The sequence below is a fragment of the Suillus bovinus genome, assembly GCF_016758785.1.
Source record: "Suillus bovinus strain UH-Sbo-P2 chromosome Unknown EDB93scaffold_17, whole genome shotgun sequence".
In the NCBI taxonomy this organism is placed as follows: Eukaryota; Fungi; Basidiomycota; class Agaricomycetes; order Boletales; family Suillaceae; genus Suillus; species Suillus bovinus.
In genome coordinates, this window is record NW_024542073.1 from 15,504 (window position 1) to 83,260 (window position 67,757).

The 67,757-nt window shown below is 46.3% G+C and overlaps 14 protein-coding genes and 1 pseudogene across 15 annotated transcripts in view; 9 read left to right on the forward strand and 6 right to left on the reverse strand.

The window, feature by feature from the left end:
- Positions 1–2,535: 2,535 nt before the first annotated feature.
- On the reverse strand, positions 2,536–5,000 carry EDB93DRAFT_1102746 (uncharacterized protein; the record flags this gene model as incomplete). The annotated part of the gene is made up of 11 exons (XM_041447240.1): positions 2,536–2,605; positions 2,657–2,838; positions 3,084–3,230; positions 3,312–3,349; positions 3,401–3,661; positions 3,847–3,859; positions 3,916–4,109; positions 4,223–4,530; positions 4,665–4,718; positions 4,767–4,794; positions 4,925–5,000. 11 exons carry the CDS (start codon positions 4,998–5,000, stop codon positions 2,536–2,538), a joined length of 1,371 nt encoding a protein of 456 aa, XP_041309123.1.
- An 8,349-nt stretch (positions 5,001–13,349) lies between these two features.
- Positions 13,350–17,723, reverse strand: EDB93DRAFT_1102748 (uncharacterized protein; the record flags this gene model as incomplete). Its single annotated transcript, XM_041447241.1, has 5 exons — positions 13,350–13,517; positions 13,758–13,925; positions 14,349–15,164; positions 15,222–15,657; positions 15,850–17,723. The coding sequence occupies 5 exons, from the start codon at positions 17,721–17,723 to the stop codon at positions 13,350–13,352; spliced, it is 3,462 nt and encodes a 1,153-aa protein (XP_041309124.1).
- Positions 17,724–18,217: 494 nt separating this feature from the next.
- EDB93DRAFT_1135833 (fimbrin) lies at positions 18,218–21,369 on the forward strand. The gene is made up of 8 exons (XM_041449136.1): positions 18,218–18,896; positions 18,948–19,101; positions 19,162–19,305; positions 19,355–19,827; positions 19,879–20,580; positions 20,631–20,890; positions 20,952–21,037; positions 21,096–21,369. Exons 1-8 carry the CDS (start codon positions 18,709–18,711, stop codon positions 21,135–21,137), a joined length of 2,049 nt encoding a protein of 682 aa, XP_041309125.1. The 5' UTR covers positions 18,218–18,708; the 3' UTR covers positions 21,138–21,369.
- EDB93DRAFT_1135838 (mitochondrial 54S ribosomal protein YmL47) lies at positions 21,370–22,220 on the reverse strand. Its single transcript, XM_041449137.1, has 4 exons — positions 21,789–22,220; positions 21,681–21,736; positions 21,570–21,637; positions 21,370–21,520 (listed from the first exon to the last, which is right to left on the reverse strand). The coding sequence occupies exons 1-4, from the start codon at positions 22,098–22,100 to the stop codon at positions 21,378–21,380; spliced, it is 579 nt and encodes a 192-aa protein (XP_041309126.1). The 5' UTR covers positions 22,101–22,220; the 3' UTR covers positions 21,370–21,377.
- A 171-nt stretch (positions 22,221–22,391) lies between these two features.
- EDB93DRAFT_1135839 (uncharacterized protein) lies at positions 22,392–24,949 on the reverse strand. The gene is made up of 5 exons (XM_041449138.1): positions 24,749–24,949; positions 24,516–24,679; positions 24,392–24,451; positions 24,129–24,238; positions 22,392–24,063 (listed from the first exon to the last, which is right to left on the reverse strand). The coding sequence occupies exons 1-5, from the start codon at positions 24,851–24,853 to the stop codon at positions 22,823–22,825; spliced, it is 1,680 nt and encodes a 559-aa protein (XP_041309127.1). The 5' UTR covers positions 24,854–24,949; the 3' UTR covers positions 22,392–22,822.
- On the forward strand, positions 24,866–27,137 carry EDB93DRAFT_1135846 (CAIB BAIF family enzyme). The gene is made up of 10 exons (XM_041449139.1): positions 24,866–24,913; positions 24,969–25,337; positions 25,385–25,663; positions 25,721–25,799; positions 25,872–26,028; positions 26,104–26,253; positions 26,316–26,485; positions 26,557–26,641; positions 26,708–26,815; positions 26,871–27,137. The coding sequence occupies exons 2-10, from the start codon at positions 25,103–25,105 to the stop codon at positions 26,934–26,936; spliced, it is 1,329 nt and encodes a 442-aa protein (XP_041309128.1). The 5' UTR covers positions 24,866–24,913; positions 24,969–25,102; the 3' UTR covers positions 26,937–27,137.
- A 16-nt stretch (positions 27,138–27,153) lies between these two features.
- Positions 27,154–28,403, forward strand: EDB93DRAFT_234480 (histidine kinase, phosphotransfer Hpt). Its single transcript, XM_041455797.1, has 4 exons — positions 27,154–27,191; positions 27,274–27,432; positions 27,576–27,713; positions 27,769–28,403. Exons 3-4 carry the CDS (start codon positions 27,595–27,597, stop codon positions 27,992–27,994), a joined length of 345 nt encoding a protein of 114 aa, XP_041309129.1. The 5' UTR covers positions 27,154–27,191; positions 27,274–27,432; positions 27,576–27,594; the 3' UTR covers positions 27,995–28,403.
- EDB93DRAFT_1239810 (helicase C-terminal domain-containing protein) lies at positions 28,294–31,679 on the forward strand (the record flags this gene model as incomplete). The annotated part of the gene is made up of 16 exons (XM_041451682.1): positions 28,294–28,446; positions 28,500–28,602; positions 28,647–28,804; positions 28,859–28,983; positions 29,028–29,398; positions 29,455–29,534; positions 29,588–29,683; positions 29,738–29,837; positions 29,887–30,209; positions 30,256–30,298; positions 30,349–30,441; positions 30,490–30,623; positions 30,675–30,995; positions 31,042–31,116; positions 31,166–31,436; positions 31,489–31,679. 16 exons carry the CDS (start codon positions 28,294–28,296, stop codon positions 31,677–31,679), a joined length of 2,637 nt encoding a protein of 878 aa, XP_041309130.1.
- Positions 31,680–32,941: 1,262 nt separating this feature from the next.
- EDB93DRAFT_1239811 (uncharacterized protein) lies at positions 32,942–36,332 on the reverse strand (the record flags this gene model as incomplete). The annotated part of the gene is made up of 15 exons (XM_041451683.1): positions 32,942–33,010; positions 33,036–33,304; positions 33,363–33,508; positions 33,548–33,958; positions 34,085–34,223; positions 34,272–34,463; positions 34,514–34,911; positions 34,967–35,115; positions 35,166–35,331; positions 35,386–35,543; positions 35,568–35,579; positions 35,632–35,900; positions 35,923–35,998; positions 36,049–36,230; positions 36,314–36,332. 15 exons carry the CDS (start codon positions 36,330–36,332, stop codon positions 32,942–32,944), a joined length of 2,655 nt encoding a protein of 884 aa, XP_041309131.1.
- A 1,190-nt stretch (positions 36,333–37,522) lies between these two features.
- EDB93DRAFT_1102753 (uncharacterized protein) lies at positions 37,523–39,757 on the forward strand (the record flags this gene model as incomplete). The annotated part of the gene is made up of 9 exons (XM_041447242.1): positions 37,523–37,602; positions 37,657–37,749; positions 37,939–38,280; positions 38,372–38,435; positions 38,496–38,539; positions 38,812–39,192; positions 39,250–39,390; positions 39,431–39,537; positions 39,588–39,757. The coding sequence occupies 9 exons, from the start codon at positions 37,523–37,525 to the stop codon at positions 39,755–39,757; spliced, it is 1,422 nt and encodes a 473-aa protein (XP_041309132.1).
- An 8,723-nt stretch (positions 39,758–48,480) lies between these two features.
- EDB93DRAFT_t51 lies at positions 48,481–48,552 on the forward strand (annotated as a pseudogene). The gene has a single exon. The product of its transcript is annotated as a tRNA-OTHER (tRNA).
- A 6,420-nt stretch (positions 48,553–54,972) lies between these two features.
- EDB93DRAFT_1102754 (uncharacterized protein) lies at positions 54,973–56,262 on the forward strand (the record flags this gene model as incomplete). The annotated part of the gene is made up of 5 exons (XM_041447243.1): positions 54,973–55,178; positions 55,335–55,413; positions 55,451–55,507; positions 55,702–55,787; positions 55,827–56,262. 5 exons carry the CDS (start codon positions 54,973–54,975, stop codon positions 56,260–56,262), a joined length of 864 nt encoding a protein of 287 aa, XP_041309133.1.
- Positions 56,263–61,438: 5,176 nt separating this feature from the next.
- On the forward strand, positions 61,439–61,907 carry EDB93DRAFT_1327417 (uncharacterized protein; the record flags this gene model as incomplete). The annotated part of the gene is made up of 2 exons (XM_041455086.1): positions 61,439–61,450; positions 61,535–61,907. The coding sequence occupies 2 exons, from the start codon at positions 61,439–61,441 to the stop codon at positions 61,859–61,861; spliced, it is 339 nt and encodes a 112-aa protein (XP_041309134.1). The 3' UTR covers positions 61,862–61,907.
- A 488-nt stretch (positions 61,908–62,395) lies between these two features.
- EDB93DRAFT_1082634 (Sodium/calcium exchanger protein-domain-containing protein) lies at positions 62,396–65,914 on the forward strand (the record flags this gene model as incomplete). The annotated part of the gene is made up of 7 exons (XM_041445699.1): positions 62,396–64,228; positions 64,291–64,449; positions 64,500–65,166; positions 65,225–65,372; positions 65,440–65,556; positions 65,622–65,735; positions 65,785–65,914. 7 exons carry the CDS (start codon positions 62,396–62,398, stop codon positions 65,912–65,914), a joined length of 3,168 nt encoding a protein of 1,055 aa, XP_041309135.1.
- A 91-nt stretch (positions 65,915–66,005) lies between these two features.
- Positions 66,006–67,757, reverse strand: part of EDB93DRAFT_1271987 (CPSF A subunit region-domain-containing protein) — a gene marked incomplete at its 5' end in the record, with an annotated part of 4,591 nt that continues 2,839 nt past the window's right edge. The window contains 7 exons of the mRNA XM_041454348.1: positions 66,006–66,362; positions 66,415–66,598; positions 66,645–66,753; positions 66,805–67,053; positions 67,106–67,371; positions 67,418–67,571; positions 67,625–67,744. Of these exons, the coding sequence (XP_041309136.1) occupies positions 66,149–66,362; positions 66,415–66,598; positions 66,645–66,753; positions 66,805–67,053; positions 67,106–67,371; positions 67,418–67,571; positions 67,625–67,744 (1,296 nt within the window). The 3' untranslated portion in view covers positions 66,006–66,148. The remainder of the gene's footprint in view (positions 66,363–66,414; positions 66,599–66,644; positions 66,754–66,804; positions 67,054–67,105; positions 67,372–67,417; positions 67,572–67,624; positions 67,745–67,757) is intronic.

The following is a 67,757-nucleotide window of genomic DNA, read 5'->3' on the forward strand; positions in this document are numbered from 1 at the left end:
TCCTTCTTTTTAAACACATCCAAATCTGATGTAAGATGCACATTCAATCAAAAAACTTCCATGATGCAAACCGACTCAAACCCTCACAGGCAATACTGATGGAACCATCCTCAAAGAATTGACCCTATGGTTGGTATGATTTGGTCCTAACCAATACAGACAAAACATCCAAATGGCCAAAGTGTGGTCTTGAAGGTGAGCCACTCCTAATCCACACATGATTTTACTGATATGATAGATGTAGGGCATTGTACCACTCACCTCAGTTTGATTTTTCATCTGGTCACATAACTTTCATATGGGAATACATACTATGCCTACATTGAACATTTGGATGTGGTTGGATTGGATAAATCAACCAGTATGTATGTTCTATGACATGCCTATTGAGCAAATGATGATTGGATCAGTGATGTAATTAGAGTCATTTGAATCCAGGCACCTATCCATCTTATCCCTCAGTTTGGTGATATAGCAGAGCCACAATTGACTGTGCAAACTAGTATAAATCACTTTACAGAATTTTTTCTAAACAAGTTCTGAAATAAGCAGTTATTCTATGCGCTTCACTGTCCTTGATAGATACAGACAGGGGCTTCTTATTTCAAGATGGGCTGTTCATGTGACTTAGTTTATTAAATTGTTTTTGCATGCCTTTTTTTTTATTGGGTGTCCATTATTACAAAAGGCAATGGGACTCTCAGGCACCCCAGCAGTGCACGCCCTCACACCATTTCACTTGACCTGTGGGTCACTGTATGATGGCAGCAATTTTCAGATCTTCCACTAGCAGTTCACCATACTACTTTACTTGCATAAGAAAATCAGAAGTGAAGACCAATGAGGATACAAAGATAGCAACTAAACTCTCAATTGCCACTGCTTGGTTGAAATCTAACTCTACTAGCAAACCAAAAGTGCAGTTTCTTGGTCCAACTTCCAAGGCAGCACTTAGTAACTAGGCAGATATTGTTACAATATCAAGTAGATAACTAGTTAATTGTTAACAATAATGACAGACTTTGGCTTCAGGCAAACCCAAGGAAGCTGAACATTTTACAACTGAGAGTTTGGTGAATAATTTGAATAATGTCATTGTCTAGATAGGTCAACTCATGTCAAATGAAACTGAATTTCTCACGATGATTGAATAGGCAAATCTACCAACACAATTATAGATGCACTTTAGCATGTACAAGTAGAACCAATGTGTTTTTGGAATGTTTCTTTTTACAAATTTGTGACCATGCTTGACTCAATCAGTGGAGATAATATGCACTTCCTTCTTGAAAGCAAAGTTAGTTTATAACATTGTGTGAATCTATGCATATATAATTGAATGATGTAGGATGATGTATTTTCCATGCACCATGATCCTCATTATATACTTCCCCCACCCAGTTCATAATCAAACAATAAGTAAGATATCATCTGCAATCTCAAGCAAGCTCCATTCCCTCTTGCTCACACAATCTTTGTTGATGATTAACATCATACCTGGTCATATTTATTTGGAGGATATCTTCACTATCCCTGATATGCAACTCACTTTAACCTCTACCACCCCAGAGGTAGCGGAGACTGAGGTGCTGTGATACACAGAGACTGTATTCTCTCAATCTAAATGTGTCGCCCTCAAGAAGATAGAGAAAGTTCTCCTTACTCACTGCAAAATCATATGCATATTATTTATTCAACCTCTTTTCACCACACAGAGATGCAGACAAGTTATTTGGTTCTATTAAAGCAATGGATCATGACTAGATTAATATATCTAAGGTCAAGTATTTTGTCTGGCTTAAGGAGAACAACAATGTCATCAATGTAAACAATCCTCACATGGCTTATGGAGTGGGTAGTTTATTTGACATATCTATAGGTACTGACATCATTTTTTCAGACACTGTTTCCAACACTTGATATGGGTCAGATCAGCATTGCCTTAAACTAAGGCATGGACAAGGTCAAGTCTGTGATATGCATCAAATTAGATACCCTACAACCTGTTGTTGACCACACCAATCTTCTTACACCAAGCACAATTGTATTTGACTGGGAGACAGATATTACTTTCATGTCTGTCACTATGTACAAGACAGATCACTTTTGGTATTGTGACTGGTACCATCACAACTTCAGTGGCACCAAGTGTCATCATATGAACAATGGTGGAGATAAGCCAGAGAGACCTTCAAACAGAAGGGTCATCATGCCTGCAGATCATAATGCTAATGATACAGGGCTTTCAGCTACATCAGTAAACTACTTTGCACTGTACAGTGCCTAAGTGCAACAGATTGGTCGCTTTTGGACAGAGGCCCACAGAAGCGCTGATTCTGTTGCACTCTGCACAGATGCTCACAGATACTCACAGATACTCACTCATGCACAGTACTAGTAGCCTAAATTAATCACACATTGATACCATGCAGATTAGATCATATTGATAACATGCTGATAAAAGATCGAGATAATCAACTATGATAACAGATATACACAAAAACTAGGATAAAAGCAGAGCAGAAATATGTGGACTTAATCGAGAAAAATCTGCAGGTGGTCATGACTTGCCCCTACATCTCCATCAACCTTCAAAAGTTTGGCCCTGTATAAATAAAATTAATATCATAATTTTAAAACAAAATGAATGACTTACCACCCCGCTTGGGCCCATTCCCAGAGCTGCGCTAACATGACAGGGCCATGGTAACAATCCTTCATGATGTCACTCAGTAGCTGGAGCATCTTGCGGTATATAGGGCCATATTCATTTGCAGTGAACTTAGGGTAATATTTTCCATTACCATTCTTTTTGAGACCATCCAAGATACAATTGAACTATAAAGGAAAGTCAACATTCAGGTACTAGTAGAGGAGAAGGAAAATACTGCAGCACCAACCAGAGCCAAGCATGATAAGGGCAGCTGGTTCCGTAAAATATCTGGTTGCCTCATTGTAATTTGATATGGTCCAGTGTAAAAAAAAAGCGATAACACCTTCCCGAAGCGCCAGATGTGCAAAGTTTCTTGTTTTTCCCTAGTGTTCTTCCTTAGTATAGTCAAGGTTTGGGATAGTTCATTTACCATTCTATCAACTCCATGACACAAGAAAAGTGAATTTTCAAGTAATGCAACAGCAGCAGTTTTGATCCACCCTGCAGACTGTTGAGCAGGAACAGAAGGTGGAGGGATGAGTGAGTATTGTACAGGCACAATGCTCATAACAGTCTTCTTCAAGTCAGATCATCATACAACTATAGTATAGGTCCAAAATAAATCAGTGAGGCCTCAAGTGATGAATAAAATATGTACCAGCCGCTCCATGTCAGGCTTATGCTCTGGCCAAATCCCTGTAGCACAGTATCAAAATAAATCAACTCAAAACACAAATGAGTGCTTACCATCCTCAAATTTTTTACCGTCCTTATCCCATGTGATCAAAACTGCAACCAGAACCTCAGCAACAGAGACTGATAGATCTTTGACGAGGGTCAGAAATGGATTCTCCGATGTGTGAATTGTGTGACATTTGCCTTTAACATCCTCAAGAAAACTTTTCCAGCATGGCCTGTACCAGGCAAGTTGAGTAGGCTTTGGTCCATTACTGGGTTTCTTTGATCCTTGGACTTTGGAACACTGAGTCGGCTTGTTGGACCTCATTGCTTGATGCAAGAGCTCCAGAGTGTCAGGGTCAAGTAGTCAGGGCTGTCCGTTTGTTTCATGATGATGCATCAAGACATCCTGGGGCTTCGAGGCGATGGTTGATAAAATCATGAGCTTTGTTTGTTTAAATTGAGATACTATCTCCTCATCTCAGCATCTTGCAGTTGTTGCACTCCTTGCGCACGATCCGGAAGGCCCTTGAAAGGAATTAAAAGCGCTCAGCACAGTACAAATAAATCTAGACATCACATACTTGGGAAGTGTCATGCTGCTGGACATATGAGGAAGGACCTTGAGACTCCATTCCAGGTCGCCTTGTGGAGTTAGTGAGACTTGTCTGGGCTGCTGTGTTGTCCTTGTCATGGGAGAATGTAAATTCGAACTCAGGCGTAAGACAGCGACTTGGAGGGAGGCGGGTACATGAAGGGAGCTCTTCCCTGGAAAACCCTGTAAATTCATATCAGTAAGGCATCATTGCCTAATCTTGATATGCTGCTGCCATGGCAGAATGAGAGTCATAAGTGTAAGAACATTACCTGGATGGTTGCATTGACATCTACCAACCTCCCCCCAACAAATCTCCTGCTCTCTCATCTCTCCCTCTGGGCCCACATTCTCCTTGTCTCCATTGTTTGGGTTGTCTCCATCATTTTCATTGTCCTCATCATCTTCATTGTTTTTATCATCTTCATTTTCTTCTTCATCCCTGTCTTCTTTATTAGCACTGCTATGTACTCTAATTAATTGAAACTTAGCCTGGCTTGTATCATGTAGCACTGGGTCTAGCATCTGTTCTGAAAAGCCGGTAGTTGGTGGTGCTCTAGTATGGCCAATATCAGTATTCTTGGAAAACTTCTTGGGAACATTCCTGCCAACAACATCACAAGGATTGTTCATATTTGGCTCGGGAGGGACAATAGGCGAATTATCAGCAAATCCAAACCTAGCTCCTTGTTAATGCAATAAGAAACCTGGTGGCTGTGAGAACTCCACAATACTGACATTGATGCATGACTCGGAGGTGTCTGGGACATTAGTGTAAGGTGGTGGAGCTGCCTGAATGCAAACTATCAGTGCAAGTAACAGGGTCACTATGCAACAGACCTTTGAATGAATTCTTTGGCCCTTGCAACTGCGAGTCGGTTCAGGAGCCTGAGGATTGATGGGGATGTTGTAACTGAACGACGTTGAGCCCTTGTGTTGGTTGGTTCAAGATGGAGCCTCTAGCAAAGCACCTATCCTTTCCAACTGTGCGGTCCTACCTCCTGTTTCTGCATTGGAGCAGATAGAACACTGAGGAGCGTCAGCATCAGCAAGACCAAGGGATACAAGGGGCATGCTGGATGCTTCAATGTTGGTCTCTTGTCCCCATCACTTTTTTGTTACATTCTTGGTGGCATCTGAACCTTTGCACTTTGCTGGCCTTTTCTTTTTACTAGGGCTAGCAAAGGTGCGAGGCATGGCTAAACCAAAGAAGCAGAAAGAAGGAATGGGTAGGGAAATAATCCAAGACTCACCTGTACTTTATACGATGCCTGCCTTCTCAAGATTTATCAGAAAAAATTCCTAAGTGAGGGACTCAACACATATTGAGGGACAATGGAGTAATGAAAGGCTAAGTGGGTGACTCGATATGTGCAACAAGGCACTTTGAAGAGTAAGAGATGTTGAATCTGTTAGAATAACTGAGAGTTCAAAGTCAATGCACATGATATTATTGTGTAAATAAGTAAAGTACTATACCTGAGAGTTCAAAGTCAATGCACAAAGCATGTAAGACTTGTGAACTCTGCACTATGGGCGAGTCTATGTAAACAAATATAAACAATTCCTAGTATGGTATGTGTCCTCGAAGTGTCTTAGAGGTCTGTCCTCAAAGTGTCCTCAAAGTCCTCGAAGTTATCTACTAATATAGTAATGTCCTTGAAGTGTCCTCAAAGTCCTCGAAGTTATCTACTAATATAGTAATGTCCTTGAAGTGTCCTTCAAGTCTTCGAAGTCTTAGAAGTCTTCGACCTATCTAGTGTGAAGTCACCACACAACTAACACCCTCACAGTGATGCTTTCATTGCACTGTGACCCATGGACGACTGTCGTCGTTGGACTCATCACTTTCAGAGTTTGGGCCTGCTACACTGGGAGCAGGAGGCATGGTAATATTATTGCTGTGCAATTGTACTGTTCTCAAGGCGGGGACTCCGTTTTAGTCTCGTTGTGCACAGCTAATTCGGGAGTGTTGTCTGGGGAGGTCAAAGCAGAGTCGAAGGGGGATGTGGGCATGGTGCCAGGAGGCTTTGGAGTGGGGAATATTGTCCTGGTGCATTGGTTAACAGGTTGCAGTTCGTAGTGAACTGTAGTCATATTGTTGTTGAATAGAATCTTGTTTGTTGTTTGCTGACTTGTCACCAGAGGTTTGCCAGACCTAGGGTTTGAGAATGGCAGTGGGGTAGGTTTAGATTAAGCTAGGTGAAGGTGAAAAATATGTGGTGACAGCTCAAAGTGGGAACACTTGAGTTGAAGACACAATAGCAAACACTTAGATGATTCAGGCAATATCACCAGGTAATAGCTTAGTTGCAAGAACACCAACTGTACCTATCTAACTACTGGGTCTTTTATAGGCTTTTCTGTAAGGTAACATGTGAAATACGTAGGGTAAAGGGTATGGAGGCGCTGGGCGCTGGAATAACTCGGAACTGTAAAGTAGAATCAGAAAAATATAAGTGAGGTATGATAATGTGGCGTTGACTATTTAGCTAATAGGGCTTGAAGACAACGACACAAGCAGAAGAGTGCGTATCGGATGAATAACAGGATAAAAGTCTCTGCTATTCGGGTTTCCAGAAAACACTACTGTAACGCTATGGGTAGGTACATCATTTTATACTACTAAGATTCTGGGCAGAATGGGGGCATAGATGACAGGGAGAGAAATGGGTAGCCATAGCCTCGGCCGATGGACGACGCATGGTATCTGTAGTTAGGAGTAGAAATGAGAGCAATAAGAGTTTAGACAGGAGTGGGAACGAAAAGGTCACGATGACACAGAACCGGGAAAGTGACACCGTTACATCTCCCCCTCCAGGGAGACCCTAGTCTCCCTTGACACCCATAAGGCCTACTATTCCATCGCAGCCAAAGGTTCTTCCGGCTCATTGGCGCCACTGGTTGATGCGACGGCGCCCGGACATGTAGTGGGCAGGCCGGCGTCCTTCCTGACCTTTCCCAACCCCTTCTTATTCAATCTTTGGTCCTGCTTCCTCCCGTAGTTCTTCTCCTTCCGCTGTGCTGCGCGACGCGCCTCGATCTTTTCGCGCTGGTGGGTTGCGTTCACCGCCGTCTGCCAAACCATCTTTTCCATCTGCTCCATGCGGGTGGGTGACATGGTAATCTCTACATCGTCCTCTTCTCCGATGATGTCAGCCACCTCCATGGCGGCGCGGGTGCTCACAACTGCGCCCTGCTCGTCGAGGTATGAGGCCGAGGAGTGCAGCCCTTTGCTATTGAAAGCATGGGCGAAGAAAGCATACCCCAATGGAGCCGGGGGGCGCGAACGAGGGGATCTGTTTCGGAGAGCAAGGGAGTAATTCGCGAAGAGTTTGAGCTGGTCGTGGGTGACGAGGTAGGGCCCTTCGTTTCCCTCCGGGCTGCTGATGAGGATGTCGCGGTCCTGCCCGGCGAAATAGAGCAGGTCGCCCTCATCAGGAAGAATGGTCATCGTGAAGAGTTCGGTTTCGGTGTCGGCAAACCACGAGTGAGAGGGGAGTGAAGAAGGTGATGATGCGGTGGGGAATAAGGATAATCGGGGTTCCCTTATCGTGAGTTTCATGGGTTTGGGGGTGAGTCCAGTATTTATGCCCCCAAGCGAGACCTGCCCTAAGAATGATCGGGCTTCGTCGCTAGGGGCCGTCCCCTTTCCCTCTGGCAAGTTATTGATGTTAGTGACACCAATTAAATCCAGATACTCAGCTAATGCATCAAGGTGCGCTATATTAGCATAGGGCAACCAGGTGACGTCCCCGGCTTTCCATTCCACCTCGAAGATGGCCTCCTCCTGGGATCCCATGTGCGATAGGATTTTGCTTACAGCCCATTCGGGCTCCTGTGCATCACCAAGGTTCAAGACTTGGGTGTCTGACCGTCCCGGGAACTTTCGGTCATCATTGGGCAGGTGTATGCGGAGCAGGGAAGAGTGGAATACGGGATGAACACCCCGGCTGCGCATCTGATTAGGTAAGTCAAGCATGAATGAGTTGTTGCCATAGTCCCGAAGAATCTTGTAAGGTCCAACATATTTGGGTATAAGCTTGCGTGCAAGTCCTTTTGGCAGTGTCATATTCTTTGTCGACACATAACTCAAGTCTCCTTCCTTAAATGGACATATCTGACGGCGTCGGTTGGCGTGTCATGTTTGTTTCACACGTGCCTCGAGCATGGAGTCATGGGCGCTCATTTGGGCTAGCTTCATCTTTTGTAGGTAGGCCCGCACACTGGGATATTCGTCCTTTGTCGGGTTATTCCACACCATCACCCTGGGTGTGCGCCCAGTATTAGCCTCAAAAGGTGAGAGTAGAGTTGTTTCCGAGCTTGCCAGATTAATAGCGAACTCGATCGCAGGTAGCTTGGATACCCAGTCAGTCTGGGACGGTGATACTATAGATCTGAGCATCTGGGTTACCGTTCGATTAGCTCGCTCCGTTGCTCCGTCCGACTCAGGGTGGTAAGCGCTGGACATGTTTTGCTTGATTCCCATCAGGGCATTCAGGTGAGTCCAGAATGTGCTTGTGAACAATACGTCTCGGTCACTGACAATTGACTTGGGTAGCCCGTGATGCTTGTACACTTCGGCGAAGACAAGTTCTGCCACCTCTCGCGCCATATAGTTTGTTCGGCTGGGTACTAGGTGTACCATCGAGGTAAGTCGGTCTATTATCACCGTGATGGCATCGTATTCACCATTGCGGTCCTTTGAGATTGGCAGGGGCCCAATGAAGTCGATCCCCACAGAGTCCCATGGTCTTTTGGGTACTTGGAGCGTGTGTAGTAAGCCATATGGCTTCTGGTTCGAGGGCTTACTTCTTTTGCAGGTCATGCAGGACGCACAGAATGAATTAACATCCTGTGCCATTGTTTTCCACCATATGTGGTCTCGTAAGTAGATTAGTGTCTTAGCGGCCCCCAGGTGTGCCAGTAGGGAGTGAGCTTGGGATATTATTATTTCCCTTATGGTGCGTTCCCTTAGCATAACGTCTGGTATGCATAACAATGCTTTATTCTTCAGGCGGATGCGCACTAGGCCGCCATTGACCTCAAAGTTCCGATATTCTGCTGGTGAGTCCAGAATCTGTTTGAAGAATGGGTCCCTGGGGTACTGATCCTTTATACCGGCTATTAGCTCGTCCTCCGCAGGGTATCCTGCCTGCATGGTTATCAGAGGCTCAGTGTGCGCCTCTCCCTTACATTCAGGGCCTTCTGGGCTGCCAGTGATGGGGTGTTTGACAGGGATCTGCCCTGTCTCCCCCCCCTCTTTTCGCTCCTTGGGTCCCTTAAGGACGAAATGCCCTGCCATTCACCTGGCGAACTCTGCTGCCATCTCAGGCCGTCCTGATTCGGCTGGCGCGACCTCAGTCTTCCGGCGGGGTTGTTGACCACCCATCACTGTCACGCGCCCGCGACTACCACTGGGAGTTCTGGAGCCCCCAGTACAATCTGCCGGGATAACCCCGTTGTGATCCTTCCTTCGGCTCCCCGCATTATCCGCCAGGATAACCTCATCTCAGTCCTTCGTGAGGCTTCCCGCATTATCTGCCAGGATAACCTCGTCGCGATCCTTCATGAGGCATTCTGCATTATCTGCTGGGATAACCTCGTCGCGATCCTTCGTGAGGCATCCTGCATTATCTGCCGGGATAACCTCGTCGCGATCCTCCGGGGAGGGTCTAAAGCCCTTGACTAACCTCCCTTTACCTGCCTCCTTCGAGGGGCTATGGTTGGGCCTAGTCTCGCCTGCCTTCGCCAGGCGGATGCTCTGCCTAGGTGGTGCGACTGCATTGGCCTCCAAACCCACCAGCAGGGGCCTGGAGATGGTCCCCAGTGCGTTGATTGACGGTGGGTTCCCGTTATCATCGTATTCTGTGAACTCACTAGGTGATCGCATGGTGCCCGGCTGGTCCCATGAGTACATCCTGGACAGTGCGTCTGGTAAAATGTTCTCAATCCCTGGGACATAACAGATTTCGAAGTCGAAATCACCCAGCTTCTCGACCCATCTAGCCTGCCGCCCAGACAGATCACGCTGTTCCAGCAGGTGCACCAGTCCTTTGTGGTCTGTCAGCCAGATAAACTTGGCACCCTGCAAGATGTCACGGTGTCTTAATAACCGAGGGTCTTATATAAAGTCGTGTAAATGTAATGACACCACAATTACACTTTGGATAAGACTGCTTGCCAGTCCTCGATTAACACGGTCTACGACTTTTCCTATTTCATGGTAGATAACGTGTGAGTTCTTGGGAGGCTCGCTAAACTAATCTTTTTATAAAGATCAACCTAGCCGGAGCTTTACTTTTCTTTATTGAAACTCAAATCTCTTGTCTAGGAATAAGCTTCTAGACACGTAATTCGGTTTCTGGAATGTATTTGCCTAGGAAATCTCCTTCTAGGCTCTGGACTTGGATACTGGAACTAGTGAGATGTGGTCTCAAATATACGAAATATGACCAAGATCGCTTGGTCTATGGACACCTGACTGTGAGACAATGGTCTCAAATATACAATATATGTTCAAGATCGCTTAAACAAAGGGGACTATAACTTGACCAAGATCACTTGGTCTATGGGACAACTAGTGAGACGTGGTCTCAACAATATGATAGATGACTAAGATCGCTTAGTCAAAGGGCACAGAGCAATGAGACAAAAGGGTCTCAAAGACAATATATGTGACCAAGAATGCTTGGTCTATAGCACTAAATAAGTTTCTAAGGTAAGAAACTTATAATCTCAAGGGAATTCTTTTCCCTGCACTTGTCTCACTTCAAAGGAACTAACTTTGCAAGTGAAATATCTGATAGGCAGATTGCTACAAATGGGAGATCATATTTGTTGGGGGGGAGAATGGGCTCTCCTTATATACATTTTGTGTGGGAAAGTAACCTAGGTTCACAAACAATAAAAAATAAGGAGGACCAATCAAAATATTGGGTCAAACCCAATAAAAGATTAAAATACAAGTGAAAGATGGAGCTATGACATCATTGTGGAGCAGAACATTCTGGAATGTGGAGTAATGACATCATAATGACATCAAGAGTGACATCATTGTGGAGCAAAAGATTCCAGAACCTTCCATGAGTGAGTCAGAGTGAGTCATTGTGGAGCAGAATATTCTAGAAGGAAATGACATCATGAATGATGTCATTGTAGAGTAGAATAATCTAGAGCTTGATGACATAATATTTTTCAACAGAATACCTGCAGGAGTATCTGTGGAGTCTTATGACATCATAATGACATCATACCCTATGGGTACAATTTTATGAAGTGTCAGGTGAGTCAAAGCATCCTAATGAAAAAGTAAAGTAAAGAAACACTAGAGAAAAGTAGGTAGCAAAAATAAGACAGTTGGCAGGAATTGAAACACAGTCAAAAAAATAATGCAGTTGGCAGGAATTGAAACACGGTCTTTTTGGATAGGTTTTTTATTGGTCTTGTACTTTTCTCTATGGTTTTCTCTAGCCAAAGTGAATAAGCCAAAGGCAAGGCTATACCTTAACCTTCATTTCCCTTCTCACATCAACTAGGTCTAAATGTGATTCCCATCTCACATTAGACTTTTTCCGTCAAAACGTATTCAGATCATGAAACTTGGGGAAAACTGGAAATATGGACCATGGTTTGAAACCAAGGTATGGGTTGACTAGTCTGAGGACTAAGCTAACAGACTTTATCTTTTGAGGGTCACCTAGTATTCATGTCCATGCATGATTCCCACATCATGCAGGACAACGGTGGTGCATCATGCCTTCCATTCCAGCCAGCATCTCCTGTTCATGGACAGGGTAGTTCTGCTGGGCAGGACTAAGTTTGGCACTATAGAAGGCCGCAATACGAGCCGTCTTCCAGTCTGGACCCTGCGCGATCACGCTGGCTACGCCTTTCCCGCTAGCATCCGACATCAGCCAGATGGGGTCGGCTCCCTCGCTATAATCGAGGGGTACCCATTGTTACAAGAACATCTAGACGCTTGGGCCCCTACCATTTTTCTCCTCATCCTTCTGCTATCAGCCCTCGCATCATACCCTCACCCCGACCTCACCCTTGTTATCCTTGTCATCCTCGCATTCCCTTTCGCCCTCTACCTGTCGCTTCAGCAGAGCCAGTACATCTGGCCGGATCCTTTCCCTGATGAAGCATACCCATGCTCCGTTCCACCACCTGACTGATCCTGTGGACAGTCCCCTTGCCCTTACCGTCCGGACAGTAACCTATGATATGATGCACGACGCATCCCCTTTGCCCTTTTCCCTTTCTTGATCTCTGACTCAGTGCGCAGTCGCACATTGTTACAAGAACATCTAGACGCTTGGGCCCCTACTATTTTCCTCCTGATCCTCCTCGTATCAGCCCTCGCATCATACCCTTACCCCGACCTCACCCTTGTCATCCTCGTCATCCTCGCATTCCCTTTCGCCCTCTACCTGTCACTACAGCACAGCCAGTACATTTGGCCGGATCCTTTCGCTGACGAAGCATACCCATGCTCCGTTTCACCACCTGACTGATCCTGTGGACAGTCCCCTTGCCCTTACCGTCAGGACGGTAACCTATGACACGATGCATGACGCATCCCCTTTGCCCTATTTTCCTTTCTTGATCTCTGACTCGGTGCGCAGTCGCACATGCGACTTATACTTAGATCCGCAGTTGCACGATCGTGCCCCTGCGTGTTTCACTTCTCATTCCGATCTTTGACTCACTTTCTTATCCAGCACGTTCTACCTAGATCGAACGTGCCTTCCTATTATGGTTTTACCCTTTACCGATTGCCTCTCCCGGTAGTACGAGTTATCATCCACTAATACGTCCCCTGTCCTCTATATAAACTCGCTACCATGTACCATATTCCCTAACTTGAATCTACTTGGTTCTTGACCTCCTACTCTCACCAGAGTGATCCTTCTGCCTCGCCAGCAGTCTATATTCTATCTTCTTATCTGCTCATCACGGATAAGCCTATAGTCTCGACCTTTACTCATCGACTTCGTCAACGAGCAAAGCCCCTGTTAACTAGTCGGACTTCTGTCCTTCTAATTAACGACGATCCTTACGATTAATCTTCGGGTGTCGTAAGCCTAGGCCGATTTAGCTTATCGTCTCGCACCCGCCTGACATAAGCTACCCAATTTGGACATAGGCGTCAAATCTTACTTGCCGAAACCTCGCCAAGTAAGACCCCTAACCTTGGGCCAGCCCAAGGACGTCCTCGACCGTTGACGACACACGCTCTGTTTGAGCGTCGCCAACAGATACCATCCAAGTTGTAACACCCGTGAGTGCTTCACGCAATTAGCAGCATAACGTTTAACCTCATCGAAGGCCCGCTGTTGTGTGTAGTCCCACCGGAAGGGCACTGTGTCACCCGTGACTTCAGATAAGGTGCCCATTGGCACCCTAACATTATAGATATCATCCGCGAGGAACCCTAACATTATAGATATCATCCGCGAGGAACCCTACTGCTCCCAGAAAGCTCCTCAGGGCATCCCGGTTCGTAGGTGTCTTCCAGGCCAAGATTTTGTCCACCTTAGCGGGGTCCATGCAAATACCCTCATCGTCAATCACACAACCCAGGATCTTCAGTTCCTTGCAGAGGAACTGGAGCTTGCCCTCACTTAGGTAAAGTTTCTCTCGTTCTAGGATTCCCAGTACCTTTCTGACATGTTCCTTGTGTTCCCTTAGGGAATCTGAGTATATAATTATATCGTCGAGATATACGTCCAGCCATCGGCCTATGAACTCCCCGAACAGGTGATTCATTAATGCTTGATAGGTAGCCGGTGCGTTGCAGTCTCCCTGCTGTAGTACGGTACTGACCATGTTTCCATCCGGTGTCGTTACCGTGGAGCGTTCGACGTGTTCAGGTATGATCTGTATTTGCTCGTAGGCATCCTGTCCGTCAATGATTGACCGGTAGCGCTTGCGGGCAACCCGCCTCAGTATGCCGTCTATGTCTGGCAAAGGTGAGGACAACTTTTTTGTGTTCTTATTGCGCTCACGCAAATCTACGACAGTTCACAGCTTATCCGTCCCTGGCTTCCGGATAAAGAGCATGGGTACAGTGTTGCCTGCACTGGTCATCTGCCATCGCCCCGACGCTAGGTACACCTGACGCTTTTCACCCCACTGGGGTCTCAATGGCTCCGGGCACCTCGATGGACGCCACTTATAGACCTTTTCAGGATCTATTAGTGGGATCGTGTGATTGATCACCCGTAGTGGAGGCAATCCGGTCTGGCTGGCCTTTGCGCATAGTGGTCTTGCCCACTCCATTAGCTGTTGCCGAGCATGTTCCAGGTTCTCCTCATCGGCCCCCACAGCTCTGGATTCGAGAACCGACACCTGTTCTCCCCGCACCGGCAACGCCTTATCGCTCCCCACCACCACGTGAGACGGGTTCAGACCCACCGACACTTGGTGTTGGAACAAGAACGGGGTGCCCAGGATCAGGTCATAATTCTGTAAGTTGATTATGTCAAAGAAGCGCTCTTCCTTGATTCGCTGATAAGCGAACTGGGCCTTGGCCCCAAAGTTAACCTTGGACCTGGAGCCTTGCACGGCTAGCTGAATGGTAAGGGGTTTTTCCAGTTGGATATGTTTGATCTTCAACTGATCTGCTAAGGTAGATGACATGAAATCGGCCAAGGAGCCGGTGTCTATGAGCACCCTTATGGGGCAACCATTTATGTGAGCCATTACTACCACTGGTTTAGGTATCAAACGCCTAAAGTCTCGAGTTACAGCCGCATTTCGCTGAATCGCTGGGTACTTCCCCAGGGCTACCTGCTGCCCATTTAGTTCGACCAGCCGGTACTGATGCATTGTTTGCTCGAAACGCATGCCGGGTATGGCGAAGAGTTGGTGGACTACGTCCTCTAATGCACAATCCAATGGGCTGAGTTCGCCCGCCTCTAGCAGCCGGAAGTGATTGTTCTCCCACTCGAGTTCCTTTCTCAACATTAATTTGTTGAGTTGTTGATAGCCCTTGAGTAGCTGCCTTGCATACCAGTGAGTCAGACTTAGCTTCTCATTGTGGAAAAGCGATTCACAAGCTTCTACGCAGAAGTTTAATTCTTGGTCGTAAACCTTGTAGGTGATTTCAGTTCCCTGGTGCAAGCGCTGACATTGGAACCGATCCTTGCCCGGTTCCCCTGGGAACTGGGTTTCGGCATTCAGTAGTGACACTACACGGTCAGGGATAGAGTCCCCCGTGGGTACTCGCCGCTGCATGCAACGTCTCAGCGAGATAGGTAAGTGCAGAGGTGCTGACAGCCGTCTCACATACCAATCACTGACGAAAAACTCTGGTTTTGCCAGTAGGGACGATGGGATTTCGATATCCTCCCTGAGATGGGATCCTTGATCCATTATGACATGGTGAGTTTCCGACACCCGATAGATCAGGAATCTTTCTGACGAAAATGTCTCATCATTGGTCAGGTCATCGCCGGGATACGGGACACTTTGTCTCAGTACCTGTTCCACCCAACGAGCGGTTGGGTCGCCTAGAGGCTCATCTACTATACCCCAGGTGCGTTGTATAGATTGCTTGGGGTCGTCGTATCCTAACACAATGCCACACAATGGGATCTCGCTTATCAACTCAGTGCCGTCGTCCTCGTCCCTTTGGGGTGTCTCAATGTGCACGGCGTAATTGGGCACGCCAGGGGGTCTATCCCTTCGACCGGAAGGCACATTTGTCCGCTTGGGGCATTGCCTGGACATATGTCCCGGCTCCTTGCAGATGAAACATCTCCCTTCCAATACTAACTTGTCATGTTCTTCTCGGCTCAGTTTCTCCTCCCTGGGGCGCTCGGGTCTCTTGCCAGGTGCTGGCTTGTATCCTCGGTCTCATTGGTTGGATCCGAGCGGCTGTTTGTCCTTAGCCCTTTGGCCATTCTTGGATGACCCTTGGTGGGTGTTTTCTCCCCCCGGCTGGTTCTGTTGGCGACCTTTAGGGTCTTTAGTCCCCCTTTTAGTTGATTTGGATCCCTCATCGTGGCTTTTGCCATTCGTCACTGCCGATTCAGCTAGCTCAATGATTTCGGCCGTCTGCTGTACCTCATGTAGAGTAGATACCTCCGGGTTAAGGTGCATTTTGTATAGCTCGTTCTGAATATTGTTGTTCAGCCCGAACCAGAACTTTACGACCTTTTCTCTTTCCAGTGTGTCTCCTATGGTCATCCATAGTTCGTTTAATTCTGACAGATAATCGCGAACGCGTTTGTCTCCTTGGTAACAGCGATACAACTTCTTTCGTTGTTTTGTTCGGAAATCCAGGGGGAAACAGTAGTCAAACAATTCGGTGAAGAACTCCTTTATTCTCCATTTGCCCGGTTGGTCTGACACTTGCCTCAAATAGAATTCATGTGCCTTTCCTTGCAGATAGTGCGACAGGATGAATACTTGTCGCTTACGAGGTACGTTGCCATCCTCTACATACGCAGTTCCTTCTGTTATGAATCGGTGGAACGCCCTAAGATCAACCGACCCATCATATTCCCTTGGGGGTATTGGTTTTAAGGTAGTTTTCTTTTTGGTTTTGCGTTTATTGTTCTTATGGCGGTTTTTAGACGCTTTCCCTGAGGACTCGTCCGAGGAGCTTGACGGACTGCCTTTGCTCTCACTGGAGGCGGTCGTTGTTGTGGATCGCGCGTCTGACGACTGTTCAGATGACGTCTCCGTGGATTCACTCTCAAGTAGATAGCTAGGTATGGTTTCTTTCCCCTTTCTGACGTTTATTTTATTAAACGCTCGCCCCAGATAGCTCTTGGGAGCTATCTGGGCTGCGGCATCCATAGCCGGGGGGGTTTCCCTTCGTCCCTGCTTTTTAGATGACCAGCCGGTCACCCTTTCAACCATCTCCCGTACAGGGTGATGGTTAGTGGATCTTTTGGTGATCCTGACCGTGGGTTTGTTTCTGGAGGGTCTGGTGGGTACCTCCGCTTTCTTGAGTCGTTCCTCTAACAAGCGAATCTTTTGCTCATAGTACTTCATTATCTGTTGCTCGGTGGGCACACTGAATGTTGGGCCATTCTGCTCGCTGTCCGACTCGGTCTGTTGACCGGTCCGTTCGTTGGCCCAGGTTTTGGACTTAGCCCAGGTCGCCAACGCGTCTCTCTGGGCTTCGGGATCTAACTCGGGTTCATCTAGATCGACATTGCCCCAATTCCTTGGGTCAACGCCCTTCCCTTTGGAGGGTCCTTCTTCATGGGAGGATGATGTATGCTCATCGTCATGAGCTACTTCCTCAGCGTGCTTCCTATTGTAGATACACTGTTTATCTTCCTCAGTAAGTTGGTTTTCCGCCTCTTTTACTAAGTCAGGCTTGGGCAGGCTAATTTTCTTAGGCCTTGCCTTTGTGGTCTTTCGGGACTTGCTGGGATGTTTCTTAATCGTTCTCCAGCTGGTTCTATTCTCAGATTCGGCTGAGGATTCACTTGTAGTTACGAACGGGTTCTCCCTAGGTTCGTCGTTTAATTCATGCAGCACATTGGTCTGCTCACAGTAACTATTTGTAGTGCTATCAACGCTAGCCGATCGTCCTCCAGTTCTGGGCTGGGGCGATTCGGACCTCATACGTACCACATCGCTGTACGAGCGGACGGGTCTGAGCATGGAGTCGCCAATACGCGAGAATGATCTCGCAATTGGCGACGGGGTGGGTGTTTTGTTGTGAGTATCCGGTTCAGTTAATGGGGACTCAGCTAATGATCCAGGTAGCATCGGTTCAATGCTGGGGATCGTGGAACGTTGGGATCTGAGAGGGTAACGGGGGTTCATCTTGATAGTTTTTATTTTGGTGTGTCGTCGTTGGTACTGTTCGGTGGGCCTAACTGAAGTCGTTCCAGGGACAATACGTGAAGTTGAAAAGTTTTTTTAAAAGAGGTAAAGAGACTTTTTGATGTTAAAAAAGATGTGGCGTTGACTCTTTAGCTAATAGGGCTCGAAGACAACGACACAAGCAGAAGAGTGCGTATCGGATGAATAACAGGATAAAAGTCTCTGCTATTCGGGTTTCCAGAAAACACTACTGTAACACTACGGGTAGGTACATCATTTTATACTACTAAGATTCGGGGCAGAACGGGGGCATAGACGACAGGGAGAGAAACGGGTAGCCATAGCCTCGGCCGATGGACGACGCATGGTATCTGTACTTAGGAGTAGAAATGAGAGCAATAAGAGTTCAGACAGGAGTGGGAACGAAAAGGTCACGATGACACAGAACCGGGAAAGTGACACCGTTACAGATAATCACATGGTATATGTTGAGGGTTTAGGCTGAGTGGCCGTGTAGACGCCACACATCAGCTGCAGCCGTAGGCACCATGGTGTCATCATCTGTTGCGCCAACACAACTGTGAACTCCCCTCTTAGAAGAAGACTTAGAAGCTTAGAAGCTTAGTTAAATAGATTTGCCAACTTGATAGGTAAACTTCAAGTTTATGTGATGAGCTCATGTGCTAATCTGACCCGACTATTTTCTGATTTCCGCACTGCGCAGTGACTCTTCTCAGTCCGAATACCCAGCGTGTCCCTTATCGAGGCCGAGCAGTGCCCATTGCCCAGGCCCCACTGACATGAGGCCAAGGGCAATGCTTTGAAGTTGTGTCATGCACAGTGCCTCAAATACCTTTTTAATCATAGTTCCGTGTAATTAAACATCGATCGGAACTGCGGGCAACTGCGTGCTGCGTGTAACTTGAAGGGTTATAAGTAGAAGAGAAAGAGTGAAGTTTGTTTGAAACACTCCTGCAAGTTAAAGATGGTGATGGTTACGCGTAGTCAATCGCCCGCAGCCAAGTGGCAACGCCCAGCACCGCGTTCCACAACTTACTCTATCCAATTACCGCCACTATCCTCGTCATCATCTCCGATGGAAGCCTTCCGACTGCAAAAGAAATATCCAGAAGTCTCCAAAGATGAAATGTTTGATCTCGTAAATCGCTTTAAGTACGTGAGATCTCCTTTCGAATTGAATCAAGTGATAAATCTCGGCCGCAGTGCGATCAGTACCAACACGCCAGGTCGTATAGACAAGAGTGCTATTCTTCAAGCACTTCAGAACACCGGAGAATCGTACGACAAGGCTCGGGAGACTCTTAAACATGTCTCTGTCGATGCCAGTGGCAAAGTCGAGCTCGAGGACTGGGTAGAGGTTTGTACACTACCCATGATGTCATCTCGCATATCACTCAGATCAACCATCGTTCGCTAGCTCAATGTCAAACTGCGCACACAAAGCAAGGCTTCCGTCCTCCCAACACGAGCAGGAAAAGTTACTGTCCAAGGCTCAAACGCTAATGTCAGTCATACCATCAATGAAGATGAGCGGACGGAATTCACAAATCACATCAACACAGTGAGTTCCTCTCATAACTGTAATCCATCGTCTTTTTCACTCGTCATAGGTGATCGAGAACGACCCCGACATTGGGAACCTTTTCCCAATCCCTACCTCAACTATGCAGCTCTTTGACGAGTGCAAAGATGGCCTCATCCTCTGTAAACTGATCAACGATTCCGTCCCCGACACCATCGATACCCGTGTGCTGAACAAGCCAAGCCCGAGGAAACCGTTGAATGCTTTTCAGATGACAGAGAACAACAACATCGTAATCGCGTCTGCCAAGGGTATCGGATGCTCCGTCGTCAATATTGGCTCTTCCGATATCGCAGAGGGGAGAGAGCATTTGATCCTTGGGCTTATTTGGCAGATCATACGACGTGGTTTACTCGCACAAGTGGATATTAAGATTCATCCTGAATTGTATCGGCTATGCGAGGATGGCGAAACTATTGACGATCTTCTACGGTTGACACCAGATCAAATTCTACTCCGTTGGTTCAACTACCACTTGAAAGCCGCAGGGTGGAAACGGAGGTATGCTCGTCATCCGTACTTATTGATCCCTTCTCATGCATGATCTACTAGAGTCAACAACTTCAGCCGCGACGTCTCAGACGGCGAGAATTACACCGTCCTCTTAAACCAGCTTAAACCAGACCAATGTTCTCTGGCACCTCTCCAAACTAAAGACGTGAGACAACGCGCAGAACAAGTCCTCCAAAACGCTGAAGTCATCGGCTGTCGCAAGTACCTAACACCTTCATCCATCGTCTCCGGTAACCCCCGGCTCAACCTTGCCTTCGTCGCAAACCTTTTTAACACGTGGCCCGGCCTCGAGCCCCTCGACGAACAAGAAGCTAAAGATTACGGCGCTGTTGAGGACTTTGACGCAGAGGGTGAACGTGAGGCACGCGCATTCACGCTATGGCTCAACTCGCTCGGCGTCGAGCCAGCAGTGTTCAACTTATTTGAGAACTTACGCGATGGACTCATCATCCTCCAAGCATTCGACAAAATTTCGCCCGGCTCTGTAGTATGGCGCCGTGTTTCGAAGCCCAAAGGCGGTGCACAAGCTGCACCCCTAACAATGCTTGATGAGGAGGAGCAGGAAGATATTGGTGTCACTCCCAACCAAAGCATGCTCTCCCGTTTCAAGCAAGTGGAGAACACAAACTACGCGGTGGAGCTCGGGAAGCAGAATGGGATGCACCTTGTTGGTATACAGGGGGCTGATATCGTTGATGGTTCAAAGACACTCGTTCTTGGTCTTGTCTGGCAACTAATGAGGTACGTCAAGTCTTTCACACTACCTACACGTCACAAATCGATTACTACAGGTTGAACATCACAAAGACCCTGATGGCGCTCTCCAAGACCGGCAAACCCATCAGCGACACAGACATGCTCAAATGGGCAAATGCAACTGCACAAAAAGGCAAACCCGGCGTTCGACCCATTCGATCGTTCAAAGATCCAGCTATCACCACTGGGCTATTCTTCCTCGATCTTCTGGACGCGATGAAACCAGGGATCGTGGACCCTGCTCTTGTGATTAATGTCAGCGAGAGTGGAGCTTATGAGGATCGGCGGCAGAATTGTAGGTCTTTGTAAGCGTCGGGATTTCTCGGATTCTGATGTTTGGTTCTTTTCCTTTCAAGCAAAATTGGCTATTTCTATTGCGAGAAAGATGAACGCGCTGATTTTCTTGGTGCCTGAAGACATAGTGGACGTTCGTCCACGACTTGTGCGTCCTTTTTTTTATTCCACGGCTGTCTCCATCGTCATGCTAATTGTCGCTGCAGATTTTGACGTTTGTTGCAAGTTTGATGAGCATATCGCAGTGATCTGAGCTCGTGTTTTTTCATTCATTGATAAGTATTCTCGCTGTTGTTGTTTGCGAACGAAGTTCGTCAATTTGCTACGTGGCGGACATCCAATATATGTGCATACTGCTTACCTCTGATGCTATTACTCTGGTTTAAACGTTGGTGATGTTGGACCCACAAAGCCGGGAATTTGACGACTCTGTACAAAACCTTGTAATCCAAACATGAATGCATTGCAAAGCGAACAAAACAGCGCTACTAGGTCTCGACTATCTGTGTAGGGGATAAAAGTTGATCGGTAGATGGTTCTGGTTGTAGCACTAAATTTCCCAGTCTAGGGGGCGTCGAACGTGTGATGAATTCCATTATGGTTGGGAGTTTGTCTGCTGCTTGGCGTAAAGCTGTAAAGGAATAAGTTTGAATAGAATAGAAATGGGTGGTCATTCCTGCCTTCGCGTGCCAACTCTTCTCTAATTGGGGTCCCTCCAATCTCAAATATGACGCGACCAGTGGGAACGCTGCACAAATGAGATTCATGACGCACAAGGAAAAAGAACATACCGGGTAGCCCAGAACTCAAAAGTCCCTTTTCCTTTACCCATACGAGTTTCGTTTCCCTTGAAAACACGTCAAAAGTCCATGCAGAAGACAAACAGATGAATAGCAGACCTTGATGCAAACTGGAATATCAGGAAAAACTCTGAGATAGACTTTTGCGCCTTTGACGACCTTTATTTTGCGCTTTATGACTTCCTCTGCCGTAGTAAGCTGTTTCGCGCTGAAGCGGACGCCCATACCCTTGATGCGAATTCCCCATTCACCATAAGCAAGTGTGGTACCTTTTGTTGACCCGCCTATGGGTATCGGAACGCGACCTTTATGTCGTTTGACATGTTGTACTTGACGAGGTGCGAGTTGTGAGCGGAACCGAACGCTGGCTGGCAAATATGGTACGAGCGTCGTCCTGAGCAATGAGAACATCGTCTATAGCGTTGAAAGCAGTAAATGCGATATCTTTGCAGTAGAATTAATCAAGACCACTTTTAGAGGGGTCTTGCAAAGGTTGCAACTATCTGACGACCCTACTATACTCCGCTCACAATTGTCACGCTTGAGCGCTTGAGCATTCTGATTGCATCGTCGATAGCAATATGAAAATAGCAGGCAAGGATTAGCATAGAAAAGCATCTGGAAAAAAGCAAAACTTTTTTTTGCTATGAGCTACACTAAAATTCCCAGATTGTTTCAAATGAAAACAAGTGAATTGAGGTGATAAATTTGACGCCGAGGGCATTAAAGAAAAATACAGCGATATAGAACAACGATAAAAAAGTCTTATACCCGAGAGCAGGAGGTCTAGGATGTATGCTATGAGGTGCTTTGCAACTCTCTGCCATTTTGCAACTGGCCTTCTGAAAAGCTAAACTTAACAGAGCCTAGTACTAAACGTTGCTTCTCCTGAATAAACTTATCCACCTGCTGGTAAGAACAACGAGGACGATTATAAAATCGCCAATAAGATGTTGAGTTAAACTGAACTTTGTGGAAAGCTTCGACAACTTGAATGCAAGGATGTCAACCAAAAAACCGCAGTATGATCCGCATATAACATAGAACAGTAGTGTCGAACGGAGGTATATATGATGATGTCCTAAATTACAAATTGAGCCAGTCCAAAGTGCCAATCTGATAAAATCCTATTTTTATCTCCTCATCAACTTCTCCCTTAATTCTGCTCCTCGCAGCTGTGCCCGCAGGTACTCCAGCCGCACTTGACATCGTGCAGTCACCTCTGCTCGCCGGCGTCGAATATCGTTCAACTCGCTCTCGAGCGCCGAGATGGAGGCGTCATCGTCAGGTACTTCACGCATCGGCGAGTTGTGCACAATCGATGGGAGGTGAATGGAAGACTCTCGTGCAATATTAACAGAGGACACACTGCCCAATTCCCGCAGCTTGCTGGGGGTGAGTCCCGGCGAGGAGTGCGAAGCGTACATCGAGCCATTTGTGGGGACGCGTGCGCGAGCAGATATAGATGATATACTACGTTTCCTTGCTGACACAGATAACGTTGATGGCGGAGCACGTAACGAGGGATTCCGGTATGACTGCGGCTGTGAGCGCGGTTGGCTAACACTGGAGCCTGCTGACGCAGAGCACATGGATTGAGTGTCAGCCTCGCAGGGTGTGCCTCTCCCGGCGCTTAGGTATCCACTGCCTTCATATTCACTCCCCCCGCCTCTACCACCACCATATTCACTTCCCCCTCCTCTACTATCATAATCGCTCCCTCCTGTTCCAACGCGAACTCGGCGCACAGAAGGTGTTTGCGGTGGATGACGTCGGGTCAGTGCAGTAAGCTCAAGCCCATTAAACGCATCAAGTAACCGTCTGCCCTCAGATTCAAGCGTCGCAATTTGGAGCTTCAGCTCTGATGAGGATAGATTATCGGGATCGGCGGCATTCGTAGGTGCCGAGAGAGATGGAGTTCGCAAGTGCAATGGAGAATGCGAGGATGTGCGTGGGGCTGTTGACGTTGAGGGAACGGGTGTGGAGGGCGAGCCGGTTGTGCTACTTAGACGGAAAGAGGATGGGGGAGGGGTAACTGGTCCTGTTTGAAGGCGGCGGAGGGACCGATACGAGCTGCTTCTGTCCCCGTTTCCACCAACATTGATACTGCTGGTACTCATATTCGCACTTATATGCTGCACATCACCCATATGCGGCAAGTTTTGCAATGTCAAAGAAACATCGCTTTGCATTTGTGGCAGAAGCCATCGGGATGTACCGCTAGGGAAGATGGATGTGTCGTCTGTTGTTGCAGTGAGAGTTGTGTGACCCGAGATTCGAGAAGAGCGTTTAAAGAGAGTGCTCATGGCAGAGGAGATCGAGGATTTAGAGCGGACAGACGGTGAACGACTTTTGGCAGAAGCCAGGTTGTAGGCTGTAAATTGCAGAGAACGAGGTTTTAAAACAGTCTCTTCGAAATACACATAGCGTAAGGCTCACTGTTCGGTGGGTGCGAGACGATGGGGACAAGAGAAGCTTCCTGCGGGACTGAGCTACCTGAAGCAAGCCGTTCAAAGATGTTTTGCCGCAGAAGACGGTATTCGTCGTCACTGTGAGCGGATTCAGCATAATGAGAGGTTTGACGTGAACATGGAAGACCAATTTTGGTGTGAGGAAACACTACGTCAACCCATATGGGTGCAATGGTCGCTACCACAACACACAAGTCACGTCCTCAGCCTCAAAATCCAAAACAAACTCACTCGAGTAAGCCCTGAGAATTTGCAGCAGCAAGCTCATCGAGACGTTGTGCAAGGGTGGTCCTGTAAGCAGGAGAACAGAAGAACATGAGCGAGTGGTGTAATTGGCGGTCGATGAAAGACGTACGTGATCACATCTGTATGTGGACGTGGAGTATCTTGTGGTGGTGGTAAGAACTGCTCGGTCCCGAGAGGGGAGCGCCCAGCGCTGAGACGGTGGAGATTGTGGTCACTGTGCCCAATCATTGAAGGATGGTGCGTCCCGCGCGCCTTGCTTTTGTACTTTCCATACTGCAATATTCATGACCCCCATCAATGTCAGTGCACTGTCCCATCAAGAGAACGGATAGAAATACGTACGAATCGGGAACGGATGACCTGGACCATTGACATGGACACGGAACTGTCGTTATGGATGTACGACTTGGACTCGTCTACTGTCCTGCGCGACGAGAAGAAACCCATGGTAATTTGTGGATAACCGTAATGAACGTTAGACGAAACGAGTTGATATGTTTTTGTTTTCTGTTATGTTTTAATGTCAGTACTAGCACATTGCGGATGAAGCGGTGCCAGGTACATGTCATAATACACCCATATCGACATTGGATTTGGACTTCTGCCACCCCTGGACCATTATATCGTTGACAGTTTCATTTTCTTAACCGTTGCTATTCGCTCTGCTTCATTTTCTAGGTTACCCGTTAAACTGAGATGATACTGTCGAAATATAGAGCGCTCAGTGCTGTCACCCGTCTTGATAGTCGTTTCATCAGACATTCCCACATATCTACTCAATCTACTCATCAGGGCATTCTCCCCCCACTCACGGGCATCAGAGTCCTCGACCTCACTCGTGTGCTAGCAGGCCCATCATGCACCATGCTTCTTGCAGACATGGGCGCAGATGTCATCAAGGTTGAGGAGGTCACCTACGGTGACGACACTCGTGAGTAGCCTGTGCTAGCCTATACGTTGTTTGTCTAACCAAAATAGGCTCCTGGCTACCTCCTTCTGCTCCTGTCTCCCCGAATTCTCCTAAAGAATCGTTACACCTCCCTCCTGAATCTGCATATTTTCTTGCTGTGAATAGAAACAAGCGTTCTATTACTGTGAATTTCAAGGATCCTGCGGGACTTGAGGTCATTCAGAGGCTAGTTCGCAGTTCCGACGTGCTCGTGGAGAATTTTATCGCAGGAAAGCTTGCAGGGATGGGTCTCGGTTGGGAGGACTGCAAGGTGCTTAATCCGCAGCTTGTGTACGCTTCCATCACCGGTTTGTCTGAGCTTCACTTTTCCTGATATCAGCATTCAGTTTAACTGATGCAATCAGGGTATGGACAGACAGGCCCGTTCCGCGAAGCCGCGGGTTACGATGTCATTATTGAAGCCGAAGCTGGACTGATGCACATGTATGTATGCTGTGTTGCTGGCGCTTACAGATGATACCTTGAGTCTTATGCCTTGCCCTTCGTGCATTGTAGCACAGGCGAACCTGATCGTCCACCATCTAAAGTAGGCGTTGCGGTGACAGACTTGATGACAGGTCTTTACGCACACGGTGCTATCCTTGCTGGTTTGCGTTCCGTACAGCACACAGGAAAAGGCGTTTGGATAGACTGTAACTTATTTGAGACACAGGTACAGTGACTATCACATGTTTATTTCCTTGTCTGGCTGATGTTTACCAATGTGGTTTCTCTGGTATATACTTAGCTTGCAAGTCTTGCGAATATAGCGTCGAATTATCTCATCGCCGGAAAGGAAGCCTCTCGGCACGGAACTGCCCACCCGTCCATAGTTCCTTACCAAGTTTTCCCATGCAAAGACGGATTTCTCATGATTGGCGCAGGCAACGACAAGCAGGTGGGCAGCATCACTGATAAGCAGCTCTGGACGACCTGACTCCGAGGCACATGTGACGTTAGTTCCGCCTGCTTGCCGAAAAGATTTTGGAGAAGCCCGAGCTGGCGGATGATGCGAGGTTTGTTAATAATGCTACGCGGGTAGCAAACAGGGAGGCGTTGGTGGACATCATTACATCAGTGCTTCAAAGACACGAAAAGGATTATTGGATCGACCGCTTCACGGGATTAGGGTGCGTCGTGCATGATGTCTACTTATGTATGATCCATTTGCCAAGAAATTCACACGCGCATGTCCGTGCAGGGTACCGTTTGGGCCAATCAATAATATCCAACAGACATTCGCGCACCCGCAAGTTGGCGCTCGGCAGGCCACGGTGGAGGTTGATGTACGTACCCCTCGTCCTCGTGTAATAGACTTCAGTTTGATTATGTCGAATTGATTGATTGAACAGCACCCACGAGCAGGGACAGTGAGGATGGTGGCTCCACCTGTTACTTACAATGGTAAGCGGATGCCGGTGAGACGACCACCACCCTGGCTGTCACAGCATACAAAGGAGGTATGTGTGCACATGCCAATGATATCTTCTGTTTCTGATGGTGAATTGGTTTTAGGTCATGCTGGAACTAGGGTACTCTCATAACGAGATCGCCGAATTGAGGGCTCGAAAGATTATCTGACGCAAGGATTTACTGATCTCATTGAGAGGTTGGGTTTTGGGCGCGGGTCCGCCGGGTTATTTTGTAGAAAATGAGATGACGATCTGGCTCAGATAGCCAGTGGAATCGTGAATCTGTCAATGATGCTACATATTTGGTTGCGGCACTGCGGCGGCAACAGATAATCAGTAGACTACTTTAAGGATAGCCCCGAATCCCTACAGCTTAACGTCCTAGAGCCGCTATCCCGATTGTTATTTCAGAACGCTGTCTTTTGTCAGTGAACAAGGCCAGGATTCTCTTCATGTCTCCTGCTCTGCGTGCTCGTTCGCCGAATACCATTGATGACATTGTCAAGCGTCCACCACCGTCTCCTTCCGACAAAGCCCCACCACAAAAGAAGCTAGACGTCAAATCGCGGCCTGCCTCGGAGGAGTCCACGCCAAAGGCAGGCTCGCCCATTACTACACCCAAGGAGAAGAGCGACTCAAAGGAGGTTGAAAAGAAGGAGAGCAAGGTATGTCTCCAGCCTAAGGTAGTCTGTTTGTATGCATGCACCTGGAAGCAGAGCGTTCGCCGGGAACCCCGCACTTAGCCCCTGCCCATCTCGTCATCTTGTCCATCTTATGATGATGATCACTGATTACACCACCAGCCCAGCAAACAAGATATAATCGATATGGAAGTCTTCAACCAGATAGTCGAACTGGATGATGGGGACAGCTCATTTGTATCAGCGATGGTGACCGAGTATCTTGAGCAGGTCGATTCCACATTTAATGAGATGGATCAAGCCATGTAGGTCCTCTTGTTATTGGAATGACTGCTCTAGAATCTGACTTTTCTAACGTAGGGAAACCAAAGACTTGAAAGAAATATCGCAGTTAGGACACTTTCTGAAGGGCTCATCAGCCGCACTGGGCGTGAAGCAGGTTTCGTCGACTTGCGAGAAGATACAGAACACGGCCAAGGGTGCACCTTCAGACAAGACCGTTGAAGAAGTGACTTTGCTACTAAAACGCGTCAAGGAGGAATACGGTGCGGCAAAGATTTGGTTACTGGAGTATTGTCCGACGTGACAGCATTACATTCTCTACTGAGCTTGCTCGTTACCATACCCAAGAGTTCAGGTTGTATGATTTTGATTGTACTCTACCTATCTAAGTAGTAACTGCCACACTTACGCTTGGCTACTTCCATCCTTTGTTTTCACTATCCACAATGTTCCACTATATGCACTAGTTCCAGATACAGCGTACTACATCTTCACATCATCTTATAAATCACCCACGCTCACTCCATATCACTGCTTTGTGTGATACACTTCGGTGGACCAGTGAAAGGAGTCACGCGTCGTGCCTCAGTATTACTCTTCGGCATGGACTACAATGGCCTCGTCCTTCCCACTCCTACCAATTTCCCAGCATTTCCATACGACCCGCCTTATTCGATACAAATAGACTTGATGAGTCACGTCTATACGTCGATCGAGAACAGGCAGGTTACCATCGTGGAGAGTCCTACGGGCACCGTGAGTGTTTGTACCAGCTGACCAGCAATTTTCTGATCTGACAAGATAATCAGGGTAAGACCCTAAGTTTGCTGTGTTCGAGCCTGTCGTGGCTTGTGGACGAGAAAGACCGCGCGCGCAAAGGGCAGTTATCGCAGCAGTCACTCTCGAGTACCGGTCAGTGGTAGGTCTCTGTTGGTCTTGCAAGCGACGTTCTAAAGCCATGTCAGTGCCATCATGGGTGGCAGCTCAGGCTATCGACATTCGGAAGCGTGAGCTGGAGATAGAGGATAAGGAATACGAGGAACGCCTCGCCAGAGCTCGGAAGACCGAGGCTCATTTCCGTATGCTGGCTCGGGCACGGGTTACCAAAAAGCAAGTGCGTGCTTTCGAATTCATGTTTTGGCTCAACCCACTCACTCCGTACAAGTAGCGCGTGACAGTCGATCTTGTTCAAGGCTATGTTGACGAAGATGCATATCTTCCAGACGATGACGACTGTGAAAATAGCCAAAATAACTTTTCCCCCGCTGTTCGCGCTTTAATGGCAAAGTTAGGGTCAAACATTGCTGATATGAGACACAATTAACGCCTACGAACAGAATGGACAAGAATAACAAGCATGATCCAGCCTTTCAAGGAGACAATCCATCCTGCACGAAAATATTTTATGCGTCTCGCACACATTCACAACTTTCACAGGTCCTGCCCGAATTGACCAAACTTAAGTTCAAACACCTCGCCTTAGGTGATGCTGTTCCAGATAAGGGCACAGCGGGAAATATATCTCGAGCTGATCGCGATCCTTGCCAGAAGAAACGGACCCACGGCGATGTAGATTGTGATAAGTGCGAAGTTGATCAGCGTCAGTGGCGGACCGTATCACTTGGGTCTCGGAAACAGCTGTGTATCAACGAGGACGCAAGGTCAAGATCGGGAGATATAGACGAGAAATGTCGAGAATTACTAGAAGGTACCAGACTAGCTTGTGATCCACGTATTCATTGACCATCGAGGATATGCTCGCAGGGAAGCAAAATACACACTGTCCATATTTACCTCCAGTGGGTGATGACAGCCGTATGTTTGATCTGCGAGATCAGATTCTGGTTAGTGAAGATGATCTATTCAAGTGAACAGTACTGATAGGTTCTTTTTCAAGGCATCACCGAAAGATATAGAAGACCTTGCCACTGCTGGGAAAGATATGCAGGCTTGCCCTTATTATGGATCTAGACGAGCGATTCCTCAGGCAGAGGTCAGCAGACGATTCCACTGATGTGCCTTGCTGGGTCTCATACTGAATTTTCAGCTTATTACTCTCCCTTATAATCTGCTGTTACAGAAGACCGCCCGAGAAGCCCTGGGAATTGACTTGACTAATCAAGTTGTCATCATTGATGAAGCGCATAGTAGGCATCTCACCTAGACCGCCCTCTATACCGGCTGATTTTGCCTTAGACTTGATACCAACTCTATTGTCCCTTTCAAGTGTCCGCCTGACATCCAGTATTTTGTCGGCCTCGTTCAAACAGGTCTCAGTGTATTACCAAAAATTTCGCAACCGGCTGTCTGCAATGCATGCGTTGCACCTGAAGAGGCTTCTTAATTTTCTGGATGCATTTCAGAGAGTTGCGATGGATTGGATAGCCCATAAATTGAGCATCAAATCCAAAACGCAAGAAACTGAAGTCATGACTGTGCCAGATTTCATCCACAGGCTTGGGAGAAAAGTCGAGGGTATCAATCTCCTCGAGATCGAATCGTATCTTAAGCGCAGCAAAGTATATTGCATTAACTTCATTAGGTGTTTTTTCTTATTACTCGCAGATAGCACGGAAGATATCTCGTTATGTTATCGATGTTTCCGAAGGTTTGTACACCCTGACAAGGGCATAATCATACATATCACTGAGTCTGTAGGGGAGAAAATTGGGAGGCATCCATCAGGTGTAGCTACGCCGCCACTGCATACCATTGAAGCATTGATGTTGGGACTAGTGGGCGCAAGTGAAGGTAGGCCGAGCCGCATCAAAGTTATTTCTTTGTTCAACATTGTTATAGACGGGAGGCTAATCTTCTCTGTTGTTGGAGATGCTATCGAGATTAAATACCAGCTGCTGAATCCATCGGCGTTGTTCCGTGATGTTGTGGAGTTGGCGCGTTCAGTGGTGCTTGCTGGGGGGACCATGTCGCCGGTAAGCAGTTTCTATCAAAAGTCTCTCGCAATACAGTGACATGGCGGATAGATTTCTTCTGTAGTGTCCGAGCTTTTCACATACTTGCCTCTAAACAGGCTGACAACTTTCTCTTGTGGTCACATTATCCCGGCATCTAATGTGCAGACATTGTTGCTTACGAAAGGCCCTTCAGGCTTGGACCTGGAGTTCAAGTTCGCGCAGCAGAGCAATCGGCAGGTCGTGTCCGAGTTAGGTCAAATCGTATCGAATTTCTGCAACGTCGTGCCCGGGGGAATAGTTGTCTTCTTCCCTTCCTACGCATCATTGAATTTCGCGAGAGAAGCTTGGAGTCAAAGTGGAATACTGGACAAATTTAACCTGAAGAAGAAAGCAAGTGACTATAAGTAACCAGAGGCGGTTTATTGACTATATTTAGGTCTTCTTCGAGCCCCAGGAGAGTTCAGGAGTTGAAATGATCCTGCGGGAGTATGCTACAGCTGCCAAAACACATGTAGGTCTAGCGAGCTGTGACGTCTTCGCCATCATGACTATTTTTGAAGACACTACTAGATAAGAAGACTGGCGCGGTACTATTTGCAGTTGTCGGTGCCAAGCTTTCAGAGGGGCTAAATTTTTCAGATGATCTTGCCCGTGCTGTTGTTGTAATTGGGTTGCCTTTTGCCAACAAAAATTCTCCAGAGCTGCAGGAACGTATGAAATACGCAAATCAAGCAGAGGCACGATCCGGTATAAAGAGGCCTGCCGATGGCAAAGACGCAGCGACCGAAATGTATGAGAACATGTGCATGAGCGCAGTCAATCAGAGTATAGGTGAGCACGTCCGACGACGTATATTTAAAATGCTGACCAAGCCCTGGGCAAGGCCGAGCCATCCGACACCGTGGGGATTGGGCTTCTCTCGTACTTATTGATCGACGGTTCACGTTACCTGCGATGCGCGGAAAACTACCGCAGTGGCTAAGAGATGATGTAGCAGTTTGTGAGACTTTTGGCCAGGCGATGAAGCATCTGGGAAATTTTTATCGAGAGAAGAGACGATGTACCGTGTCCTGATTGGATGGATGTACCATGATCCCCGACTCCCACGTTAGTGGAGGTCTCTTCGAACGTATTCCCATTTCCCAAGACTTCTGCCGACTCTACCCGTTTTCTTTTGCGTTCGCATATGATCCCACATTGCTAAGCTACATTTGAATATTTGTCTGATCTGTCAGCCATTGCCATTATGTGCCCATGATGATGCCATGAACTCGTTGAACATATTCGCTGGCCGCACTGCATTCATCCTGAGTACGTGCATCGCCATTTTCAATGTCGCCTCGCTGCTCATACTATCCCTCCCGGCTGAGTCGTCACCCCCACAAGTCGTTAAGTAACGCTTTTGTCACAGTAGTAGGTCACAGCTGCCATTTCTAAACCCGCTCAGCAATGCCTCAGAGATGTGAGCAAAAAATATGATTGTGATTGACCAGTATAGCGTGAAATATAGTACAAAGTGTGGCTGTAATTAGAATGGTTGTATATGGTGCAGGATGTGCTACATGAGAATGAGAATTAATGTGTGTAATACCTAGTTTGATGGAGTAGTAAAAACCTGCAGTTACTAAGTGAGGCGAGCCACCTCCGAGTGTGTTGGCTCACTGATGTTGACATATCCTTCCATTATTAGTCATAGATGTTCTGTTTCTCCTTGAACTGTATAGTTTTGCATCTTCGCCACTCAGCCATGGATCCTCCATTGATACTTTTGTACTCACTTGCAGCTTTCCAACACCTCAGTGTTGTTCTATTACACTTGCTGAGGTGAGTACCTTGCAGCCTCGTATGCCGATCTTGTCACTCATTGTACCTAGCTACTTCCTAGGCTCCTACAGGTTATGAGCCCTGTGCTCTAAACAAAGCTCAGATCCACGAAGCCGATAAGCTCACAAATTTCCAACATGCTCACTGCAGCAGAGTACTAACCATCATACAACAACTTAATATCCAGAAACTTCTGTCTTCAAGATGGGAAAATTTGACCATATTGTCGAATTAACTAGCACAGATGAATATCTGGCTTGGTGCCGCTTAGTTGCCCTTGCACCACCTGATGGTGGGGTATGGATGTATCCCTTTGGCCTATAGGCCTAAAATAGGGATACATCACCTGACATAGTTGTCCACTCAGTGATACATCCGCATAGCTTAAGTATCCTTGTGTCTAATATAGCCAGCAGTCACCAAGCAGTCACATTGAACGAATATAGCTGCTGTTTGGATCAAACAAGTTTTATTTCACATAAAGGTACAGGAGAAAAGTTGTGCCAATTAGTCTAACTCATCGAGATCTCGATGCGGGGGCGCATCAATAAAAGGACCTTCTTCTGCCGGTGCATCAGCCTCTGTATCATCCAGATTTTCGCTTACCAAAGCAGTCACATGGTGCCACAATGCCCTGAATTTTGCAGACAGGGATCGACAGATGGCAGCCTGGTGTTTTGCATATGCCACCAAGCCCTCGTTGTCCTCAGACTGCTCAGCCACATGCAGTGTGACCCATGCTTCCCACCACTTAGCCTGCCAATCGAGAAACTCCAAGACACGCCGCATCTCCTCCAAGAGCAATTGGATTTCCTCAAACCACTGGTTGCATCTGGCCCTCATTTTGCACCATTCCATGTGTAGCACTAGGCGTGCTGTAAGCAATAAAAATATAAGTAATCACTGATGACTTACAATCCTAAAACCTGTCACCGTTGTCTGAAGGAATTCCGTGTACATGCCAAATCCATGACATGATTGCTGTGCCTTGAGTGCGACCTCCAAGGTCCCCCATTGGCCGAAGGTCCGATTTCCTCAATGGAAGAAACTTGCACTCCCAGCCTACATGGTCTAGTTGCCTTGACAGATGAATGAGAGCTTGCCGAGCACAGCAATACTTCTCGTGACTAAGAATGAGCCGATCCTCAACCACTTGAATGGTTTTTTGGGCACGAGTGTTAAGACTTTGTCTGCGAATCTGTTGCGCCTTGAAGTGTAGAAGCTGGTGGCAGAGACGTATGTGAGAGCGGCATTCTTCGAGCACGTCATTAGCCTGCGCCAAGCATAATGACCACTCAACCTCGAGCAACTTCGCATTGCATGTTGTCAGATTACAGATAGAAGATGGAAGAAATAGTGGGATATCCTTGGCTTTGATGGAGTTGAGTTTGGCTTTTGGACAGCCGGTGGTTTCATCAACGGTGCCCTTGTCAGACAGAGAGAGACCAGTGGCGCGGAAGTGAGCAATGAAGGGCATGTAAAGGACCTGTATGTCAATCCATGAATCAATGTGGCATTGGAGAGCATTTCTGTACATCAGAGTCTTCATTTGCTGATTGTTGGTTGAGTGTTGGGTGAGACCTGCATTATCTACCTGTAAATGTCGTCTACAAAGGAGTAAGTAGGAAGCATGTAGCAGTCAATCCATCACTTACTGCACATTCTCGATATCCAACCCTGTGCTAATGAGGATACTAGGTGTCACCTCTGAATGGAGGGAAATGGACGATCCTTCTTCCAAATCTTTTGCATCTTGTTGAATGAGCGCTAAACAAACAGTGGCTTGGGTAATTTCTAGTATTTCAATCAGTCATCGATCACACTCTAAAATTTTGAACTTACCTTGACTTTGACTGTTGAAGGGGTTGGGTTTTGTATGATCGCTCTCCCAAGCAATGACTTCTTCAGTCCAAGCCACGAGTGACGCAGCGCCCAACTCTGACTGTTTGATGGAGCCCTCCAAGTCCACCAATGCATGGTGATGGTCCTGTTCAGCATATGTAGCATCTGTTATTTTACGTAGTAGTGTTCGACCTTGCAAAGTAATCAGTTTGCTGAATAAACATTTAAAACTCGAGACTTACCAAGACCTGTCACCTTTTTCCAATTCCAGTCCCCAAAATAGTCTAAGACATATCGACGTGTACCAGGTGCCATTTCCTTTGTGCTCACAGCAACACGGTTTATGTCAGCCCAACCATGCTCCGGCGCTTCTCCATCGGTCCGTCCAACATAAGGAGACCAATCAAATGAAAAAGTCGTTTGACAGGCTGCAATGTGCGCTGCAAGATGGAACTTCGGAATAAAAAACCTGTATTGTTGAGTGCTACTGGGATGAAGCTGTAAGGGAAGAGCAGTTGACACACGATGCCAAAGTTTTTTGTGCCACTGACATGCAATATCATAGGAGAAATTGATGGATGGGATTGACGATGAAAAGTGTGAAAGTGCAGAGAAGACAATATAATCCATATTCAAGTATCTGACCAAATGAAATCAAAAACTGATAATGTTCTTCCAGTGACACGAGTACTCACTTTTCACCTTTTTGAAGATTCCCAATGCCATTTGCTAACCACATGTCATGCCTCGTGCACACCACAGTGCCGACACCCATTGCTGTGAGTCCCTTGGAAGATTTCATGTCCACCATATTGACCGCGTTATGGCTAACACAATTACTTTTCTAAGGCATTTAAATCAGCAATGGCTGTAAGCAATAATCATTCAACTTACCTCTTGTGCTAGACTTGCATTTTCTTGAAGGTACACCTTGTAGTTACTTTCTTTGATGAAGTAACCCCACCCTTGGCTCAATCCAGGGTCCCTGTCATCGCTGGATACCAGTTGGCATTTCAGATGAAAGTTGGCATTGATAGCCAAAAACAGTGAGTAGATCCATCTGTAGAATGTGTTCAGATTACGAAAATAGGGAGGAGAGATGGTAAAATCTTACTGGTTCCCAGGTGAGATGTCCTCTAATGTCTCAGGCACATTTTTGCCAGGGTGAGGGCAAGTGAGGCACAGAACCACAATTTCTCCTTCTTTGGTAGTGCTAACTCCAGCTGGGTCATGCCCACAACCTGCCCATTTTAGTGCCTTGAGGTTGCACCACTATGCCATCATTCACAAAAAGACAGAATATTGATCCTATGAATTTCAATGATCAGTTGTAAATCAATCAGGATAGAGTACAAGTCACCTTCATGGGCTTGACGCCTGTGTTGTCACTCCGACATGCAACACAGTGGTAAAATTCAAATGCGGATACCTTGGACTCAAACGAGAGCAAGTAGAAGTGTTTGAGAACAGTAAACGGAGCAGCTGTTTGTGGGTCTGTGGATGTTGCTGGGAACCAGCGAGCGCGCAGGATCTGTTTGTAGTGTGAGGATGCATACTCACAATCACAGAAGTCAAGAGCAACTTCATGGATTCCGTGAACATCAATAACAGTAAAATCATCATCAAAGGCTGGTTTTGCGGCAGCGCTGACCAGCACTGTGACCCAGTTGTATGTGGAGCCCCAGTTGCTTCAAGGTCATTGGATGGAAATACCTGTCATCCCATTTCTGAATCAATGGTGTTAGTGGAAAGCATTGATATCCATAAAAAAACATACCTTCAGCCGATGCAGGAGCATGTTCTGGTGGAGGTTCATAACACATGACTGGCAGTATAATGCAACAGAAAAGCAGTCTTCGCAACAAAATACTGCATCCGAATCACCACAGTTATGGCATGAGTGACATGTGTTGCCACGTCCTTCCAAGCAGATGAATTCATCGAGATAAGTTTGATGTTCTGAGATCCAAATACGAATGGGGTCATCCTGTTGAAAAACTCGAGGTCAGCTCTCAGTCTAGATTTTCAACATCCAAACTTACTCCAACTGTCCGCGGTCATATTTCTTTTGAACCTGTGCTGGTGTAAGGCTCTGTATCAAGGAATGAAGTGTTGTTCTGACACTCGTTCCAAGGATCCTCAAAGAGGTTAGTGTTGACGCCGAGCTTGAGTTCTGGGGTAGCGCCAGCTGGTGTCCCATTAAGATATGTTGTCCGTAGATTGATCTGCCCGATGGGATCAACAGCATATATTTTGTGGCGTTGGACGTTGCATGAAGATGTGCCAGTGGGATCTGAAAGCACATGTCGCACTAGGCGAGGTTTTTGCTGGGACGACCAACCATCAGTCACAGCACAATCCAACTATCAAGCCAAACATTGTTGAGCCACCATGATACGGTGAGCTCATTCATGATGTATCCAAGCGGACAGAACCAAAATCAACGATGTATCAAAATGGACAATGAACGGACCTTTCAAATGATCCAACTGCACAACTTCTCGCCAGTCCCTTCGGCACAATCCTCTTATACTCCAACTCCAAGTCGCTGAAAAGGTATGGATCATGAGATATCATTTGAGCTAGAGCTCACATTGGACTCAGCCCAGATGTCAGATTGGCAACTGACGCAAGAGCAACACACGTGGTTGATGCCACGCTTAACCAAATACACACTGCAAATTTCACACAGCAAGGAACCTGCCTTCTGGGCATGGTTGAATGATGAATGGCTGCTGAAATGGCCTGAGCAGGCTTTGCTATGGCCTGAACATCCAGCCGGGGGGATGCATTGACTGAAAGTGAAGAGAAGGAACTTTTTGCAGCTGAAAAGGCAAGGAAACGAGTCAGTCAACAGTTCATTCAATGATTGCAGTGGATGATTGACCATCAGATAGGAATTAAGAAGCTGGATGTTGTGGGCGTCGGTTCATCCAAAACTTGCTCGTAAAATGTACAGTTGCTCAGGCTGTTGTGGGACCACTGATGGACATTGTGTCGAATTTCAATTCCCTGAGCTAAACCTGTTTTGATTGTAAATCATTACATTACCTATGTATCTTGGTCTATGTAGTTTGAAGCAACACAATCCACCATGCAAAGACCGCACACGCTATGATCCCACATTTAAATTCAAGCTTTGAGTCGAGAATTTCGGTGTTAGCAATATAGCCAGTAAAAGCCCTATCAAAGTCCAACAAGGTATGAACCAAATGTACTATGTGATTCTTAGCCACTTACAACCTTGAATCATGGGTCGGCCCAAACTCTATAACACTCCAGAAGAACGTCAAGAGGCCAAACAGATGCACCAATGGACACACTATGCAAGGTCAATCCACGACACTCGTCTTTTTATTAATATATGTTACTCACTTTCAACCAGGAACAAAGCTGCAATCAGCGCAAGACTCAAAGTGAAGTATCGGGAAAACCAAGCACAAGCTGCCCCAGTCTTCCCCTCAAAAAAAGTTAATGGGTATGTGTATCGTTGATATCTATTCACCCGCTTATCTCAGAGGTCATTCATAGTGATATCAACCCTCATATAATTGATCCTTACGACAATCAGGGCTCACAGCATGTTCACCGCCACCAGAAAACAAAGTCCACATGAGTTTTGATTTAATTTCATTCCCTTGCCACGATTGAATATTCAATTATACAGTAACAAAAGGGATTGCTTGTCAAGGTACTTAGATGGACCACCTGCACAGGTGATAGATGCTCTAGTACACAACCACCTCGAGACTGGTGACTTAGATGGGCTTCGAGGGACACTATCTGCATTAGAGGTGATTGTTGAGGAGTTGCACGATACGGAACAGCATATATTAGGATGCGAGGGCATGAGCCCCAAATTTCTTAAGGCATCTGATGCATCCAAGGAGGCAAAGGAAGTGATTCGTGCTGTGGAAGATGTTTTTTGTTGCGCATTGGTGTTGGGGATGGATCTTCACCAGCGATACACAGACAAAAAATTTATATTCCAGAAGCTCTGGGACACTAAGTAGGTAGTTAATGTAATTGAACAGTAAAATATTGTACTCGCTACACGCTGACTTCATGGGTCTGTGCATAAGATATTGCCGCAATGACAGGCTAAACTTCTTTGAGGGTTTGCTAATTAATTTCCCCCCTCACACACATATAAGCGCCATAATGGTACGTACATGAATTGTTTTTCCAGAAGGATGGTACTTGTTGATAACAAAAAATATATAGATTATGGCGCCCCGGAAATGGACTTCTCCTAAACAGGAAGAATGGTTAGTTCCTTGGTATGACAAGTACCGTGCAAAGCAAACTGAAAAAAATAAAAACTGGCTGAACTTTTTTGCTGACTTGAATGAGATGTGGTTCATTGCATTCCCAGAGCAAAGGCTGGCTAGTTTACCTCCTGTTGGACCATTGACTCAAGATGAGATGCTTGTGATGCATAAGGCTTGTGATGAGCGAAAAGAAGTATGTGTTAATTGTGAATGCTCACTTTAAATTCACAAATGAGACTTAGAAATTAAAAAAACTGCTTCAAAAATAGTCTTGGTACGACAAAAGCAGGACAGCAAGCAAAGGCTGATGCTACAGATGTCTTCAAAGCCGTATTGTGGAGTGTTGCCGAATCCGAGAAGCCAACATGTTCCCTTCAGGAAGCGGAGGCATATTCCAAGCTCTATTACCATATGTGTATTAAGGCAACGGCTGACGAAGTACTGAAAGCTGAAGCAGAATTACTGCAAGCAGAAAATAAGACACTTACAAATGGAAAGTATATCGCCATTGTGAAGCAGCACACAGCAAGCCTCTATAGCGGAGAGACTGATGAGGTTAAGGTGGAGGTACAGAGATACATCGAGAATCAGAAGACTCGGACGCAGAAGGACGATGAGGCGGGAACGTGGAGCGAAGGCAATTATGCAAGGTAATAGATTTTACAGCCTATCGACTATGATGTATATCAGCTTATGAGACTGCATAGAAATATAGAAAAACTTGCCGCTATCACTAACAAGTTCCTCAAGGGGCTAGCAGAAGCCACTGGGTTCACATTCTCCCTCCTGGCGGGTGGCCCTTCTCCAGAGTCCAGCAGTGCAATTGACGTCTATAGGCATGTGCATTAGTACTTATGAAATAGAGTTAAACACTGACCTAAATCAAAGTTTCCACATGGGTCACACCAAGCTCGGAAACAACTTCAGCAAGGCATACCCTGAGTTTGAAACAGGTATCATGTCTCCATTCAGAGACCATCTGTATCAAGTATATTGTGAGTTGCATGGCGCTGAAAAAACTATTGACTTAACTCATTCATAACAGCTGATATGGTGGATTCAAGGGCACACCTAGGGAGTCCTGCGTCATTGAATGAGGGTCCCACATCGTCGAACAAGCTTGATGGTCCTGCATTGTTGAACGAGTTTGAGAGTCCCATGTTGTCATTGAATGAGATTGAGATAGGAAGGGGTCTGGAGGATGTGTCCCAATGATCAGATATATCATCTGATGGCAATCACTTGGCATTATGCGGAATGAAGGATGCTGACAAATCAGGTCAGACCTTTTCTGATACGCCCACCAGTACTAGTGGTCCAGACACCCACCTGCTGTTTGATTCAGCTCAACAGAGCTCACTTGGTTTTTCTGAAAACTTGACTGGTGATTGGAATCTCGACGACACTTTTTGGACTGATCTTGCTCCCAGGTTGCAGCATTTGAGGTGTCAGGTGGTAATCTGGCCTTGCCGCACTTGCCTCCCTACCCACATGCAGAGTCCACATCTTCCCCAACCCCACAATCACCCATTCCAGCGCCACTGCTACATGCCCTGCACACCATATGTTGCACATCCCCTGCTACCTCATCCCATATGGTCCCTGCATCTCCAGAGGTTCCAGTACAGGCTGCACAGTTCCTGCACCATGATTCTCAGCCAGCGAGTCCCATGGAGCCACAATTACAGCCCTCACCCCCTCCCATTCCACTTTACCTGGACTCCCTTTCAACACACCAGTCATCGCCAAGACAATAATGCAACCCTTACCGCACCAGTCAAATGTGCCATCCACTAGTGGTGTTGAACCCTCCCCTGATGTGCTGTCCGCCAGTGGTGCTGAACCTTCCCCTGATGGCAACAAACATTGCCATCGCTGTAGGACTGGTCGGGTGTCCATTCCCTCCAAGCGCAATGCTGCTGCTAATAGCATTGGCGAAAATACACTGACTGTTTCCAGGAAGCATACCACGGCACAGGAATCTAGTATGTCGAGTCGCAAACAGAAGTAAGGTCCTGCTTCCATCTGTGTCGCCTGGTTACTTACATTTTCAAACAGGAAACAAAATGTATGATAGCGCATTGCATTTTGCAACTCTTCAGTGGGCCAATGGACTTTGTCCTCTGCATTTTTGTTACCTCATTTTTTGTTACCTCTTATCTTTGTATATTCAGCGTAATTAGCTATTGAATAATACAAACATATTTTCCATCAATAATCAATGCACTGAGTCACTTCACCACTTCAAAAATGCACTGAGTCACTTCGCCACTTCAAACTTCATTGCGCGTGTGCCATAAACACAGTCATGTGACAATAAGACTTGGTTGAATGAACACCACAGTGGTCCATCTACTATATACTTACATCGCTGGATATCACTTGCTATAGTGAGAATCAGCTAGACAGGGGATCAATTGTGTCTATCAATTGTGTCTCACAGTCAGACTCAAAAAAGACACTCAACAGCAAAAGCAACCATGTCAGGATATCACGTGACACATGGATGATATTTGCAAAGTTCAACTCATTTTTGTCATTGAAGTCTACCCCAGTCAGGCACAATGACCATCGCTTCTCCATCATTCTACTGGACCAAAACGACCCAGATCCATCTCATTGTGAGCCGCCGTATGAAAAGAACCCACCCAGATCGGTCAAGAAGCCCCCAGGAGGGGTGGAGGTGCAATATATGGCATTCAACCCCTTCAAATTAGGTTTAGGAAGCGCTGAGAATCCATTTTGATGAGTCACACTTGGATGTATCCAGTGATACATCATGTTGGACAGTAGATAATGAGACTGGTTGATGTATCCCTATTTTAGGGCTATAGTAGTATACTGATGTATCTATATAACACTATGGGCTGCTTGCACTCCAAGGCGAAGGGTTGTGGAACCATTGCAGTTCCAAAACCAACCCCAACAACTTTGCAGATTATGCACTCACCATGCCTTCACTAGCTGTAGCTGGATCTCCCACTGCTGCTGAAAACAAGAGCATGATAGATTGGATCAAAAACAATGCACTAGCAAAAGGAATCATTTGCAGAAAGTTATTGCCTGTCATCCAGGGCCTTCTGAATGAGGCATCAACTGTGAGAGATCAATGGAATGAACTTGCAACTCACTTCGGCCGTCTCGACATCACCTCACAATTCGAACTTTGAGCAAGATTAATCACCGAAAGACTCAAGGACGCCAATGATATATCTCATTATCTCAGTGTCTTCGAGAATGCCAGGCGACGCTTCGTCAAAATGGGTGTGATATTCACCAAAGATGAAGCAGTGTTCCTTCTGCTCCAAGGACTTCCACAGATGCCTGAGTGGGTTATTTTCAGATGAATGACCATGAACCTTTACAGCACTTCGAACTCTTCCTCTATCACTCCTTCCACATTGTCCTCATCCACTGTCACAAAGCTCACCTATCCTGCTGTCGCCACTGCTCTATCTGAGGAAGCTAATCAACTCTGAGGAGAATGCATCCTAGCAGGCCCTGGATCTGAGTATGCAAACACCACATCTCTTCCTGGTTCACATGAAGCCAAAAACAACTCAAAGTTCGGGATCCGCATTCACAGGGCAAACCCCAAGGGGGTGCCCTGCGATAATCCCAAGTGTGCTGGAATTCTGTGCCATTGACGCATGACTGAGAACACTGCTTCCAGCCCGGGGGTGGAATGGAAGGCAAAGGAGGTAACTTTGTCAGGAACAGAAGGCCAAAGGAGGAAGTCACAGCCGCTGCCACCAATACTAGTGGCGACTCACCCACTGTTGCTCCCACAACTCCCTCACCTTCCCCCGCAGACTTGTCATGTGTCATACTTGAGGATCTTTTATTTGAGGTGTGCCCAAGTGCTGAGGACATAGTCTGCATCGCACAGCAGAGCCTCTCTACCATTCTTGACTCCAGGACCACAACCACCTTGATCATGGACAGAGATTTCTTCTGGACATACACTGAGAATGCGCGTGTCACCATAAAGACAGCTAATCGTGGCAAACTCCCTACCTTGGGTCGTGGTGACTGTGTTGCTGAATTGACTCTAGGAACACAAACCTACCGAGTGCAGTTTACCGACTGCCTTCATGCCCCTGGCACTATGATCAACCTCCTTTCTGTTGGGCACATGTCAGGAAGGGATGGGGGTGCAACTTCAAACCATCGCCGGCTCACTGTAAGCTCAAGTATCACAGGAAAATCCTAGGCAAGATACCAATGACAGGAAACTTATTTTTTGTTGACCTTAAGTTCATTCGTCCTGATGCTGTCTCTTCGAACCCTCCTCGTGAGCTTACAGCCTTTGTTCAATTGTCCCTGTCATGGGACCTCTGGCATGCGCGCATGGGTCACCCAGGGGGTGATGCTGTGAAGTGGCTTCCTTCTTTTGCTACTGGAGTTAAGGTGAACACGTCTGCACCTCTTCAAAAATGTGAAGCTTGCATCATCGCCAAGCACCCTCATAAGCCCTTTCCACCATCTCAAGAGCCTCATACTGCCAACATGTTGGATCTTGTCCATTCAGATTTGTGTGGGCCTTTCCCTGTCATGACACCCCATGGAAAGCTTCATTTTATTGTATTCCTGGACAACCACACAAACCTCCTAAACCTGCAGTTCTTAACCACAAAGGATCAGGCACTTGATGCCTGGGGGATAATCAAGGCATGGTGGGAGAATCATTCTGGGCGTACAGTCAAAACATTTCGCTCTGACAATGGTGGAGAGTTTATTAACACCACATTCACAAGGGCCTTACAGGTGTCCAGGATAGAGTGTCAGCTTTCCGCTCTGTATGCTCACCAACAGAATGGAAAGGCAGAACATGTGATATAGACTATTGAAGGTCACCTATTTGCAATGTTGGAGACTGTTGGCCTTCCTTCCAATCTATGGGGGGAGGCAGCTTTAACTTGCTGCTACCTTTGGAACAGGAGCACTTCACGCATCCTTCCCCCGAATGTCACACCTTTTGAAATGGTCAATGGACACAAACAGGATCTTGCCCACCTCTGTGTATTTGGCTCTTGTTGTTTTGCCCACATCCCTACTGAGCTCCAGGTGAAGCTTGGGCCTCACTCACGTCAAGCCATATTCTTAGGCTATCCCGATGGAACAAAGGGTTATTGTCTTCATGACAAGGCCACTGGGGCCTTCTTTGTGGTGTGCGATGTCATATTCGATGAGCATTTTGCCTCACTGCCTGCTCCCCATGACTCTGATTCTGAGGATGAAGGAGGTGACATACCTGTTGATCCTCCTCTCACAGTCCCTCTCATTCCTGCACCAGCGCCCTCTTCTGATGTAGCCCCCACTAACCCCAGATGCTCTGTGTGGGTAAAGGTACCCACCACGGCATGTCGTGCATGGTCTGATGAGATGGCAGCCACCAAGAAGCATCTTCAGGCACTACAGGAATCACACGCTGAACACGCTAGGTATGAGAGGGAGGGGGTGACTGAGCAAGCTGAGAAAGTTGAGGAGCGAGTTGAAGCTGAGGAGGCCCTAGAGGTGATTGAACTCAACATTGACATCCCCGAGACATTTGCAAATATAATCATTGAGGAACACATCAACATCACTATTTGAAGTGATTGCAAATGAAACCCGAACAATCCCGACTATGACATGAGAATTCCCCCTGCTACCTATGATGAGGCTATGCTACACACCGACAAAGCAGAGTGGCTCGAAGCTATGAAGAAGGAGCTTCGGATAATGGACGAGATTCACATCTACAAACTCACCACTCTTCCTGAGGGATGCAAAGCCATAGGCAACAGGTGGGTCCTTGAATTTAAGGACGACAACAAGGGAGGGTCAGTGTACAAAACCTGCCTCGTCGCACAGGGATTCTCACAGATCTATGGTGTTGATTATGGGGCGACATTTGCCCCAGTCTTGAAGACTGCTTCCCTCTGTCTCATAGCTGCTATCGCCTGCAAAAACAACTGGCAATTGGACAACTTTGACGCAAAGAGGGTGTTCCTTTGGGGTGTACTGAAAGAAGAGTTGTATATGAGGCAACTGCGGGGATTTGAAGAGGGTGATTGGCGAGTTCAGGTATGGAGAATGCTCCGCACCATCTACGGGCTGAAGCAGTCAGCAATGGAGTGGTATGAGGAAGTTCAGATGGTAATGAAGGAGTTGGGGTTTGCTTGATGCACTGTGGACCATGTTGTGTTTATTTTCGACAATATCAAGTCAGGGACATGCATCATCTGCATCATTGGCTTCCACGTTGACGACAGACTCGGAACTTCCAACTCACTGTCTTTCTTAGCCTGGGTTAAATAGAAGATTCACAAGCATTTTGGTATCACAGATCTTGGTGCAGTGTCGAGATTTTTGGGCATTCAATTCGAGCAAGATTGTTCCTCCTACCAACTCTGGATGCATCAAGGTGAATATATTCCCTATCTCCTCGATGAATATGATCTACTTGATTGCAATCCCATATGTCTTCCTCTCGACTCTCACCACTCTTTTGGCAAGTCCGGTGACACGTATGATGTCATCACAAACCTTCCTACACGCTTCCGAAAGCTCATTGGAGAGCTACTATATCTTGCGGTCTGTACACGACCAGATATCTCATATGCCATTAATTCCCTTGCACAACACAACTCCAATCCCACTCCAGCACACTTTGCAGCTGCAAAACGCCTGCTTCACTACCTCTCTGGTACCCAGAACCTACGTCTCCACTACAGGGGTGACAGGGTCAATGACAACCTACATGCTTATTGTGATGCTGACTGAGCAAGTTCCCCGATTGATTGTGTATCCATCTCAGGTTACATGTGGTTTTATGCTAGTGGTGTTATCTCCCACGTTTCCAAAAAGCAGACAACTCATGCACTTTCTTCCACCAAGGCCGAGTACATGGCCGTGACCCACATCATTCAGAAAGGTCTCTGGCTCAAATCTCTCCTCATCAAACTTCACATTCCCTTTCTGTTTCCCATCACCATTCACATGGACAACACTGGAGCTATCTCACTCTCTACTGAAGCAAAAAACAACATTCGTTCAAAGCACACTGATGTGCGATATCACTTCATATGAGAGCATGTTGAATGGGGAACTTTCTTGTTAAAGTAGCTTCCATCCCACCGTAATATTGCAGATATTCTGACGAAGGCCCTTCCTTGTCCCCTTTTTGATAAACATTTGCCTGGCCTTCAGCTGGTGGCTCACTGAGGGGGTGTGTTGATATATCCTTCCATTATTAGTCATAGATGTTCTGTTTCTCCTTGAAATGTATAGTTTTGCATGATACTTTTGTACTCACTTGCAGCTTTCCCACACCTCAGCATTGTTCTATTACACTCACTGAGGTGAGTACCTTGTAGCCTTGTATGCTAATCTTGTCACTCATTGTACCTAGCTACTTTCTAGGCTCCTACAACTAACAAGTCATCATAGCCAGTTGTTGTATCAATTTAGAACTCTGCCACAGCAATGTTCAGCTGGCTGTCACCAGTGTAAGTCTGCATGACTTTGGCTGCTTTCAAAGAACCTTGCAATGGATGGTACAAGAAACATTGATTGAAGTTGTAAATTATGTGTAGAAGTAAGAATTGAGTGAGATATTTAGGTTGCAACGACTTGTAGGGGTGACAACTCAGCTGGGAGAGATAGTACCTCCATAACTATTGTGATGCAGATGGCATTCAAGAATCAGAGGTTCACATTAATAGTGTTATTCACTAGCTGGGCACAAGTAGCTCTTATCCCCTTGCTCCCTTGTATTTACCATGCCTAGTCTGTGATATCTAACATGTTGCTCTGCACTTTGTTGTCAGAACTAGCACCTAGAATTCCATTCAATATCTGCTGGTCACATTACATCGCCTGTCTCGGCATGGCTCTTGAAGAAGTACACATGGAGACCAGGCCAACAAATCATTGTGAATCACAGAGTTCAGCAGGCCTGGTCGGCTCACAAGTGTTTATGTGTCCTTGGTCAACTTACCTGAGTAAGTGGCCATAGTGTTGGCTCTAACCACCTCAGGGTTGAACCACCAAAAGTGGGTAAGCACATAGCACCACAGGAACTGATCCTCTTGTTCTATCCTCCTAATATGTTGTATATAGTATTGAAGGGGTGGGGATCATATATAGAAGTCTATACGTAAGCTCAATTTTTTTTTTCTATTTTATGCTAGTACAGCACAGTACATAATTTAAGATGCTCTAGTAGGTAAAATGAGGGTTTGGATAGGTACAAATATATTGTAAATATATTATAAACACTCTAGTAGAGTATCCCAATACCAGAGGGACAGAAATATGAAGAGTTTTTGATATGTTTTTATTAGGTTACACACACAGAGGCTGTATAGCAGATATTGTAGTAGAGAGTGCAGTGAGGGTTAAAGCAGGTGTCAGGGGTATTGGGTGTCTGGAGTCCAAGGACAATATGTAGTTTTTTTTTTTTTGGTTCCTCATTTATTGTCCTGTGGGGCTAGGCCCTATGATGGACACTACATACTGTATAGTGCTTTTCTATGTATATATGTTATATTTGTGGTCAGAACTATGCAATGCTCCAGGCAATTGCAAGAACAGTGGCACCATCTTAGGGTGATCTGTTGATATAATCATTGATGTGTAGGTTATTCATATGCTGTCAGGGTCTCCATCTCTGGTTGTACTCTTCAGCACAATAGCAAAGGTAGTCTGTGTATCCATCAATGTATGTATAACTGTTTCTGCAGAAGTGGTGCACTGTGCATTTGGGGTAGCAGTTAAGCTTAGTACCAGCAGCTGGCCTAGTGTGGCATTTCTCGCATGCTGGATGGTTCTGAATTCCCAGGAATCTGCTTTTCTTCATTTCAAGTTCCTAGTTACTAACTGCAGGGTCTTGTGCCTGTGGAATCACCTCCAGGGTGGGAGGGTTAATGGGAGTTGGTAAGAGGTTCTTTTCTGAGGCTATGAGGCTGAGCCTTAGGTGGCAGTTGTGATGGCTGGGTTTGAGTCTGGAGTTTGGGGCAATGTTTTCTTCACCTCCGCATCATTGACATTAAATACTGACTTCTTTCTATTTTCCGCTTGGACCTTTAACTTCTCTTATCCTTACATCTACTCTCCCTGTAAGTGCATTTTGGGGCCATGGTAGTCTTTGTTTCACTGAAGAAGGCAGTGCATGTGGCTCTGCCATTGAGGATATTAATGAGGAACTGAAATAGGACTTCTTTAGAAGCAGACTTGAATTTTTCTGTATGTTTTGAGGTAAGTTGGAGCACACATTTTATAATGGAGTAGTGAAACTTGATTTTGAGTTCAATCCAATCAATCAGTCCGTCAAGACTTTTTGTGGCTATAACAATGTTTGTCAGCAAGGAGTCAACATCTATAAAGAGGTTGACCTCAATTATCTCCCTGAGAGAGTGAGGAGTGGTGGCCTCATTAGGACCAGGTATTTCAGCAGATGATAATGCGGGATTGTTAATCATGAGAATGGTAGGGGGTTTGCCTGCTTGAAAAAGCATGGGAAAAGTCCGACCAGATGGTGGTCAAAGAGAGGGATGCTCTTAATATGTAGTTAGTACAAGCATGATTTAGACACAGTAGCATCTTGGTGTTTCCTTCCTCTCCAGAGTGCTAGGCTGGCATCTCCATCTAATAATGAGATTGAGGAGAGCACTCACTGTATCAAGCAAGAACAGGCTTCAGGGCATATTTCAGTGAAAGATTGTACAAAGATACAACAAATCTAACTACAACAACCATCACTACCAAGCTACAGCACCTCTCCAATTTCTTCACCCTCAAACCTGTCAGAAGCAAAACCATTAGTATTGTTTTTTTTTTTTAAAAAACTATCATTCTTAGCTTTAATTGATACAGAGGACAACTCACTGGAGGAAACCAGTGTTGGAATATAATGTAATTCACACATTGGATGCAGTGAGGGAAACTGTAATGGCTAGATAGTCTAATGGTTAAGATGTTCCCCTAGAGTTGGGAAGGCCTAGGTTTGAATCCTGGTTCTGCCATGATTTTGGAGTTCAATATTAGGGCTCTATATTGCCATTTGAAGGGAAGTGTTGAAGGTATAGACCATCACTGTGAAAATGAGAAAATGCCCATATCTAGATGGAGGACAAATAGAAGAATAAACTATACCTAAACTGGATACAAGCAAGTACATCTGCCCAAGTCTAGAAAACTTATGGATTGATGTAATTTTGGAACCCTAACCATACTCTAGTTAAATGTGATATCTATTGTCTAGATTTAGGCCCATCAAACAAACTATCCTTGAGGTTGTGTGTGGATAGTGTCCAGCTTTGTCTATTGCAGGTACATATAGGTCAAGCAAACAGTGGTTGGGCTGGGACCGAGCGATAGCTCGGTTTGGATACTGGTGAGAATTGCTGCTTGCCCACAAGATGATGAACCAAGACTGCAGCGAATCATGCCAGCTACCCCAACCAGTGAGACAGCATTATGGTTATAGGATGCTCAGGTGCTGTGAAGCAACCTGTTCAAAGGCCCGTATGTAGGTTTTATAGGCAAGGGAGCACCAACAGCCTGCCAAGCAGACAATTTTGGGATCCACTTTTTGCAAGGTAAAAGGAAGCTCCTCCAATGTGGAAGGAGTGCCCAAAGGCTGTGCCCCAACCCCAGGCCGTCATGATGCAATTGATGCACTCGAGTGCACGCTGCTTTACCATGGGCCAGATGGCACCAGTGCAGTCACGCCAAGAGAATAGAGGGTCCTCTGGGAGAGCTGGTATGATGGTGGCTAAATTCTGCAGTGCCGTGATCAGGCAGAGTGAGCCTTGGGTGACAAGGAAACCCGATTGAGTTTCACCTAGGCAGGCCATTTTAGCTGATGGCAAGTCCAATCGTGCATAGGCTTTACCTGCTAGGTCAAACCCTAGAAAAACATCTTTGCGAGTGAGATGCTTCGCAGGCTTGAAGGCAGATCTGGACTCTACTGAAACTTCGCCAAAACACATTATGCCAAAAAAGGCACAGCTTGCCATTGCCCAGATACATGCATTGAAAGGGTCTGATAATGATAATGTGGCTTTGAGCGCATGCAGCATGTTAAGTGTGACTGGTGGGTGGAGGGGTCTGCAGCGAGAACTGAGTAGGTTGTCCAAACCCGCAAAGACCAGTTGATTCTGGTGTGGCTGTCTTCTGAAAGGGGGGGAGGCCAGCCTTGGGAAATGTGCCAGGCTCATATGGCGGCAAGATATTTTCTTGCAACATTGATTGATACAGGTTCAAATTGCACCAAAGGCTGTGAGCTAAGCACCAGGTCATCCGATGAAGGGTCTGACACTGCCCATAGCACAAATGAGTGTAGGAGTCCGAATGAGGCTTGGAAAATATGTCGCAGAATAGGTGAAACTTGCGGATGCCAGCACCATAGCTGGATGCATCACAGAGAGAGGCCCTGGTGGCAATGCTCGCTAGGTGTTCAATGAGAGGATGCAAAATTGTACTGGGCAGAGGGGTGTTGACTCCCTGCCATAGGAACAGGTGCTCATCAGCATGGCAGGGTGGACGGAGAGGAGATGGGATAAGGCCGAGATCCCACAAAGATGAGAGAGGTGTGTCCTATGTCTCCTCTGGTTCACTGGTGCATGTCTTGATTATTCTCCTTTGATTGATGTACCTTCAGCCTGAATTCCACGTCTAAATATAGGGCAGCTGCAATAGACCCTGACTATATTATTAGACTTATTACGTCTACTTGGCTCAGTTCTGTGTTTGCACACACCACTTAGCATAATCACATGTAGGCAATTTTCCTTTTTAAAAGAAGGGTGGAGGAAATGGATGGGAACTTCTTTCATGCACAACCCACCACTACGTACTTTCAGTATAGATACAACCTAGTACTAAGAATCTATTATTTTTCTCATCTGTGGACTGAGCCTGCATATCCTCAGCATCCAGCCATTCTCATCTTCTCTTCACCTGGATTTCCATCCCTTAGCTCAGTTGCTATTGCGCATAGACATTCTAAGAGCACACACTCTACTGTCTTGCCCACATCCTTTGCCCACTTTCTACATCTGTGTGCCTTCTCTTTTGCACTGTTGCATCTCATGTCGCACTTTGTACCTACATGCTGTAGAGACTCGCATCTCCACAGACACTTCCCTCAAATTCTTCCACTTCCCTTACACATTCCAGCTCTAATCCAAAGGATATGTCTTGCACGGTAGTGCACACTATTTTATTTTGCAGATTCCACGCACAGCCACTCACATGTCATGCGCACCGCATGTCTGCCTGCACATCATCCACATACCCATCCATCCATCCTCCCCATGTCCTTAGATGTTCATTGGTGCATTTTCTCACTATATTCCCATTTTGACTAATTGTTTTCCATCACTAATACTCGGGTTAGCGCTACACGTGCAGCTGAGACCCTATTACCTACTTTGCATACTATATTTAGATTATTCGGCTTGCTACATCGGACCTGCACACCTAGCGCCGCTTAGCTATTTTACTTATACCCCTCTATTACTTATGTACTGGGTCGATTTTCTACTGAAGGTTTAACAATTCAGATAATTAGTCTGAATAATGTTGGGTCTTGCTGCCTAGCTACGTTGTCTAGAAGACAGTGTTTGACCCTAAAGGGTTTCTGTACTAAGCTCAAAGCTCAGAGAGAGAGGAAAACTACTAAGACTCTGACTGGTGGTGGAAACTGGTGAAAAGGTAACTTGATTATGTAAGCTACAAAATAGCAAACATAAGGTAAAGACAGTATCTACAAGCCTAGTCAGGAATGAGTCTCTACACTGCCCACTTTCTCTGTGTCCTTAGATACTAGGGGAATTTTACTTGTTGTTTGCAGTGACTATCTAAAGTTACATGCATTAGTTGTCTGCATTTGCATTAGCATCAGCCAACCTTAGTTGGGGTGTTAACACTCATCTCACCTTGTCTCACCTTAGTCTCTTTCACTCATTCACCTTTCGCCTTCACTTGTGCGCGCTACCTTCGCATCGCACACTTTGCCTTTCACACTCGCACATCCGCATACCGCATCTTGCATTGTTCTTGCCTCGTGCTTTGCGCATCTATTAGTTTTATTACTCTATTAGTAGTTTGGTGTCCCTCTTTTTATAAGAGAGGTTTCCCTTTACCCAGTTAGCTACCCTTGGGTCAACATTTTCACTTGCACCCAGGATTATCTGTGTTTGCTTAGCTTAGCACCAACTTTGACCACAGTTTAGATTCCTCATCTTCAATGCTTTGCTTATGTGCACATCACATATACACACATTGCCTCATATGTGCCTCACATGTGTATGCATCTAATGATGTGCCAGTAAAATTGGACTGTTTAAATCCTGTCCCATCTCCACCTTCAGCATGGTAAACTTGATAGAAAGTTGGGTCTCAGTCAGACCATAGACATAAAACAGTGTTATCCAACAAAGTGAGTAAGGAATACATGTGCTGGGTACTTACCTACTATATATACTGTATGTGAGAGTGCATAGACCATGCTACCAAGTAAGGAAAGGACCACATTACTAAGTATGGAAGGTGATGAACAATTCAACTATAACAGAGCTATGAGGTATTCAAGAAGGTGGGATGTCTCTTCGACAGTCCAGTGAGCAACCACTGAAGTTTTGACATTATTTGTTGAAGGTGTGATAGTCTTTTTCTTTGCCATAGCAGTGGTAAAGGAAGGGACAAGTGGGTGTTTAAGATCATCACACAAGGTCACTGTTGCTCACTGTTATATCACAAGTGCCATGCCACATTCAGAAATAACCTATGACAGCTGTCCAGGCTCTAAGGTGCTGTTTAGACAATGACTTCTGGATTCAAAATTCCTAGTTCAAACCATATGTGATACATACTGATAGATAATCATAGGATCAAATGTATGTCCTGTTCTTACACCCATCGCGATTTCAGACCTTGAATCACAAATACAGTGTCAACAACACCAAATCATCATCATCATCACTATTGCCATTGTACAGATCACATACCTATATAATTTTCTGTTCTTGTCCCACACTAAATGAATTCTGTATCATATATCGATCATTACCAGCCAAGCTTAGGTATATAAGCTTATAAGCAGTCATCCAGACTAAATCAAACATAACTTCAGCATCAACCTTCAGACATTTGAGCAATTGTTAGACACTCTCCACCAATATGGATTTGTTCAATCATGCAACAGTGTCACTGTTACAGAACAACTTGGTATTTTTCTGTACATGTATGTTACCAGACTATTATCTTGTCACATCAGAGAAAGATTTCAATGTTTTCCCAACATGATTACTAGGTAAATACATTAATTATTTGAGACTAGTAGTGTGCTAACTTTTGCAGATATTTCAAATGAATACTCATGTTCTTCTCATCACATCCCTTCTACACCTCCAATATCCAATTCCCAACCTATAATACCCTCATTTCTGCGGTAGTCCATGCTGACTCACGATTCAGATTCTTTGACAAGCATATTGGTGCTGTTGATGGCACTCACATCCAGGTCTTTGCACTACTCAGAGAGCACACCATCTTGTGTAACCAGAAGGAGTTTTTATCATGAAACTGCCTGTTTATATGTGACTTGGACTTTTATTTTGTGTACTCCCTCACAGGTTGGGACAGCTCGATTGCTGATGCAACCCTTTGGAATAAGATGTGCTCTCACAATCTGCGCATACCTCCACACAGGTACCTTCTTGCTGATGCAGGCTTTGGTACCTGTGATGTGCTTCTAGTACCTTATTAGGGAATGCACTATTACTTGAAAGAATGGCGCCAAGAAAACATTGTGTGAGTCTGTTTATCATACATCTGATTTTCTATTAAATTTTTATAGGCCAAAGGACTCTAAGGAACTATTTAATCTTCAACATGTGGCACTATGCAACATTGTTGAATAGATATTTGGTGTTTTGAAAAGGCAATGGCACATTTTAACAATTGTGCCTGAATACAGCATGCATATCTAGGCCCAGATCCCAGTAGCGCCATGCATGATTCATAATTTTATGTGAAGGTACAATCCTGAAGGTTTTGATCTCACTCTTGACCACAAGTATGATTTTGTAGAGAACAATGTTGCAGAATGCAGGACACTTTTGAAAGGACTGGCAGATACTCCCATGGAGAACACAATGAAGCATGCTATAATGTAGTTATATGGTTCTGTGAGTGAACTGGTGCCTGTGGCACATTACCAAAAAGCACTTGTTTCTCTTCCAACCACTCAAGCCTTGTCACCTCATCCAATGAATAAAACATAATTACCTGGTTTTCATCTTCAGCTAAAAAGTTTGTGATGGCTAAGTGCTCTTTACTGGTCAGGTCTGTGTATCTATTGAGTAAAGAAATAGCACTCCCAACATGCGTGGAAGGTTATGATTGCACCAGTGGTTGTGGTAGAGCTGACACCAGGTTCTTATGTATCTCACACATGACTTTAACAAGGCTCTTCATTGTCTCAGTACCCTCCTGCTGCACTAACAACATGGCAGATGGCAGCCGACTCCACTTCTGGGAGTCCGCAACTGATGTGGGAGAAATTGTGCTAAGTTTGTGCTTTCCATGGCTAATGCTTGTAAATACCAAGTCAGTGGTAGAACCTTTGGTGGAGAGACTGAGAAATGTAGAGGAAGCAGGTACTTCAAGGGAGTCAGGATCTACTGATGATGGTGGCCCCTGAAGGGCATTCTTGATTGCAGTGGGGATCAAAGGTGATGTAGAGGTGGTAGAATCCTGAGGAGTTGCATTGCTGGCAGTAGCAGTGGGTTGAAAGACATGTGAGCCTTTGGCCTTGCTCGAAATCAACAGTTCCATAGTCTTAAAGTACTTGAAGCCCTTCATTATGAAGAACTTCACATTAGGGTGTGTCTGAAAACAATGTCATGAAGAGGTGGTGCACAATCTATCATAATGTGTACCTTGACAAAGTGTACCCACACATCATCCTTTCTATCTGTAATACCCACTCCATGCTCATTACTCCATGTAAACCCAGATGTACACTTAATATCAACAATGCTGTAGTATGCTTTCTTGAGCTATAAAAATACATAAGGACATTGCTGGCAGCTGAAAAGGTTCAATAGAAACACACCACTGTAAATTTGGTCTTGCAAACTAGACCACTCTTTTCTGCGCCTCTTTGATGTGGGAATTTGAGCTTGAGGTTGGCAGATGCCTGATTAAAGGTAGGCATCTTGAAGCCTCCATCTCCTGATGAAGGTAGTGTTGATGCATGGATATGCATATGCGACATGACATGGAGTATGATTGTTGGTATCTATCAGTGTTCATTGAAACATTGAATTCTTCCTCTTTGGGTGAGAAGCAATCTCCCCCAAGAAATATATATATATCCAGAGCATGGGACACAAACTCTCTCCTAACTCTCTTTCTCTCTTTCGTCACTTATCATGCCGCTGAAATCAAACACAACCGCTACCGCTGGTCTCCATACATGTTCACACAGCTCAGGTAACAAAGGGGAAAGCTTAGCCTCACCTGGAGGTTCTGCCCACATGATCCTTATTACTCCCACTGTCAGTGCCATAACGCTTAGCCAAACAGACTTGGAGGAGATTGAAGTTCTGGACTACAGCACCAATAACTGGGGAGTATGGTCTGATAAGATGTAGAACTACCTATTCTTGAAGCATGGTGGTGGCTACATCCTTGGCATCATCCCTCGTCCTAACCCTTCTGCTGATCCATCAAGCGCAGCCCATTGGAACTTAAACAACCTCTGCATCATTGCTGCTTTATGTACTTGTTCCAGTCCTGAAGAACAGGAATTCCTCTGCACATACTATAATGCATACTTAGCTTGGGATGCTCTCAAGTCTCATCACGAGAAGGTTGGCCCCATCGCGCAAATTCTATTAATTCAACAAGCTCTTGCGATTTGTTATCATCACTCCAAGAGCCTTTCCACCACTAGTACTCTACTTGGTGAGCTAGTCCGACACATATATGCAATTGGACTGCCCAAGAAGAATGATTTTCTCACCATCATGATGCTCAATGCTATGAGTGATGACTTGCCTCATGTTTGGAATCATATTGCAGATGCCCTCTCTACCAGCTCTTCCACCAATGCATATGGCTCATCTAACATTCATGCCTAACTCGATGTTGAATAACAGCTCATCGATATTGAGAAGATGAAGGGATCAGGCGACGTTGCTATGATGACCACTGGAAAACGAGGGCAACAATCTCAGTCCAACTAGTCTAAGACTTGTTCTGAGTGTGGCTGCACTGGCCATAGCTTCTTCTGCACCACCTGCCACAACTGGGGGCATTATGCAAAAGATTATTTTGCCAAGGGTGGCACAATGAAGGGCAAGCATGACAAAGTTTTAGCCCGTAAGTGTGCTGCTCAAGAAGCAAGTGGTAAGGGAGGATCTACCAGCAAGTCCACCACCAAGAGAGCTGCCTCCACTGGCAAGCCAGGAGGTGTCTGGTACGATCAGGGTGGATGTGCCTACTTACTTGATGATGAGTCTGGTGAAGCTATTTATATTGCCTCTGTTCCCTTCCCTGCTCCTATCATTAACCCATCCACTGCTGATTCTTGTAAATTTTCTGGCCTCACATGTGATACAATGACCTCCGCATTCATCCAAGAACTATCTGTAAATGATGATGATGAGTTCTCTGCCCTCCCAGCTGCAGTAGACACCTTACAGACCAGCATCGACTAGTACAACCACTCTCAACTGGTAGACATTGCAGCTATCATGTATAGGGCACCCAACCAGTGTCAATGTACCATTGTAGACCCCTCTATCTTGCTTTTCTTCCTAGATAGTGGCACTTCCATCCACATTAGCAACAACAAAGGAGATTTCTTTAACCTTCGTCCTATCCCTCCTTATATAGTCAGTGGTGTGAGTGGCTCCTCCATTCAGGCCATTGGGGTTGGTACTATTCGTCTCATCATTGCCCAAGGTATTTATCTTACCCTTGACCATGTCCTTTTTATCCCTGCTGCCACTGTTCACCTCCTCTCTGTGTCTGCACTCTGCACTGCCCATTGTTGTGTCACCTCGTTCGATGCCACTAGTTGCTGGGTCCAAGCCTGCAGTGGAACTTGCATGTTGTCCAGTACCCTCACCTCCCGCAAGCTTTATGCACTCTCTGGTGGCCAGCTATCTGTGGAATACAATTACCTTGCTCAATGCCTTCCCACATTACAATCCTGGCATCATCACCTTGGCCATACAAAGTATATGACCTTGCTTGTTCTGGCAACATGACTAGTATGCCCATCAATCTCTGTACAGAACCTCCCGTTTGTGATGCTTGCATCCTTGGCAAACAGACCAAGCCCAGTGTTCCGAAGGTTTGGATGGGGGATCAGGTTACTAGGAAGTTGGGCATTGTGCATGTAGACCTTATGGAACATCCAGACACTGTGTCTGCAGCAGGAAATAGATATGTAATGGACCTAATTGACGATTTTTCATCCTACACATGGTCTCTTCCTTTAGCAGCCAAGTCTGATGCCTTTCCAGCCCTTCAAGCTTGGAAATGGGCCCATGAGCTTAAATGTGGTCTGAAGGTCGGCATATACCACTCAGACAATGATGAACTCAAATCTGAGTCTATGTGAGATTGACTCCTCTCTCATGGTTCTCAACATCAATTTACTGTTTCATATACTTCTGCACAAAATGATGGTGTGGAATGCCTGCATCTGTTACGGACTTGGATAGTATCTATTGATGACACTCAAACAGAGCGTGTGTCATCAATGGTCAAGGACATCCCTGGGCTAGCCCAAGGTTAGGGGTCTTACTTGGCGAAGCTTCGGCAAGTAAGATTTAACACCTATGTCCAAATCGGGTAGCTTATGTCAAGCAGGGCTCAACAATAAGTGTATCTGCCAAGGCTTACGACACCCGAAGGTTAATTGTAAGATCTGCGTTAATAGAAAGACAGAAGTCCAACTAGTTAACAGGGACTTTGCTCGTCGACGAAGTTGATGAGTAAAGATTGAGACTAAAGACTTATCTGCAATGAGCAGATAAGAAAGTAGAATATAGACTGCTGGCTAGGCAGAAGGAATCACTCTTGTTAGGAGTAGGAGGTCAAGAACCAAGTAGATTCAAGTTAAGGAACTAGATACATGGTAGCGAGTTTATATAGAGGAGAAGAAGTGTATTAGCGGATGATAACTTGTACTACCGGAAGGGTAACTGGCCAAAGGGTGATACTAGAAATGGAAGGCATGTTCGAGGTGAGTCATAGGCGAACCGGAACGTGCGGATAAGAAATGAGTCAAAGAACAGAAACAGGAAGTGAAACAAGCAGGGGCACGATCGTGCAACTGCGGAGCTAAGTATAAGTACAATGTGTGACTGCGCACCAAGTCATAGATCAGGAAAGGAAACAGGGCAAAGGAGATGTGGCGTGCATCGTGTCATAGGTTACCATCTGGACAGTAAGGGTAAAGGGGACTGTCCACAGGATCAGTCAATGGGTGGAATGGAGCATGGGTATGCTTCATCAGAGAAAGGGTCTGGCCAAATGTACTGGCTCTGCTGGAGCAACAGGTAGAGGGCGAAGGGGAATGTGAGGATGACGAGGATAACAAGAGCAAGGTTGGGGTAAGGGTGTGATGCAAGGGCGGAGACGAGGAGGATAAGGAGAAAAATGGTAGGGGCCCAAGCGTCTAGATGTTCTTGTAACAGCATTGCACTCTGATGGGAAAAGCTCAAGCTATGCATGCAGCATGTGGGGTCCCCGTTAATCGCTGGGATGAGTTTGTCCTCACAGCATGTTACCTCACTAACTGTACGCCTGTTGCTTTGCAAGTTGGTCATACTCCATATGAGCACTGGTTTGATGCCAAACCCAATCTATCACACCTTCATGAAATTGGCTGTCATGTGTTTGTTCTGATTCAAAATCACCATAATCCTAAAGTCTACAACTGCTCTGTGGAATGTGTGCTAATTGGCTATTCTCTTGACTCTAAAGCCTATCACTGCTACCACCGTGAATCTCACAAAGTGTTCGTCTCGTTCAATGTTTCTTTTATTGAATCACATACCTCTAGTGAGACTCCTTTGCACCCTGGCCTTACCATCAAGAACTCCACTGTCCCTTCCCCCCCTTCGTCACAGTGTGCCAGTGTCACTGATGCTCCAGTTGGCGATGACCTCCCTGTCTTGCTCATCCCACCTCCAGCTCCAATATGTCCGCCCACTACTACTGAGCCACAGCATTTATCATGCAGCCCTGTTGCATCTGAATGTCAATGTGCCGCTGAAGGCATCCCTTACACTAATACGACACAGCAGGCCACATTGAATTCCTTAGTTAATGCAGAACACCTTTGCACACTCGATGATGTGCAGGCCTATGCTACAGAGGTGATTGACAGCACTTTGACTGATCTCGAAGATGAGATCACGTACCTAATAGAAGTATCCACTGCCCTCCCTGATGACTTTGGAAATGAGCACCCAGATGACCCAACAACATATGCTGAGGCTATGCACTCTGAACATGCCTCTGATTGGACTGTGGTGATGCAGGAGAAGTTCAATTCCCTTTGCAAGCTCAGTGTCGACAAATTGGTGCCACAATCTGCCATCCCTCCAGGATGCAAAGTAATGAAAGGCTGTCCCGTTTTCAAGCTCAAGCGTGACCAACATGGAAAGCCTGCAAGATTCAAAGCACAATATGTCTGCCATGGCTACTCTGCTGTTTGGAGGCAAGACTACACCAAGACTTTGTCTCCCACAGCTCATCTTAAATTTTTTCATATCCTCGCTCACATTGGCGCTGCTCTCAACTGGGAAATCGAACAGCTTGACATCAAGACTGCCTTTCTATATGGCCTACTCGATTCTGATGAAGTCTGTTATATGGAACAGCCCGAAGGTTTCATTGAGGTTGTTCAAAAGGGACTCTATGGAATGAAGCAGGGCAGACTCTTCTGAAACCGCACCCTTAATGAGTTGATGTTATCATGGGGCTTCATCCAGCTTAAAAGTGAACAGTGCATTTACTACCACAAGACTGTGCTCGGTGTTCTCCTCATCGCTGTACATGTTGACGACTTCTTCACCGTCAGCAGTACCAAAGCTGCCATAGCTGATTTCAAAGCTCAAATTAAAACCAAATGGCAAGTGTTGGAACTCAGGGACACACACTTCTGTTTAGGAATTGCTATTTCTCATGATCGTCTGGCTCACACCATATCCTTGTTGCAAACAGCCCTTATTGACCGTATTATTGGGCAATTCAGACTTAAGGATGCTGTACCTGTCTCCCTACCTATGGAACTGGGCCTGCACCTGTCACGCCATGAGCACTCCCCATGTTCTGACACTGAATGCAAAATCATGTCACATACTCCTTATTGTTCACTGGTTGGATTGCTGATGTATCTTGCCATTGGCACAAGGCCTGACATAGCTTATGCCATCCAGCAACTCTGCAAATTCCTGGACACTTACTGTCATGCGCACTGGGAAACTGCAAAATGTGTGATCCGCTATCTTAAAGGCACACATGAGATGCAGCTTGTCCTTGGCAGTGACCACACAGCATGTCTCCTCGTCTATACTGACAGTGACCTTGCAAGCTGCTCGGATACTCATTGATCCGTCAGTGGATACTGCTGCTCCCTCAGCAGCAGCTTCATTACTTAGAGTGCACGTCAACAGAAGACAGTTTCACTGTCTACCTGTGAGGCTGAATATGTGGCAGCATCTGAGGCTGGCAAGGAAATCAAATGGCTTCAAACCTTGCTACTTGAACTTAGCTTCATTCAATCTTCTGCATCCCCCCTCATGTGCAACAACAATGGCACTATTGTGCTCACTGAAGATTCCTCTTTCCATGCCCTGGTCAAACATATTGACATGGCTTATCACTCTATTTGTGAGTGTGTGTCCCTGTGTGAGATCAAACTCCACTATGTTCGCTCGAAAGACAATGTTGCCGATATTTTCACTAAAGCACTTGCGAAGAAGGATTATGAACGGCTTTGAAACCACCTGGGCCTCCGGTGATTCAGTTGAGGAGGAGTGTTGATGCACGAATGTGCACGTGCAATGTGACACGGAGTATGATTGTTGGTATGTTGGTATTCCAACATGGACACTTATATACTTGTCCCTTTGTGTTCTCCCTTTCCCTCAGTCACTTACACAAGACTGAGGGTATGTTTCATTATCACTTACATGCTGCCTAGACACTAATGGTATCTTGATAGATTGACGTGTGTCTAGGTATATAGCAATATAGTCACTTACACAAGACTGAGGATTGACATGTGTCTAGCCTTTATAGGTAGGGCAAGCAGGAGGAAGTCAAGAAAGGCGCCTTCCTCTGCTTTTGTCCACATTGCAGGAGGCTTGCGGGTAGTCCCAGAGGCAGCAGCCGATGTCACATCAATATTGCCTCGAGAACATAGTGAATGCGAAGAGCTACCACTGGATTTATCAGACATATCAATGATGGTATGTATCTAGATGATGGTGATGGATGTAGTTGGGTGATCCTGCTCACGTGCAGTCATCACATGCGGTTTGAACCAGGAATTTTGAATTCAGAAGTTGTTGTCCAAACAGCACCTTAGTAAGATAGGCTGGTACATCAGTAAACCAGCGAGAAGAAGGTTTTCCTAGATATGTATGACAGAATCAGGTTCAAAGTCAATGAATAGATATATATTTATATTACAAGATAAAGTGATATATAATTGGGAGCACTATGACTTTGAACAACAAGAAATTACCAAAAAATTACAAGTCTGATGTTGGTATGTAAGATATCGCAAGTGTGATCCATGGTAGATAAATGTCGACAGATGATTGCTGGAATTGCAATATTATGTAATATCAAGCTGCACTGCTCAAAATGCTGACTAAGGTATGCACCCGTGGGAGTCAAGGGTTTGACAATTTTCACTCGTCTTTAAGCACTCTTTTACTCTAAACATCTCTGTTCCTCAAGAGTCAAGCCCTCCTTCTAGTTCCCTCTCCTTGGTGGTCCCTCCTCTCTGGCCTTCTTTTGGGGACCGTTCTTGGCTCCTTGGTGGACCCTTCTTTGGTGGACCCTCCTTCCTGGCTCCTTTGTGGACCTTCCTCCCCGGCCTTTGGTGGACCCTCCTCCCTGGCCCCTTTGTGGACCTTCCTCCTGGCCTTCTTTGGTGGACCTTCCTCTCTGACCTCCATGGCCCCCATCCCTGGCTTCTTTGGTGGTCCCTCTTTCATGGTCCCTTCAAGTATCACTTTCCTAGTTTCTTTCTTGTTTCATATCCCACTATGTATCACTATGTAGCACATGTACTGTAATACATTTATCAATAAAATTGGTTTTTGAAAATGAATCATCACATCATTCACAGTATCCAGCACAATTTGAGTCATTGGGGAGTTTGTCCATAGTACTCTAGGTTTCTAAAGCTTTGCTACAATTGGTGGATATTTGCCAACTTGATAGGTAATTGCAAAGTGAGTGTCAAGATTGTACTGTTGGTAGTTTCCATCTGACTTAGTCCAGGTATTTACAGCTTTATCATTTGGACTACAATTGTGATAGATATTATATGTATTTTAGAATAGATAAAGCTTTGCATGGCTTTATCATTTTCGGGTCAGTTACCTGATGCTACAACCCTTCTAGTCGGCGGTATATATATATAGATCTACCTAATGCAGTAAACGGAACGTTTAAATGTAATCTCAAACTGTCTTTGGGTTTTTCCTTTGTAAATACTGGACCTGCCTCGTCACGAGAGACTAGCCAATAGGAATACTAGCTAGAGTACGTACTTGCTTGTGCAAGTGCATCCTAAACTCAAGTCCAGTGAACATGGACGACCACTCCAACCAAGAGCTTTCCACGACGCCTACTCCAACCAGTCACCTTCATCTCCACCGCAGCAGAAGCCATAGCTCGCACTGGTCACCCGTTGAGACACCAACGCACCATCATGCAGGGACGTCCTACTGTCCTTCCTCGTCACCGACGCCCCGGGCATCGTACCCCCAGCCATCAATTAGCCATAGTTTATCAAACAGCCGCACCCGCAGCACTAGTACCAACAGCTCTCATCGCCCTCGCCATCCAATCAGGGACAACGACGGCATGCTCAGCCAGGATGAAGAAGTTAGCTATGAAGATCACGTCAATGATAGAGGTGTTGGGGGAAGCAGAGATCGTGGCAAAGGCATACAAGACCAGGAGGGAGAACTGGAAGAAGGCGACAGTGAAGAACGAGAGACAGGCTCGGAACACGACGACTCAAACAGCAGAGATGATGATGATCCCATTACAGTCAAAGATCGTCAGTCGCTCATCAACGTTGAGCACCCTTTTGGTTTGCCTATTTGGAAACCTGCATTGTACAAGAAATCGCGCTCCGTCACTCGCCATGCAGATGCTGCGCTACATTCCGTCCCTTCTGCTCAAGCTGAGCGCCACCTCCTCCCGGGAAACATTTTTTGGGTTATTTGCTTTGGCTGGTGGCTTGCGCTGGCCTGCTTTGCTGTCTCTGCTATGTTATGTCTTGTTCCACTTGGTGGCAAGCGCTATGCTGTGCTGATGTTTGGTTTGGGCTGGTACCTCGCATGGCCATTTGGCAAGTACGTCAAAGGGGATGCTCAAGGCAATGACGAAGAAAGCACACTCCCACCTGAGGATCTTGGTAGCGCTAGCACTGTCGATGCCAACCCGTCCCTTTCTCGCACGCCCACCATCACCCCAAATACCACCAGCGAACGAACTTTTTTGCGCCCTCCAGCTCCCTCCAAATCCTATGGAGCTGCCCCAAGTCCAACAGACCGCACGCCATATGAAAAAATCTCCGCTGACTGGTTGGGCAGGGCCATTTTCTGGATCCTATTCATAACGCTCGTTGCCCCACTTCTCCTGCTCACCTGTATTGCCTGCTGGGCACTTATTATCACTGTCCCAATGGCTAAGCTCAATTGGGCTCTCATCAAATACATATTCGCATCTCCTACTCGGATACGCTTTTGTGCTGCGCCACTTGTTCCACCTAGTGCAGTCAAGACACCCCGTCTCGCAGCTGGTCAGGCTGTCCCCTCTACGTCTGGCCATAAGAGCACTGTACTGCTATGTGTCTATCGTGCTGTTGGGTGGCAATACTACAAATACACTGTCGGAGGTGTTAATATCATTTTCGTCAATCTCCTCCCGCTTGTGTTCTTCGTCATTCTTGATGGATTTGTGCTCATGCCGATGGCAGAGGATCTGGAGGATGCAGGCGAGCATGTCCCTCGCATTCTCGCCCTCGTTGCTTCAAAAGCACTCATTTTTCTCATGAGCCTTGCGAGCGTCATTCCTCTCTCTTACTTCATTGGCATGGCTGTGGCGAGCATCAGCGCCCAAAGCTCTATCGGCATGGGCGCTGTTATCAATGCCACATTCGGAAGTGTCGTCGAAGTCGTCCTCTATTCTATCGCGTTGACCCAAGGCAAGGGACGTCTCGTTGAAGGGTCTATTGTGGGATCTTTATTAGCGGGAGTACTGCTGATGCCCGGTATGAGTATGTGCGCCGGCGCGTTGAGGAAGAAGGAGATGAAGTTCAATGCCAAGAGTGCAGGCGTAACGAGCATGATGTTAATAATGGCATTTATTGGAACGCTAACACCGACATTGTTCTATCAAACATATGGGAGTGTACGTGTTTTACTCCTTTTATGTTTCTTTCCGGCAGCAAACACATATTGACTTGCTTAAAGTTCCAGCTAATTTGTAGCGGATGTCCTGACGGCTCCCATCGCTCGTCTGAGTGGAAATGCGACCAGTGTTACTATCAACACCCCGACCCTGTTGAAGATCCATTTTATCAGTCTACAGTGAAGAGCCTCATGTACTTTTGTGCCGTAATTTTACTGTTTGTGAGTCCCCTTCTCTATTTTGATGTATACACCATTCATACTCGCCGTAGTCATATTTGATAGGCCTGTGGTTTTCTCTCCGCACACATGCCACTCAGATATGGCAGAACCCACAACCGCTCCTACAGCCCCTCGACATTCCAACCACGCATCCATCTCGTCTCTCGCTCTACCAACATCACCGTCCTCACTCCAATGCAACCACAGTCAGTACAGCGCAATCCCCGCCGTCGCAGATTCCACCGATTATTCGCGAGCCACGTCTACGACCAGAGGGGTCCCATGAACGAACGCGACTGGAGGATGATCCCCGGTTTCAGACCCCAGCCCCACGGCTTACTGTTCCAACAGCGAATACAGCGTCTCCCACTTCTTCTTCGTTGCTTAGACGTGTTTCCTACGTCCCGCACACTACTCCCCAAAGCGCACAATCTCAAACACAATACACACCCCTTCTTGAATCTGTTGACCATGCCATCAAGTCTACTGGTGCTCTGCCCCTGCCCTCTACTATGTCCACCGATGATTTTACGCGTGCAGTAGCTGTCGCGACTGTTAGTGCCCTTCGCCACCAGCACGCGCATACCCGGGCGGCCCGGGCAAGTGTGGCTGAGGAGGAACATGCATCGGCTCACGGGCATGAGGCGCCAGAGTGGAGCCGCATAACGAGTGCAGCAGTGTTGCTGTCATGTACAGCTTTATATGCCCTTATTGCTGGTACGTCTGCATTTTCATTGCCGATTTTGTTGTGCTCGCTGATCGATCGGGGCACTAGAACTCCTTGTGGATATGGTGGATGTTGTACTGAAAGACTCTGGGATCGAGGAGAAGTTCTTGGGAATCACTTTGTTTGCGCTGGTGCCCAATACCACGGAATTCATGAATGCTATATCGTTTGCCCTGAACGGAAATATCTCGCTAAGGTACTCTTTAGCCTGTTTGTTTCCCTTCATACCTGACCACACTCCGCTTGTGATCATCCTTTCCCAGTGTTGAGATTGGCTCTGCCTATGCCTTACAGGTCTGTCTGCTCCAGATACCAGCCATGGTTGCGTTCTCCGCCTGGTATGCGCCCGACAAAATGGGTGAGATCGCAAATGCATTTACGTGCGTATCAAAACATGCTCTTGATATTATCGAGGTTAAATTCATTCACCCTTATATTTCACCAGGCTCGTATTCCCGCGCTGGGATGTCATTGCGATCATCTTATCGGTCTTTCTGATGACCTATACCTATATCGAGGCCAAGAGTAATTACCACCGTGGAAGTATTCTTATTTTGAGGTAAGTATTTACCTTAGATTATATTGTACGTCATGTTGACGTGTCACAGCTACGTTGTCCTTGTTTCTGGATTTTATTTCGCTCCACGCAACTCTAATGACCACGAAGATGTTGTTGTGGCTGGGCATGTCGAGGCTCTCTCTGTCGTCTCACAACTGTATGCGGCCCTCTGGTCGTAGGAAGACGAGTACCATGACCATGCGGCTAACTTCTCACCTTCTACTCACCATCCGTTCGTTTGATATAACAATCACATAGTTACTAGTAGTCGTCGATTTATATCTTCAGAGGGTACTCGCATTCGCTTGGCACCAATACTGATACATTGTGGCATGTTTTGATTCGATGGTTAATGAAGTAGAGAGTTGGTGTAGAGTGATCAAATTACAATTTTGTTTAATCCCCTCACTCGATCAATGCATGCCTTGCATGCTCTCAAGAACCTTCTGAATCCTGTCTGCCGATATCGTGAGTTTTTCGGGCTCACTTTGTCCATCCATAATCTGCTTCAGCGCCTGGGGGTTTCCCACAAACTGCAAGAAGCGCTCGAGGAAGTCGCCATCAAGGAACCCGAAAGACGACGCATCTGCGTCACTGCGGCCGCGGACATTCTTTGGCGCGCGGTACCTGTGTGTAAAGTGGATTGAGTGATTATTGAAAGCAACGGCTCATGGCACACTTTGTGTGATTTGGCCCTCCCTGTGACTGGATATAGTTGGACAGGTTCCGTTGAAGGCCAGTGAGGTCCAAGGCAAGGTCATCGGCAAGATCAATAATCACACCAATAAGACCAGCAGATGTGAAGAACAACTGTTGGGGCTGCATCGGCGAGTCGAGTGAAACTTCCTGAGACGACAGTGTGCCTAATACGCGTGAGCATGGGAAAGTTACGATAAAGGGCACACGTACCAGGCAGGAACTTGTTGACCAAGTCCCCAAGGAAGTAATTCCCGTCTCTCTCCAGAAGCTCCCGCGTACCCGAGTTCTGGAGACTGAATGTATAAAGGTTGTATTCACTCTAAGCACAACAGAATAAGTGCATGACGTCAAACAATGGACCTCAGCTTACATTCGCACCAATCAAGGTGGAGTTAGTCATGAGCTCGACACAGGTGGGCCATAGTGGGCCATAGTCTCTGGCAATCAAGTGCAGTCGGTTGTCCTCGAGACGCAACATCGAGATCGAGCTAATTGCGTCACCTAACAGAATGATGTCGCCGCGAGATGCGAGACTTGTCACTAAATAGTTGTGGTTCCAGGCTGCTATTTTTGCCATTGTCGTATTTCCACCTTCTGTGTCCATCTTGAAGACAACGACCTGCGGGGAAAATAAGCAGCTGTGTATATGGCTCATAGGCTTTATCCGTTACCATGTTATTAACTGCCGCAGTGATCATAGAATTCACGGAAGTCAATGCGTAGGGGCATCCCTTGACGTCATACGAAGTCACGACAGACATGTTCACCTGCAATGCGTTCGACATCGTTTCCAAAATAAAAATACGTCCCTTGGAGGCTTCGGTGTCTTCATCTTCAAGTGTTGCTGCTGCCACACATAGATACGACCCGGAATTTGTTGTGAAGGACAGCAGTGACGTCGGTTCCTCGCCTGGCTCCAGATTGAAATGCCCGAGCTCTATGTCATATCATCAATAACATCTTGTGTGTTGAACTTAACTTACTATTAAACGATATGTCGTCAAAGACTTGTATGGAGCCGTTGATATCCTCCACATCTCCGATGCGAGCCGGGGTTATGCAACGACATGCGACGGCAAAAACTCTAAGCGCAGGAATATGGGTAACGCGTAATGGATTGTTGAGGCCGAGGTGTATCTGAGAACTAACTGTCAGCGGGAATCCGATAGAAGACAAGTCCCTTGGCCTACAGAGCGAATATGTAATTTATCGAAGTTGTTCACGTTCCCGAAGACCAGGCCATCAGTGTTGGCAAGGACTATCGACGATGGGTAAGCACTTGTAGTCAATTCCGCTGCAGCTGTTACATCCTACAAACTCGTT

Coding starts and splice junctions, on each gene's coding strand:
- EDB93DRAFT_1135833 (XM_041449136.1), top strand. CDS start 18,709: ATGGTGATGGTTACGCGTAGTCAATCGCCCGCAGCCAAGTGGCAACGC. Junction 18,897..18,947: donor GATCTCGTAAATCGCTTTAA/GTACGTGAGATC, acceptor TCTCGGCCGCAG/TGCGATCAGTACCAACACGC. Junction 20,891..20,951: donor TGAGGATCGGCGGCAGAATT/GTAGGTCTTTGT, acceptor TTTCCTTTCAAG/CAAAATTGGCTATTTCTATT.
- EDB93DRAFT_1135838 (XM_041449137.1), bottom strand. CDS start 22,100: ATGTTCTCATTGCTCAGGACGACGCTCGTACCATATTTGCCAGCCAGC. Junction 21,737..21,788: donor ATATTCCAGTTTGCATCAAG/GTCTGCTATTCA, acceptor CGTGTTTTCAAG/GGAAACGAAACTCGTATGGG. Junction 21,638..21,680: donor TTTGAGTTCTGGGCTACCCG/GTATGTTCTTTT, acceptor TCATTTGTGCAG/CGTTCCCACTGGTCGCGTCA.
- EDB93DRAFT_1135839 (XM_041449138.1), bottom strand. CDS start 24,853: ATGGGTTTCTTCTCGTCGCGCAGGACAGTAGACGAGTCCAAGTCGTAC. Junction 24,680..24,748: donor AGGTCATCCGTTCCCGATTC/GTACGTATTTCT, acceptor TGAATATTGCAG/TATGGAAAGTACAAAAGCAA. Junction 24,452..24,515: donor CCACATACAGATGTGATCAC/GTACGTCTTTCA, acceptor TCCTGCTTACAG/GACCACCCTTGCACAACGTC.
- EDB93DRAFT_1135846 (XM_041449139.1), top strand. CDS start 25,103: ATGATACTGTCGAAATATAGAGCGCTCAGTGCTGTCACCCGTCTTGAT. Junction 25,800..25,871: donor GAAGCTGGACTGATGCACAT/GTATGTATGCTG, acceptor CGTGCATTGTAG/CACAGGCGAACCTGATCGTC. Junction 26,642..26,707: donor AGGCCACGGTGGAGGTTGAT/GTACGTACCCCT, acceptor TTGATTGAACAG/CACCCACGAGCAGGGACAGT.
- EDB93DRAFT_234480 (XM_041455797.1), top strand. CDS start 27,595: ATGGAAGTCTTCAACCAGATAGTCGAACTGGATGATGGGGACAGCTCA. Junction 27,714..27,768: donor AATGAGATGGATCAAGCCAT/GTAGGTCCTCTT, acceptor TTTCTAACGTAG/GGAAACCAAAGACTTGAAAG.